General features: G+C 36.4%; 1 protein-coding gene across 2 annotated transcripts; it reads left to right on the top strand.

Annotated features, from left to right (window-relative positions):
- Positions 1 to 31,152: 31,152 nt before the first annotated feature.
- Positions 31,153 to 44,004, top strand: LOC149169267 (ras-related protein RABA2a-like). Of its 2 annotated transcripts, XM_089428622.1 has the most exons (4): positions 31,153 to 31,554; positions 31,696 to 31,805; positions 34,203 to 34,893; positions 43,640 to 44,004. In XM_089428622.1, the coding sequence occupies exons 1-3, from the start codon at positions 31,524 to 31,526 to the stop codon at positions 34,680 to 34,682; spliced, it is 621 nt and encodes a 206-aa protein (XP_089284748.1). In that variant the 5' UTR covers positions 31,153 to 31,523; the 3' UTR covers positions 34,683 to 34,893; positions 43,640 to 44,004. The 2 variants fall into 2 exon arrangements, with proteins under 2 accessions (XP_089284748.1, XP_089284747.1); XM_089428621.1 differs by having other exon boundaries at positions 31,158 to 31,805.
- Positions 44,005 to 72,089: the final 28,085 nt, after the last annotated feature.

Here is a 72,089-nt window from a genome sequence, read left to right as displayed (position 1 = left end):
ATAAAATTTAGAGTAGTTGCAACTCTATCAAATTTATACATGGTATCAGAGCAGGATTCACAGTAGAACAATAATTTCAAAGTTGTTCCTTAGGAGGTTCGAATTTTCAGCTTTAGTGTAACAAGATTTCCTTGAAGTTGGGATAATGGATTTCAAGGGACTAATATTAGAGTAGGCCTTGGAAGGTAGCTCGAATTTAATTATCTGGAAGGATGGCATGGAGGTTGTGCTTGATGAAAATGTTTTGTTGGATTATGCCAAGACAAACATTCCAAAACTAGGATCAGCTGACGCCTAGAACATATCCCAATGGAAGAAAGATGTATCCAAGGCAAGGAGAATAATCTCCGAGGGAGTGAGAGACCACATTGTCTCAAATACCCATGGCAAGGAGACACCATTTTCCATGTGGAAGGAAATGACTAAGCTATTTGAAAATAATAGTGACCATAGAAAATTGGCCTTGAAATACAAACTTCAAAACATTAAGATGCAGAAAAATGATATTATTTCGCAGTATCTCACCAGATTTACACAAGTTTAGGATGATCTTGGAGGAGTTGGTGTGAATGTTGCAGAAGGTGACCTGGTGAGGCTAGCTCTTCTAGGCCTTCCAAAATATTGACACAACTACCAGGGTACTCTGTGCATGGAAGGGAAAAATTACCGAATTAGGAATGCTTATGGTCCAATTTGGTACAAGAAGAAATCAGGTGAAATATCAACGATGGAGGTTCATCCAAGGGAGACGATGAAGATAATTTTACATTGGTTGGGAAGGGAAAGAAGGGAAAAGGGAAGGAATCTCAAACCAAACTAGATTCCAGCTAAGGGGGAAAGAAGAAAGACTTTTCCAAAATGAAATGCTTCAATTGTCATGAATTCGGGCGCTATTCTACAAAGTGTCCACTGGTGGGCTCCAGTATTGTAGCAATAATGCTACAACTCCTGGAGCTTCCTATCTCTAATTTTATCAACCCGGTAGTTCGTACAAACTTGGAAGCGACGGTGCTGTATGCACAAGTACTAGCTCTTGTCGCAGCTGTCACTTGGTCAGCTGGCACAAGTCCGCTAGGGCTCAAGCCAACTTCTATATGCTCACAGAAGAAGCTTTATGAGTGATGGACGAAAGCTAACTCGAAGGAGGCTAATCTACTTGCAGAAAGAAACTGAAAGCCAACAAAGCATGAAAACCCTAGTAAACCCTAATTTGACTAGCTAGGCCCTTACAATGCAAAACTGTGAATAAAACTTCTACCAATGATGCCATTACTTGCAGTGAGCTGAAATACATGCATCTAAGCTACTTGCATCTGAAAAGACATGTTTTTGTATTTTTTCATTAAGTGGTTGGATTTATTGTGATGATGCTTTTGATTAGGGTTTGACTGTGCAGGAGCGGTTCGAATGGAAGGAAAGCATGGGCAAGGTCAGGATGGATAGGAGAGGTCCCAGAGGGTCCCTAACATTGGTCCACAGAAGTCTGCAACGTTCGGATGCTCGGCAACCAAGTTTGTAGGCTCCTACAGGATGTCTGCAGGGGATCCTACAGGAAACTAAGGAATTTCTACAGGAAGTCTGCTACCTTCTACAGGATGTGCTGTAGGTGGAAGTTTTGTGTGTTGGTGAAGTGATGGAACGGCTTGGGTGGATAGGTAAGGTGGAGATGGAACTGGTGATGGCTCAGGAGCAGAGAAGTCAGATGGAGAAAGAGTGCATGCAGTGGGTTGATGGCTGGAAGGATGGGATCAACGAAAGGTTAAGTAAATGGAGCTACGTGAGTAATGGAAGAGCTGGAAGGTAAACGAGCTGAACAGAGGTCGGTTGAGTGGCTTTAGGTGTGGTTGACAAGAAGAGGAAGGTAATGGAATGGTGTGGAGCAGTGTAGATGAAACAAATTGTCTATGAATGTCACCAAAAACGAGAACTCTTTAACCTATGTTAACTGTGCTATTTTGAACCAATGAACAGCAGTGCAATTTGTGAAAGAAACTCGTGCATGGAAGTGGAATGAAGAAGTAATGATCAAGACCAAAGTGCATGGATGGATCTACGACTAAAGTAACTGTTGCAGCTTGCATGGACGTGAAAAGAACTGCGTTTGGTTTTGGTGGTTGGTTCAGACTACACCCCAATCCCTAACAGAGATGGCAGTGAGGTCCTTTCAACCTTTTTCTGGAGCTCCAATGAATTATAACTATCCTCTTCTAACCTAAGCAACTGGAAGCAAATTCACCATAAACTAATCCTATTCAATCTCATAAAAACTAAATCAGCAGACTGTAAATTCGAATTGCATGTCAAAGTAAAGAAACGAAGTGCTGGAACGAAAGGCAAATAACATTACAACACAGAGGAGGTCTATTGCTCTCAGGTTTGGCCCTAACCTGAGAGCTATAGCTCCCTTAGAAACTCAGAATGAGATCAAAATCTGCCTGCCTTTATTCATAACCAAAAATCTGATGTCATGCCAAAACTGGCTTACAAAAAGAACCAACACCGAGCTGTAGCTTGTACTTCGAAATTACAATAGTAATGCAAAAGTTCAAAAAGCTCCTATCAAAGGCTATGGCCTCAGTATTTATGCAAAATGATAATCCAACAGGTTTCCTTGATTTGTGGAGCTCGGCTGTCCAACTGAAGGTTAAACTGCTGATCCTATAGAACAGTTGTAACTGTTGTTCCTATAGAACGGTTGGCTGCCTCTAAGCTCGGTGGGGAGATTGGTTGGAGCTCGGAGCTATGGTGGGAATCACGAGGAAGGTCCCCAAGACTGTGGACATCCTCTCCTAAAAACCAGCAGTGCCACCTTACTGTCTCCTTGTCTCCTTTTTCGTGGTCTTTGCTCCCTTTTAATGCCAAAAACCTGAAATCATCATGTATTAGTCACGTAGATAGAATGCCTACCCTTCTTCCTACAAACAACACGAATAAACCAAGAAATGAATGCATAAGCAATAAAAGATGAATGGTTTGAGCAAAGCAAGTAGGCCAAATGAGCCCAAATTGTACCAAAAATTGGGGCTCATCATCACCCCCCAGCTAAACTATTTGCTCATCCTTGAGCAACTTTGCTCTGGCTCCTCGTCTTTGGCCGAGAACTAGAGCCCGGAGCATGCTCTTCCTTTCCTGTTTTTGGTGGCCCTGCCTTTTCTGCCCCTGGTGGTGACGAGGGTGGCGCTTCTTCCCCCTTTTCCATTTCCTTGAGCCGGGCTTCGGAAGGCGATTGGCCTATTTTTCGTGTCCAGGAAGTTATTTTTGGGCTTCCGCTCTCGGGGGTGGCTGATGTTTTAGAGGGGGTTCTTGCACTGGGTGAAGTAGGGGCATCCCCTAAAATGGTTTGGCTGCTGGGTGGAGGCTGCGGCTTGCCCGTGTTTATCCTCTTACTTCTCCTGGCTTCAGATGGTAGAGGGGTCTCCCTCTCTCTCTTCTCCTTCGGCTTTGGAGGTGTACTGAAGGCGGCCAGCGCAGCTGCTGCCTCCTTTTCGAGAATACCAGCCTTTTCTTTCTTGAATTTTGCTTTCTCAGAGCTCCTTGTAGAGGGCCCCTTCTTTTCAGATTTCGGGCTTCCTGTAGAAGACCCTGCTTTGCCCACTTCCGGGCCTTCTGTAGAAGATCCTTTCTTTACCAATTTTGGGCTTCCTGTAGAAGACCCGGTTTTAGCCACTTTCGGGCTTCCTGTAGAAGCCCCTGCTTTGGTAATTTTCGGGCTTCTTGTAGAAGACCCTTTCTCTGTCTTCAGGCTTCCTGTAGAAGCCTGTTTCTCAATGATTTTCGGGCTTCCTGTAGAAGCCTTTGTCTCTGTTTTCGGGCTTCCTGTAGAAGCCTGTTTCTGCTTTCCTGTAGACACAGGTGTCTCCACCTTTGCTTGCTTAGCTGCCTGAGTTTTGCTTTTTGCTTTGGTTGCAGGTGCTGATGAGGTACTTGGGCTGACGTGGACTACCTCAGCTTTGTCCATTCTGCTCTTCAACCTCTTCTCTCTTGCTGACAAGATGGGTGTGCCACCTTTTCCTTTGTCATCCCTTTCTTCATGCTTCTTCTTTTGTTCCTTCTTCTGCACTGTGGTCGGGGTCTTCTGGCCTTTTTCTCTCTTTTCCTCGGCCACTGCTTCTTGTTCCTCACTGCTGGAGGACCCCGTTTCTTCAATCAACATTTTAATGTCTCCATCTCTTGTCAAATTCCGGAATGATTCCCATGAGAGGGGAACCTTATATGAATGCAGCGCATCCTCCACAAGAAGCTTTATCAGCCCATGGTGGGCTATCTGATCTGGTATGCCCTCTTTTAGCTTTGTGGCACATTCCATTAGAGACTGCAATAGGAAATAAGGGATGCTCAGTTTTTGTTCTACAGGAAGATCAATCCGGTGCCTCAATTTAGTGAGCAACCGAAAGTGATATGCATACAAGATGCTAAAACGGCCTTCACAAGTTATATATTTCATGATTTGCAAACTGACTTCATTCCATGGTGGCAACAGACTCGTTCTTCGCACCCCATTTTTGTCCTCCGAGAATTCCTCCTCAGGTGGAAAGAATTCTTTCTTGGCCTGCTGGCTCAACTTCCGTTCTTCCTTATCCCACGGCAGACCCATTGGAAGTTCAGTGATTCGACTGATATATTGCGGGGTGAGCTTGAGGCTTAGGCCCCTGAAATTCATTGTGGCCAGTGTCTTGGATTTCGGCCTCAGAGCCTGCAAAAATTCTTCTGCTACTTCATCATCGTAACCCTGCAATTTATCACAAAAAGATATCCATTGAACCTGTGTGAAGAGTTCTACCACTTCCTGGTTTTCCCTTAATTTGGTTGAATCAGTCGGTTTCCGTCTTATAAACCCACCCGGCATGATGAACACGATTGTTTTAACTAAAGGTGGCAAGTGCGAAAGAGATTTGGTCTATTGAGACAGAGCATGCACATAATCCACAAAATTTATCCCTGTGGATCTCAACACAGTCTAATTACACTGACATCCTGTAGAACGACAGTATAGGCACAGCAAACAACAATTTCACCGATATCTTTATGACCAGACTGTGGACGATGATCCTGCCACCTTTGAAAACCAATTGCATGAAGAGTTTCAGGGTTACCTTTTTCTGCCACCTTTTTTACGTGGGGAACCCGCCTTCCTGTAGAACTGCGTCCCTGTAGAGACTGCGTTCCTGTAGAAACTGTGTTCCTGTAGGAGCAGTGCGCAAATTTCGGGGAGGACTGTAGTTGGCCTGCGCTCGAGGTGTGCTTCACCGGCGTTCTGGTAGCCAAAAGCTCGGCGTATCAAAGTGCAGAAGAGATCAGAATAGCCACTCGAGTTTGAAGTGGTGGTTGATAAATGCATGCGCACAATCTAGCCGATTAGATTTTGAATCGGCGCAATCCGTGGCGCGGGGGTGAGCTGTCCCCGCCGGACCGTTGGGCGATGTCATCCATCATTCGCCTGCGTATTCACTTGCTGCCGCATCCATTCCCACAGATCTGTCGCCGCCTCTTTCTGTTAAACTCATTGCTTCCGACGGGAGTGTTCTCACGTGCGTGCTGCTCATTCTCTTTGTCGTGGCCGCCACCCAAACATCCAACTATACCATAACTAGCCGACGTGGCCAGTCGACTGGCCATACGGCCACTCAACCATTCACTTTTATGTTGTGCAAACAATTCAAAGTAAAATTCATGCGATTTGATGGAAGGAAGGGTCGAGACACTTACCTGCATGGCTGCACACGATTTTTCCAGTTTTTGGACGATGGTGAGTGGATCTACCTGCTGCATGCGAACTTACACAAACCCGGAGGCTCATGGTTACAGGCTGCCGACGATGGAGTGGATGCTTTGGTTGCATGCGCCCGCGTTTCATTGCAGATGGCGGTGCTGTGAATGGTATCCACTCTAGCAAGTTTAACTGTTACAGGATTCCCGCGGGGTGTCTCGTAACTGTTCTTCCTCCTTGGGTGCATGCTGCACGACGGAGGATCTGGCCTTTCGATCACGCTCCCGGAGCTTCTGATGCCTGTGGTATGAGATCTCAGCACTTGTTTATCTTTGAAAATGGCTTTTCCCGCGAGAACTCATCGATCTGCTTTGCTGGTGCAGGGAACTTGGTTGCATGTCGACAAGGATGGTGGAGCAAGGTAACAGCAATGTGCAAGGGTGCCAACAGAGGCTTGCATGCGTCCAAACCGATCCTTAGTCGCTAGATCTCCTTTTAAAATGAATTCTGGGCCGTCCCAAACTTCTACAGGAAGTTTCCTGTAGAACACAGAGCTTCCTGTAGAAAGTTCGGGCTTCCTGCAGAAAGTCTGCACTTTCCTGTAGAAAATCCGCGTCTTCCTGTAGAAAGACTGCATCTTCCTGTAGAAGATTCAAACCATGATAAAATTGCACATACCTTGAAAAAACATGGGTATCCTTGGAGGAGGTGCTGGTGAGGTCCCTTGACAGCATGATAAGGACCCTTGGCTTTGAGTTGAGAGGCTTCCTCTCCTCCATAGAACATCTGCAACCTGCATGCAATTTTACCATATTTTGCTTATTGTTTTTTCTTCTTCTTTTTTTCCTTTTTTTTCTCTTTTTTTTGAAAGAAAACAGGGGCGCCTCAAAGAGGTTTTCACCCGTGCCATCTGCCCTGAGCGCCTCAGAGAGGTTTTCACTCAAGGATCTTTTTCAAACCTTTTCCTTTTTTTTTTTGAAAGACAATAGGGGCGCCTCAATGAGGTTTTCACCCCTACCACCTGCCTTGGGCGCCTCAGAGAGGTTTTCACCCAAGGATCTTTTTTTTTTTTTTTTTTTTTTTTTTTTAAATCCTTCAAGGTATGCCCAAAGCAGAGGCAGAACCCTTCTCTATGACCAATACAGATTTCTCCATAGTTTTGATGAACTCTTGTCTTGAGAGAGGTCTCCTGTAGATCTTCAATCGATGCCCATTGACAAGCATGGGAATGGCTTCCTCATCAATGGTTCGAATAAGGACAGATCCATTGTCATGGCATTTTTCCACTGCATATGGTCCTAGCCATCTGGTTCTCAGCTTCCCCTTGAAATCTTTGTATCTGGAGTCATACAACAAAGCCCAATCTCCCGGCTGAAATTGCTTGTCATGGAGATGTTGGTCATGCCACACCTTTCTCTGAAGTTGAACAACTTCTGAGTGAAGGAGGGCCTGCATTCGGTGCTCATCTAGGCCATTCAGCTGCAATAGCCTTTCTTGTTGTGCATGGCTAAGATCTAGGTCCAGCTGAGCTGCCATCCTCAAAGTGTTGTATTCAAACTCAATGGACAGCAAAGCTTTCTTCCCATAGACCAGCTCATAAGGTGTGAAGCCGGTGGTGGTCTTCCAAGTGGTGTTGTAAGCCCATGTGGCTTCAACCAGGTGATCTGCCCAGTCCTTTCTGCTGCTGCTCACCACCTTAGTCAAGATCCCTTCCAATGCTCTATTGGTGACTTCCACCTGCCCATTTGCTTGAGGGTGATAAGGGGTGGAAGTCCTATGCTTGATCTTGTGATGAGCTCGTAGATCTTCAACCAGGTTGGAGGTGAACTGGCTCCCTTGATCGGTGACCAGCTCTCTTGGATAGCCAAACTTATAGAAGATGTTTTCTCTTAGGAACTCGGCCACCTTTTCTTCCGTTGCTGCTTTAATTGCTTTAGTCTCTGCCCACTTTGTCAAATAGTCAGTACACACAATGATGTAAGACCTTTGCCTCGAAGGAGGGTTGATTGGGCCCACAAAGTCCATGCCCCACTTCTCAAATGGCTCAAGAGTCACTTGAGGTTGGAGAGGCATCTCATCCCTTTGGGTCGGTTTCCCCATTCTTTGGCATTGGTCACACTAGCTGACATATCTTCTGACATCTTGGTGAAGTGTGGGCCAATAGTAGCCTGCCTGCAGGATCTTGAAGGCAGTTCTCTTTGCTGCAAAATGTCCTCCACAAGGCCCATCATGACAAGTGAGGAGGATATCAAAGACTTCCTCCTCCCTTACACAACGCCTTAAGATCTGATCGGGGCCAAGCTTGAACAGATTGCCCCCGATCCAAGTAAATGAGGCACTTTTTCTGATGATCCTGCTCTTCTCTCTGGAAGATAGGTGCGGAGGGAACTGTGCTGAAACAAGGTAGTTTGCTATATCAGCAAACCTTGGAGAGAGTACTGAAATAGCAAACAGATGTTCATCGAGCATCTGGTCATCCACTGTTCCATCCTCATCTGCAGACAAATCCAATCTAGATAAAAAGTCAGCAACAACATTTTCTCTACCTGGTTTGTCAACAATGGTCAAATCAAACTGCTGCAATAAAAGTAACCATCTAATAATACGAGCATTCACATCTGGTTTATTCATTAAATATCTAATTGCAGCATGGTCTGTATGTACAAAGGTCTGGTAACCAGTAATATAATGTCGGAACTTGTTCAGTGCATGGACCACAGGCAAGAATTCTTTCTCGGTTACAGTGTAATTCAGCTCAGCTTTGGACAAGTTTTTGCTAACAAAGTAAATGGCATATGGAAGTTTTTGCTCAACCTGTCCTAAAGCTGCACCTATGGCTTTGTTCGAGGCATCAGTGTGGATGTGGAAAGGTAGGGCCCAGTTTGGACCTCTCAGGATTGGGGCTAACACCAACTTGTCCTTCAATTCATTTAAAGCCCTCTGACAATCGTCAGTCCATTTAAACTCCACATCTTTTGCCAACAGGCTAAACAATGGCGAGGCTAGCTTGCTGAAATCTTTAATGAATCTCCGGTAATATCCTGCTAATCCCAAGAAACTCCGGACATCCCTTACCTTTTGAGGAGGTGGAACCCTCTTGATGAGAGCAATTTTGTTAGGATCCACCTGCAACCCTTGGCAAGAAATGGTATGGCCTAGCACGGTCCCTTCAGTCATTAGGAATTCACATTTTTCAGGACTAAGGGACAAGTTCATCTCAATGCATTTGGTTAGGACTTTTCCCAGATTGGACAATGCTTCCTGGAAGTTGGCCCCATAAGGAGTAAAGTCATCCATATAGATTTCCACTGCATCATGGACCAGCTCCGAGAAGATGCTCAAGACAGCTCTCTGGAAGGTAGCAGGAGCATTGCATAGCCCAAAGGGAAGAACTCGGTAGGCAAAGGTACCCCAGGGACAAGTGAAGGTGATCTTATCTTGGTCTTCCGGGTTGATTTGGATTTGGTTGTACCCGCTAAACCCATCCAGGAAAGAGAAGAACTTCTCCCCTGCCAGTCCATCCAACACTTGATCTATGAAAGGTAGAGGGAAATGGTCCTTCTTGGTAGCTTTGTTCAGTTCTCGGTAGTCCACACAGATTCTCCATTTCCCATTTTTCTTGGGAACCAACACCAGAGGGGACACCCATTCACTATCTGAGATGGGGTAGATGAATCCTGCATCCAACAGTTTTTGCAATTCTTCTTTGACAATGTCCTTAAGAGCTGGATTCATTCTCCTCTGGGGTTGCCTAACCAGTTTACAATCCTCTTTGATGTATATATGATGGGTACAGACCGAAGGATGGACTCCTTTCATTTCCTTATAGCTCCAAGCAAAAGCATCTAGGTGGTTGGCCAACAGACTACACAGCTCCTTTTCCTGGGAAGGAGATAGGGAGGAGCTGATCTTCAATGCTTTCTCAGGGCCGAACTCCACATTCTTGACTCTGGGAGTAACAGGGTTGGTTGTACAAAGATCCACTAAGGTGCTAGCTTGGGCATCCTCCACCAATTTCTCTAAGGGTAGTGCACTGGAAGGTGGATTCTGGATCAAGGTCTCGATCAAGTCATCCTCGGTTGGGGGGTCTCTTCTAGTGGTATCTAAGGTGCACAGAGGTGCTGAGTACACCTCGTCTTCCTCTCCTTCTTCCAACCAGAGTGGTAAGTCATGCTCTAAGGAGGGTTGGGCAGGAGGGTATAGGACTAGCTGCTTGGACATGGGACCATTTTTGATGGTCATGTTTCCTGCACGACAACTTATGTAAGCATCTGCAGTAGCTAACCAAGGCCTTCCCAAAATGAGAGGATATCCAGTAAGCTTTGCCTTTGGTTGCAGAACCAGGAAGTCTGCAGGGTATTCCCAAGAGTCAATAGAGACCAAGACATCCTCCACAATCCCTTCGGGAGTCACGGTGGAGCGATCTGCTAATTGCAGTACTGTCGAGGTCTTCCTCAAGGAACCCTGAAGATTGAGTTTGAGCATGGTATCCCTGGTCATCACATTAATGGCAGCCCCCAGATCAATCAAGGTGTGAGGTATGATGGTGCCATTGATGTGGACATCTACTACAGGACTTCCAGGATCTAGGTACTTTGGGCAGATGACTTGTCCTAGCATCAGGTCAGACAGTTGTCCTATGACATTAATGGTTGAAGCATCTTTCTTCCGCCTGCCTGGGTGTTTGAAGCACTTTTCCTTAACCAGTTTGTTGTATATTGGCACATCCTTGATGGCTTGGAGAAGTGGTATTTTTACACACAACTGCTTGAGCTCACCCAGAAGCTCATCCTCCTCTGGGTTGGGTTGTGTGGTGGCTGTTAGTCTCTCAGGAAAGGGTGGAATAGCCTTCGGTTCACTCTCCTGATGGTCTTCCTCATCCTCTGGGGGAGGAGGTTGGCGATCTGGTAGAGTCTTTCCAGATCGAAGATTGATCTCCTGGATCTCCACAGCATAGGTAGGGCATGAGGTTTCCCCAGTGTATACCTGCTGGGCCTGTCTATTGTTGGGGTTCGGGTTCGGTTGAGCAGGCATTTGAGGTTGCCTTGGAGGAGCAGGAGGTAATGGCTGATGTTGAACTGGTGGTGGAGGCAAGATGGCAGGAGGAGTGTTGTATTGGGGCCTCCACCCCGACTGAGGTGCATTCCATTGAGGCTGTGGCTGGGCATGTGAATGATATGAATGAGAAGTAGGTTGAGTGGGGTACTGAGGTGGATAAGACCATGGAGGAGGCATGGACCATGAAGGATGAGCAGGGGGACCCCAGGAAGGCATAGGAGTCGATTGGTTGGGGCTGTAGTAAGCTTGAGATGCTCCTTGCATCCCTTGCTGATAAGGTCTAGATCCTTGTGGCCTCCTTTGGTTGAGGTAATAGAGAGGTTCAGTGGGAGCTTCTGTCCCTTGGTACATGGCTTTAAACCCAGGTAAGGTTGGACACTGATTTGTGGGATGGTCCTCCTCACAAACGAAACATACTTCAACCAAATGCACTGGGCATTCGTTCTTAGGGTGTCTCCTTGTGCACCTAGGGCAGAAGACAGCCAAGGCTCTCTCAGCTTCTTCTTTCTTCTGCTGGATTCTGAATGTGTCCAGCTGCATGGCAATGGTCTGTCTCACCTCACTCTTGAGATCTTCTAATTGATTTGCAAGCTCATGTTTGGAGAAAGGAACACTAGTTGAGAGGAGGTTTCCCCTACCTCGTTTCCTAGCTGCCCTGGAGTGGTTTCTAAACACAGTCTTGATGTCCTCATAAGGCAGTTGGTAAATGTCCCCCCCAGCTAACATGTGAAGGGTATCTAAGAGGTCTTCAGGGACTCCTCGGAGCAGGACCAACTTGAGGGATTCAGGGTCAAGTGTGCACCTGGCCCGCTTATAGCTTAGTTGGAACCTCTCCTCATAATCCTCTAAGGACTCATCATTTCCCATGGTCATCCGAAAGATTTCTCCCTTGGTTTCCTTAGACCTACAATAATCCCTGTACTTGGTATTGAAAGCTTGCTGCATCTGAGCCCAAGTGGTGATACTATTCCCAGGTAAGCCCATGAACCAGCGTAATGCTGCATCCTTAAGAGTGGAAGGGAAAAGTTTCAGCTTTTGCTCATCTTCAGTATAGTCATAGGTTCTACAAAGGACAACAAACTCAAACAGGAAGGTATCCGGATCTTCAGTAGTCAGCCCATGGAAGTGAGGTAAGGCGGAGGGGCTAATGTTCTTCATTTTCATTTCTCCATTGGTCTCTCGGATGGGGAAGGCACCTTCTATTCTCTCATCTTCTCTTCTATTGTCAACCATAGCTTCAGATGGAGTGGTCTCTAACTCTTCTTCTACTATAGGATCTTTGTATATCTCTGGATGTTCACCTATAGGTTCTTTTGGGTCACTGTCACCAAAGAAGAGAGAAGGGTGACTCAGTGATGTGGTGGGGGTGTTTGGTAGGAATTTGCCTGATCTATCTCGGTTCCTACGAGGCATGAAAGGGAAAAGACTTTCTTTTTTATTGTTTTTGCTTTTTCTTTTGTACCTGCAAAACTGAAACAGATTGATCTACAACTAACTATAAGGATGCAGAATTAAACTGAAAGCAGGAAAGAACTGATCTACTCTGCTCAAATGAAATTGCAAAAATGAAACACTAGTCTACGCTTGCAGAAAGGAAATGCTAATCTATGAAAGCAGGAAATGCTAATCTATGAAAGCAGGAAATGTCTATGCTACTTTTGCAGAATGGAAATGAAATAAACTACTTAGCAGAAGGCAAGAGTAAGAAAATAGAAGAAAAGCAACAATTACTAATACTCTGACGCTTCCCCGGCAACGGCGCCAAAAAGGATGGTGGGCTCCAGTATTGTAGCAATAATGCTACAACTCCTGGAGCTTCCTATCTCTAATTTTATCAACCCGATAGTTCGTACAAACTTGGAAGCGACGGTGTTGTATGCACAAGTACTAGCTCTTGTCGCAGCTGTCACTTGGTCAGCTGGCACAAGTCCGCTAGGGCTCAAGCCAACTCTATATGCTCACAGAAGAAGCTTTATGAGTGATGGACGAAAGCTAACTCGAAGGAGGCTAATCTACTTGCAGAAAGAAACTGAAAGCCAACAAAGCATGAAAACCCTAGTAAACCCTAATTTGACTAGCTAGGCCCTTACAATGCAAAACTGTGAATGAAACTTCTACCAATGATGCCATTACTTGCAGTGAGCTGAAATACATGCATCTAAGCTACTTGCATCTGAAAAGACATGTTTTTGTATTTTTTCATTAAGTGGTTGGATTTATTGTGATGATGCTTTTGATTAGGGTTTGACTGTGCAGGAGCGGTTCGAATGGAAGGAAAGCATGGGCAAGGTCAGGATGGCTAGGAGAGGTCCCAGAGGGTCCCTAGCATTGGTCCACAGAAGTCTACAACGTTCGGATGCTCGGCAACCAAGTTTGCAGGCTCCTACAGGATGTCTGCAGGGGATCCTACAGGAAACTAAGGAATTTCTACAGGAAGTCTGCTACCTTCTACAGGATGTGCTGTAGGTGGAAGTTTTGTGTGTTGGTGAAGTGATGGAACGGCTTGGGTGGATAGGTAAGGTGGAGATGGAACTGGTGATGGCTCAGGAGCAGAGAAGTCAGATGGAGAAAGAGTGCATGCAGTGGGTTGATGGCTGGAAGGATGGGATCAACGAAAGGTTAAGTAAATGGAGCTACGTGAGTAATGGAAGAGCTGGAAGGTAAACGAGCTGAACAGAGGTGTGGCTTTAGGTGTGGTTGACAAGAAGAGGAAGGTAATGGAATGGTGTGGAGCAGTGTAGATGAAACAAATTGTCTATGAATGTCACCAAAAACGAGAACTCTTTAACCTATGTTAACTGTGCTATTTTGAACCAATGAACAGCAGTGCAATTTGTGAAAGAAACTCGTGCATGGAAGTGGAATGAAGAAGTAATGATCAAGACCAAAGTGCATGGATGGATCTACGACTAAAGTAATTGTTGCAGCTTGCATGGACGTGAAAAGAACTGCGTTTGGTTTTGGTGGTTGGTTCAGACTACACCCCAATCCCTAACAGAGATGGCAGTGAGGTCCTTTCAACCTTTTTCTGGAGCTCCAATGAATTATAACTATCCTCTTCTAACCTAAGCAACTGGAAGCAAATTCACCATAAACTAATCCTATTCAATCTCATAAAAACTAAATCAGCAGACTGTAAATTCGAATTGCATGTCAAAGTAAAGAAACGAAGTGCTGGAACGAAAGGCAAATAACATTACAACACATAGGAGGTCTATTGCTCTCAGGTTGGGCCCTAACCTGAGAGCTATAGCTCCCTTAGAAACTCAGAATGAGATCAAAATCTGCCTGCCTTTATTCATAACCAAAAATCTGATGTCATGCCAAAACTGGCTTACAAAAAGAACCAACATCGAGCTGTAGCTCGTACTTCGAAATTACAATAGTAATGCAAAAGTTCAAAAAGCTCCTATCAAAGGCTACGGCCTCAGTATTTATGCAAAATTATAATCCAACAGGTTTCCTTGATTTGTGGAGCTCGGCTGTCCAACTGAAGGTTAAACTGCTGATCCTGTAGAACAGTTGTAACTGCTGTTCCTGTAGAACGGTTGGCTGCCTCTAAGCTCGGTGGGGAGATTGGTTGGAGCTCGGAGCTATGGTGGGAATCACGAGGAAGGTCCCCAAGACTGTGGACATCCTCTCCTAAAAACCAGCAGTGCCACCTTACTGTCTCCTTGTCTCCTTTTTCGTGGTCTTTGCTCCCTTTTAATGCCAAAAACCTGAAATCATCATGTATTAGTCACGTAGATAGAATGCCTACCCTTCTTCCTACAAACAACACGAATAAACCAAGAAATGAATGCATAAGCAATAAAAGATGAATGGTTTGAGCAAAGCAAGTAGGCCAAATGAGCCCAAATTGTACCAAAAATTGGGGCTCATCATCCACACAAAAAGTCTAGTAAGAAGAACTTAGGAGGAGCAGAAAGTGAAGCATTAGCTTCACAGTTCGAGTTAGACTTCATATTGATCACATGCATGACCAGCACTATGATGGGGAGTGTGTGGTACTTGGACTTAGGTGCCTTGTTCCACATGATAGGGTGTAGAGAGTTTTTCAGTGACCTGGAGGAGAAAGATCTCTAGATGCATATTGAGCTTGGGGACAACAAAAGGTACAATGCTATCAGGATTGGTACAATAAACTTTAAGAGGGAGTCGAGATCCCCTCTTCGCCTCAAAGATGTCATGTTTGTACCAAGCTTGAAGAAGAACCTCATCTCTGTAGAATTTTTGGAAGATCGTGGCTATGATGTTATTTTCAGTAAAGGGAAAGTCTTTCTGAGACACATAGCTACTGGGCAGGTGAAGCAAATCAGGGTTAGTGTGAAGAACCAATACAAACTTGATGTGGAAGATTGTGCTACGTTAAGCAGTAAGGTAGAGAAAGTGCAGAGATGAGATGTTAGTGAACTCTAGCACAAAAGACTTGGTCATTTGCACCATGACACCCTTAGAATTATGTAGCAAATAACCACTGGCCTCCCTAAACGATCACTTGAGCAACAAGATGTTTGCAAGGGTTGTACCTTAGTGAAGTATTTAAAATACACATTCCATGATTGAGATAACAAAGCAAATGTTGTCTTGCAGAGATTCAACTCTGATGTTTTTGGACCCTTCTCAACGGCCTCCACTGCCAGACATAAATACTATGTTATTTTTATTGATGATTTCTAAATAAAGTGCTAGATCTATCTCATGCGAAAGAAGGATGAGATGCTATCAAAATTTGTAGAATTCAAGGCACTAGTTGAGAAAGAGATCGGAGAGAAGGTGAAGCCTCTTAGGAGTGACAATGGAGGTGGGTATGTTTTGAATGACTTCAAGGAATTTTTGTGCCAAAGAAGGAATTCAAAGAGAACTGACAACTTGCCACAACCCACAATAGAATGGGGTAGCTAAGAGAAAGAACCATAACATTGTGGGAGCTGCGAGAGCTATGCTACATGACCAAGGTTTGCGACTGTTTTTGTGGGCATAGGCATGTAACACAACAATCTACTTGAAAAATTGGAGTCCTCATTGGATTCTTGGTATGATTACACTGGAGGAGGCCTTCTCAGGGAGAAAGTCGAATGTATCTAATTTCATAATTTTTGGAGTCATTGCTTACTGCCATATCTCTAAAGATGCAAGGAAGAAACTTGAGCCAACAACAGAGTTAGGATTTTTAATGGGTTACACTGAAATTCCACACAAATACCAGCTGTACTTACCTTCCCTCAGAATGAAAGTTGTGTGAAGGGATGTAAAGTTTGATGAGGAGAAAGCAATGAGATGCTCTCTTGAGAGGGAGCTTCAAATCCCACATGAGTTTTAGCTCCTCTGGAGGAGCCTCAGGAAGTTGTCGAGTAGCCACAAATGGAGGAGCAGGGAGGAGGCAGAGTGGAGACATCCACTCAAGTAGAACCATCCAAATAAGGTATAAAAATAACTAGGGAAGTTGAAAGACTGGTGCAGGATGTGAGGGAAAATGTGGAAGCTCCTTCAAATTTGCGCAGGAAAAGGAGGTCACCTGAGAGGTACACTGGCTACATGGCTCTAATGACTGAGCTTGTAGAGGCTGAGCCATCCTATTTTGAGGAAGCAGTTGAGAAACCAGTTTGGGTTGATGCAATAGTGTAATAAGATGAATCCATCATAAAGAGAAATGTTTGGGAAGTGGTCCCAAGGCCATCAGAAAAATCATTTGTGGGTTCAAAATGGATCTTCATAGTTAAGCATGCAAAAAACTGAAGCATAAAGAAGTATAAGCACAAATTTGTGGCCTAAGGATTCTCTCAAGTTGAGGGAATTGACTATGAGGAAACCTTTTCTCTCGTAGCAAGGTATTCATCCATTAGATCAATTATTGCACTAGTTACGCAGATGGGGTGGAATATCCACCAGATGGATGTAAAAACAACATTTCTTAATGGTTTTATTGAGGAGGAAGTGTACATAGAGAAACCAAAAGGTTTTGAGACATTTGATCGAGAGTCTCATGTGTGCAGACTTAGGCGAGCATTGTACGGTCTCAAACAAGCACCCTAAGCTTGGTACACTCAGATTGATAGTTATCTCATTGGATTGGGCTTCACCAAAAGTGAAGCAGATGCGAACCTCTATCATATTTTGGTAGAAGGTAAATTGCTTATCATTGTTTTATATGTTGATGATTTAATATTGACAAGTGATGAGCAGTTGATCAGCTCTTGCAAGGAGGACCTTGCAAGGGAATTTGAGATGAAAGACATGGGTCTTGTGCACTACTTCCTCAGGCTGGAAGTATGGCAAGGTGATGGGGAATTGTTTATGTCTCAAGGCAAGTATGCCATCGAGATACTGTAAAGATTTTGCATGGAGAGTTGTAAGCCCATGGAGACACCTCTAGCGACCAACTAGAGGAAGGAGAATGCCACTTCAGGTGAAGAGGTTGATGCTACCATTTACCGGCAACTAGTGGGTTCACTGATGTATCTTGTGAACACATGACCAGATATGTGTTATGCATTCAACCAGTTGTGCCAAGTTATGGTTAGGCCGAACAAATTGTATAAGGAAACAAAACATGTTTTACGATACCTCAGAGGCACTACCTAGTATGGATTATAGCACAGATGGAAAAATTGAGTGAAGTTGTATGACTTCATAGATGCAGATTGGGTAGGGAGTCCATTCGAATAAAAGAGTACATCAGGTGAAATTTTTAGTGTTGGGACCGCAACAATTTCTTGGTATAGCAAGAAGTAGAAGTCTTTGGTGCTCAGCTCAACAGAACCTGAATACATGGATGCAAGTCAAGCAACATGTGAGGCGATTTGGATGAGAAAGATACTTGTGGGACTGTTTGGTTAGGAAATGGATCCAACTATGATCTATTGTGATAATCAAATTTGAGTTAAGCTCTTTGAGAATCCAGTATTTCACAATCGATCCAAGGATATAGATATCTGATATCATCGTTTATGGGACTGTGTGTAGAGGAGGATAATGTTGCTACAATGCATTTTGACTGAGGAACAAGATGCTCACATCTTGACAAAGTCTTTGTCAAGAGGGAAGTTTGAATTCCACAGGTGCAGGATAGGGGTGGTTGATAATCCCTTTCTTGCTAAGAGGGAGTGTTGAGAAGTGTAGCAAGAAAGGTTCAATTTGGCTTAGCCTTGGTCAAATTGAGAAAATTCAAAATTTCCACATCAACAAACAACTTGGAGGCAGTTAACTAAGGTGACATGGCTCTTATCACTTAGTTAGCGTAGTATATTTGAGTTAGAGGGCTTGGATTTCAGTTATGCATGTGTAATTGCTAATTTATAGTAATATAGTTTAGTTATTTTCAGTTGTACTTAGTTAAACTAGTTCTAACAGTGAGTAGAACTAGTTGGAGGTCAGTTGTGCAGTGGGACAACAATCTAACTGAGAGATCATCCAACTAACTTATCAATCAACCAAAAAATAGCCATGCATGCAGGGAATTAGAATTGATTAGTTGTGGTGGAGATTCCAAGGCAGTGTAACATAAGTTGTAAACTAGTGTTGAGTGTACGGGTGTTACATGCAATTAGTGATCAATCCTTGGGAATTGTGCAATCATTTTGGAGGAAATTCCTAAAGAATAGGGATTAATTTCCTCAGGATTTGCATAAGGAAATAGGGGCTAATTTCCTCAGGATTTGCATAAGGAAATAGGGGCCTTGGTGAGCATATGTTCGGCTAAGTGTTGGCCACAACTTGTTCATTGAGCAAGAGAACAATTATTCTTTTGCAAGTTGAGCTCATAGTTGGAGCTAGCAATTGTAATAGTTTCTCAATTCATTGATTAATGCAAATAGAATTGAGGGGTTTTTCCCAGATGGGCTCCCCTAAAAATCATTGTGTATTTGTAGTTTTGCGTATTGCCTCTCTATGCATGTTGTTCCAAAAATGTGAATTTCATTCCAAAGATCAGTAAAATAGAACTGCGTCTCTTGATTTTAGATTAAATTTCTTAAGCAGTTGCAACTCTATCAAATTTATACAGCTTACATTAGCAAATTTCTCAACCTAGAGCAAGTTTTTTAGGTGATATGTGGGTAACTTTTGCATGTGTGGACAAGGCTTGTGCAGAATTACCTGCCCGAGTGACAAACTTCAATATTTTGAAATTAAAATAAGCCCATTTTTTCTATGGATTAGTTAGAATGACTATCATGGCAACTTAGTAATTTAATTCTTTGATAGACCATATATTTTTGCATATTAGTGTGCTTTATATGATTTAAGTGCACTATTTATAGACCTCAGTCTAGGTGGCGCTCCTCTACATACTTGAGTCTTCGTGGGATGCAGTCTTTTGAGTGGGAAGGCTACATTAATAAACTATCTTGCAGTGGGATTTTTCTTGAAGATAAAGAGTATTAGACGATTTGGTGTGGTAATCCTGCAACAGGACAAGTAACTGCTAAGTTGGCATATCAATTGATAAATGAACATGTGGACAACTCTGGTGTTAGATGGTGGAAGAAGAATATTTGGGACTAGCACATCCCGCCAAAACTAAAATGTTTCCTATGGCTTGCTATGGATAACAAGATTATGACTTGAGACAATCTAGTGCGACGTGGTTTTTTGGGTACTAACATGTGTATCTTATGCTCACATGATTTTAATTATGTAATGCATCTCTTGTTTCCTATAGTTTCTCCGGAGAACTATGGGCTAAGTCCTCAATCTTCCTGAGCTGGGATTGACTAGTTTTCTGGAATCTTGTGTAGAATAGTGGACACAATATATGGGATTCCTTAAATTTCTTCTGGTCTTCATTGCTTGGGGTATTTGGAAGGTTACGAATAGGAGGATTTTTGAGGGACCACAATTCAATTGTTTATGGATTCTCCTCAAGTCGTTGGATTTTTCCTTGACTACTTGCGATCACTATCTATTTCCAAGTGTTGCTTCATATCAACTATGGCACTCCCCTTGAATGAGCTTAGAGGCTATTTTGTTGGGGCCCAACAACAAGGCACATGTGGGTGTGGTGGTCTGATTATGATGCATAGGGATTTAAGTGTCCACTATTGGTTGAATGTTGGTAGAGGCACTAATACGAAGGCTGAAGTTATAGCGATGTGGACACTTTTGTTTAATGTTGCCTCTTTGGAACTGCCCTCTCTACAGATATTTGGGGACTCAAAAGTTGTTATTGAATGGTTGAAGGGTAAGGGAAACCTCCAGGTTCTACAACTTCACCATTAGATGGCAAAAACTCGGATGTTGACCTAGTTTTTCCATGAGCTATCTTATGAGCACATCCATAGGGAGAGGAATGTTAAGGCTAATTTTCTCTCAAAGAAAGGTTTGCGGGGGGTGGAGGGCTTCATCTACTTGGAGAAATTTGTGGTAGGTTCCCTACCTGGATATTGTAGGATCAAACTTCCATCAGACCTCATGCCTCTTCATATTTAGATATGAACACTTCATCATGGCAGTTTTTCTGGTTATATATCTTTGGATCTGTTTTTTGCTGTTCAGAATTGGACCTTTGTCTTATCCTATAAATCATATGTCTTGTTGGTAGACTTTATAGCCTTTTTTGATATGTTTTCTCTTTGATTACAAGTATGCTTCTTGGTGCTTGGGTATCATAAGTTTTTGATAAAGAATACCTATATGTATAAATTCATCCATAATATGCTGACCATTGGATGGGTTATTATATAGTTATATGTTACTCTTTCGACAATATGTACTCCTTTTATTTTTTAATATAAAGGACGACTTTTCCCCTCTCTAAAAAAATGCGCACAAATTATAAAACCTCTACTAAAAGCCTTTGTCTGCTAACCTCCACTACCAACCTTTGCTATAAATGAATTAGGAACAATTTTTGGAGGCTTTACAAAAACCAATGCTAGAAGGTCTTTTTCTTATAATGTGTATTTCAAACCTCCTACTTGTGAAGTCATTACAACATTGATTATGAAAAGGTAAACTTCCCATGAGAAATAATAGATAATACTAATAGTTATGGATTGCAACTTGTAAAAAACTTATTGAATATGTAAAAGCTCAAACTAGTTCCTTACAGACACTTCAACTAACCAAAACCACTATAAACATAAAATAATGCTAAAGGGCCAATGAATCATGACATGAAGTGTCTTGGTGTTGTATTTATACATAAAAAACCTCATCGTTGAAAACATTTATTTCCTCTTAAAACTTCATACGTTTAAATCTAGGAAAAATAAAATATATACACCTTCATAAATTTTAATAGCCCTTTATTCCATAAATAAAAAATTCCATGCACGAATATAATAAAATAAAATTTCAAAAACCACCTAACTTAATCATAATATTAAAATTAAATTATTAATACACATTTTATTTCATAATTTCTCTAAATTGTGTTATAAAATACTCCGTGCATTTTTGTATATGACGAGTGGAGATGGCTGGAGCTAACGGGCATACTATAGGGCATTAAATGCCCCGCTACATGCGCTCTCGTTAGCTATTTAACGGCGCGCGGGGTGATGGATAAATAAAAAATAAACCGCGCACGCATGTTAAATAGCTAAGGGGGGCGCATGTAGCGGGGCATTTAATGCCCTATAGTATGCCCGTTAGCTCTAGCTATTTAATGGCACGCGAGGTGATGGATAAATAAAAAATAAACCGCGCACGCGTGTTAAATAGCTAAGAGAGACGCATGTAGCGGGGCATTTAATGCCCTATAGTATGCCCGTTAGCTCTTGCCATTAAAGATACCTTGTCATGACGTTGTTGCTCTCAACATGATTTCGCCCATCGCGACCATTGTTATTATTATTTTTAAATTAAATAAAAAATGTAATTAGTAATATTTGAAACTCTAAGTGAATCTAAATTATTCTGAGTGAAATCCGTAGCTTTCGCGTGGATGAAACTAGAATTTGTATTAATTATTAAGAAAGCACGCAAGGCAATGCGTGGGACTAAAGAATCTTATGGGGCATTTAAATGATTGATGCTAGATTGTATTTAATAAATTTAAATATTTTATAGATACGAGATAATTAAATCGACATATAATTTTACTTTATATGGAAATATTTTAAAATAAAAGCTTTAATGATATGGAGTATGATTGAGGTTAAGATTTATTTAATAATTTTATTCCAAATATAATGAGGAAACTTAAAAGCATGATTCTTAACCTTTGTAGATAATGTTAGTGTAATTTATTGAGAGGATTCGAATCATATATTAAAATTAAAAATTATAATTAATATTTTATTTTATTTATAATGATTATTATATAATATTTTATATTTATTGAAATTTGAATTTTATCTATAGGGTTGGTGGGCAAAGTGAAAAATTACTTATCTAAAATATATGATGATGGTCATGGTCAATGTTTAATAATATTATGATGATGGTCATGGTCAATGTTTAATAATATTATGATTTGTTTATTTAGAGCATTAAAAAATATATATTTATTAAATTATTTTAAAATTTTATTTTTATTTTAAAAAGTATTAAGAGAAATATAGTAAGATTATTATAGTTTTAATGATTTAAGTGGTTAGGAAGGTTAATATAGTAATAGATATGTTGAAAGGATATTTTAAGAGAAAGTATATTTCATCTCTAACTCTTTTAGTGTCACAAAAATGAGAAGTTTTTGCATCCTAGTATATTCATTGTATTTAGGCTTCAACGCTTTTAATGTCACAAAGATGACAAATTCTTGCGTCTCACTATATTTTGGTAATTGTCCAACACCAAAATTCATTATGTAACTTGTGAGAGTTGATTTTTATTTAGCAATGTTGATTTTCTTCTTTGTGTTAGTCAACACAAAAAGATACTTTTGATATTCTAGTTTAGAGTTAACCACCTCTTTGTAATAACTTAGCTTCTTTTACTTTTTAACTTTTAAAACTTTAATTACATTTGATTTTTTTACTAATTTTAAATTTAGAAATCATTTTCTTTTTTGTCAATCAAGTTGCTTTCAATAATTCCTCAAAATTTTACATATCATTTGCAATGGACACCCTTCTCTCTCGGCCTCACTCTGGGCGGATTTGTTGGTCAAGAGATATAGACAAAGACTAGAAAGAAAATTCCAAAAACTAGAACATTGACATGACCTGGATACACTTAAGCGCCAAAATACATCGAGGATATGTACATGACTAGTCAGCATTAGAGATTACGTGGGTGAACTGGGGCTTACCTAGCTTGACGAGGATCATCAAGACCAGGTCCCTCGTGAGCATGGAACTCCAAATTATCAATCTTGCCTTCAAGCCGATCCAACCTTTCCGTGATGCATCATTGGCTTCTACAAATCGAATCAAATATGTCCAACATCACACACTGGTTATGTTGTAAATTGTTCACGAAGGAGATCACTTCGTTTCTAACATTATGTCGTTTTTGTTGCAATTCAACTAGGTGTTGTGGCACTGTGAAGTTGTCTAGCTATAGTCTCCAAGGAGGGGGTTCATTCACGAGACCAGGAGCTAGAATGTTTTCCTGAGCCAACTCACCATTTAAGACCATCTCCGGACCCCCCCTCGCCTTCCCCAATGCCCTCCCTTCCTTCATGCCTTGCCCCTTCTCCTCAAGGAGCCCCCCCATGCCCTAACACGACCCCGTTGCCTATACATGACTCCCACAACTACCTTCCACCAAAATTCAAACCCATTACTCCCTAGGGAGCCATGACAAACTACAACTAGCTCCCCACCGAGATGAAGCAAGGATTCTATCCCTTAACCAACCAAATAGAACTAGAGCCTTTCTAAAGGAGGCCCTCACAGAATCTAATACCTTCTCCATAGCACAAAAAGCATCCCCACCGAAGGAGGATTCTCTCGACAGAAAGCCGAGACAAACGTTAGGTTGCAGAAATCACCCTTCGAGTTAATCCAGGCAGGTTCCGCCAAAGCAAGGAAAAATTTACAGATTTTATATTCAGCCCACGAAATTCTAGAAACTACCATAAGTAAAAGCCCACATGGACAAGAGACCCACCCCACTAGCACCTCTACAAGCTATAGGATGTCAGAGGATGGAGATGAAAGCTCAACCCCCTACCCATCACACAAGAGCTCGAGAGTTGAATCGAAGCTCTTTCACCACAAGGTTGAGCCATGTCCACCTGTTCCACACCACACTAGTCCGCTCTCCCACACTAAGGTCCTAGACCCAAATGCTCCTCTGCTTAATCACAACCTGATTAGCAGATGTTGGATCCCTGCCCTTTAATCCTGGTCACCCCTGCCCTCCCTCGCTCCTGCCCTACCCCCGCCCCTTATTCTGTGATCTTCTCTTGTCTTTTGACCATGGATTATCCCTCGTCATGTCTCTACTCTTGGATTTTAGTTTTATTTAACCCTTTCACTTGTTCTTTTATTATGATACGATAACCATCTATAAGGATAGTAAGAATCAATTTAAGCCTTAGTTAATCAACATTATTAACATGTTATTTTATTAAAGGATTTTTAAAGGATGATAAACTTTATTAATGAATATTCTTTTAACCATTTAGAATTTTACTTTAGTCCCTTAATAACCTTAAAATAATAATAATTGTTTAGTTGTTTAGTAGAGTGAGTCCTTAATAAACAATTTTAATTTAATTAATATTTAACTATAATAATATTTAGTTTACTCTCATTAAATATTAACAATTAAAAAAAATTAATCGAATATAACCCTAATAACCTTAATAACCTTAAATAATATATATTTTTAAGATATTGCCCCTTTCCTCTAACTTAGACACTTATTGGGTTAACTTTTAATCTTTCTTATTATTTCCTTTAATATTAATAATATTAATTTAATTTATACAACTTTAACATTAATAATATATATATATATATGTTTTTTATTTTTTATTTATTTATTTATTTTTATTTTATTTTATTTTATTTTTATTTTATTTTTATTATTTATTTAGTTATTTATTTTCAGAGAAAAAACCAACATATATTTATATTAAGGAAATATAAAAAACCTCCATACATATAGCTGTAGATTCAACAGATAGAGAAACCCCCTAAGATTAGAAAAGGACTCATTTACATATAGTCCGAAGACTACCATATCAGAAGCTAAAAGAGGGAGACCTATATATCACCTCAAAATGGCCCACAAGGCCCGAAATTGTCCCAAAAACTAAGATTTATTTTATCAGTAATATAATATTATTAAATATAATATAATTAAAGAGGCTTCAAACTTAATAGAAAAAGTCAAGGAATGGTAGTCTCTTAAATATAAATATATTAGGATCTAAAAAATAAAAAATAAAATAAAAAAATTAAAATTCACTCTAACTAACCAATTAAGTGAACCTTCTTGATTTATTTTACTCTCATAAACTATTAAATTTAATAATAAAATTAACCAAACTAACTTTTGAATTTCCCTATCCCTATCCCTCGGTCCAAGTACAGTTTCTTGGTCAAACTTAGCCGCTTCTTGGTCAAATATAGTCGTTCTTGGTCCAATATAGCCGTTGGATGATCTGCTCTCTCTATTTAATTTGCTACCTTAGTCTGGTTCTTCAACTTGTCTTGACGATGAACCACACTTGTTGGTTCGAAATGCGTCGACAAATATATCATGATGTGATTTCACCGAAAAATCTTCTCAACATTGATATGGATCACAGAAGCCTCAACTCAACGATATACAATTCTACTTGCAGTGCACTAGAGAGGGGGCATGCATAGGTAAACCTCTTGTGCATACTCGTCAACCACTTCACCACCTTTTGTTACTCCCATCACCTGCCAAAATGTTTGCCAAATGAAAGTCCCTGTTTCCAATTTAATGTGCATCGGTATCTCGAAGGGTCCAGACGCCCAACTACTTGAAACCCACTTGGCATTAGGGCTCATCATGGCCTATTAGAACTTCCCTTTGAGGGTGTACCTCCCCACCTCCAAAATTCAATACACTTTGATCATACACCCCCATCGAGGTTAAATTTAGAAATTATTATTATTATTAAAAAAATTGATTACAAAATTATATATTTGAATTTTTGGCTATAATACACATAATTATATATTTAAAAGTAAATTTAAATTAATTATTCATAATTTTTTCTTTTATAATTAATAAAGAGTTTAGACTTCTGTGATCCATACTTGATTGTTAGAGATTTCAGCAAAATCACATAGAGAGTCATTTGTCGATGCGTTTCGAACCAACTAGTGTGGTTTAATGTTTATATTATTAATATTAATAATCCTATAAGTATAAAGTGAAATTATGATATGTTTTTTTTTTTTTTTTTTAACTTTATGTGTGGGATTAAAGTAAGCTATTTAAGAAAAATATATAATCTTCTCATTAAAACTTAAGAGATGATTAATGTAGGAGATTAACTTTCTTCTATCTATGATTTTTTTTAGTTTTGGAATATGATTTTATTAGAGAAAAATTGAGGGGTTAAATTTAGTAGATGGGCTAATTTCTATGGATTTTTCAAAAAAAGATTTGCCCATTTCTATTTAAAAAAAATTGATTCTCCCAAATTTTATAGGATACAATTATTTTACTTTTAAAATAGTCAACATTTTATAGAGACTATATAAAATCCTTAGAAATTTGAACATCTTTACAAAATTTCACTAAAAGTTTTATAGTCTACATGTCTAACTAGTAAGATTGGCTAAGGCTTTTATATTTCAAAATACATTTCTATTCTTAAAATTTTCCTTCAACTTTACACCATTTATGATTGGTTAATAACTCATTTATCTTAATTAAAAGGAAAAAACTAATAACATAAGATTTAGAAATCTCCCATAAAAATGGAAATTGACCCCTTCTAAATCATTAGTGGACTATTCTAAAGATTGGGAGTTTGTTCCTTAAAGACTACCAATAAATTATTTCAAAAAATAAAAATTTATTTTTTAAAGACCACATACCAAAATTTCCTCTACAAACAATAAATTTTACTCCTTACGCATTATCAATAAATTATTTTAAATAACCAAATTTTATTAATATACAAAAATAATTAGACATCAAAATCTTAAAATAATATTGAGTTCCGCAGAGCTGCCCTGCAGCGTATTTGGGCCAAGGCCAAATGTATTTGACAATATAGCTTCTTCAGCGGGACCCACCCCCAAAAAAATAACATCAAAATCTTAAAACTATATTAATAAAAATAAGTTAATAATCTTTATCAATATAAATTTAAAAAAAATAATAATATTGATATACATTGGTCAGATTACATGTATATTTAGATAAATCTACATAACATTGTATATGTGAACACTATACTATGTGTGTGTTTGAATAAGGTTACAAATTAGTGTACTTTTCAACAAAGCATTATATCATTGTTTTACTACAATGTGAACACTGTGTGTGTTTGAATAATATTACAAAAAAGTGTACTTTTCCACAAAACATTGTATTATTGTTTAAATAAGTTAAAACATTATACCGTTGGTTTGGATAAGACATAAATTATTGCACTCCGTAATTAATGCTGCACTTTAGAATATTGTGACGTTACCTATCTCAATATATAATAAATTTAAAATGGTTTAAAGCTTCATATTAATGGTTTTATCTTTATAAAAACACAAATATGGTTTGAATAACTTTAGTTTTATCTTTTAATACTTTTAAAAACAAAAACTTCAATTTCTTTTATGAGTCATAAATTCTTACACCGAGTTTGAAAACTTCAACTTCTTGTGTGTCAGAAATCTTTATGACAATTGTGATCACAATTTTTTTAATTAATAAATAAATCTTAAATAATTTAAAAAAGATAGGTTTAAATATTATGGAAAACTTCTAAATTTATTATTAAATTTTTGAAGAATTTTTCCGCGAAAATTACATGGAAAATTTTTTGTCGACGCATTTCGAACCAACCAGTGTGGTTCATCGTCAGGACAAGTTGAATGAGCAGATCTGGCTATGCATTTTAAATAGATAGGGTAGAATATATATCAACAGACTCAGATTACTCGATAAGGTAACAGCTAGAAAGACAACAGTTAGATTTGACCTCATAACTGCTAGTTTGACCATGATAAGAGGTATTATATTAATTTATATTATTTATTTATATAAAAGAAATTTCAGTTATTAATATAGAATAAATCAAAAAATAAATTAATTACAAATCAATTAATTTTAAATATATTAATAAACCTAAATTAATGTAAAAATTGTTAGAAACGTATACTAGTAAAATTAGTAAATCATTAAATAATAATAAATAAATAATTTCAAATATATTAATTAACATAATATATTTGTTAATTAATATATTTGAAATTATTTATTTATTATTATTTAATGATTTACTAATTTTACTATTCTAGTATAAGTTTCTAACAATTTTTACATTAATTTAGGTTTATTATTATATTTAAAATTAATTGATTTGTAATTAATTAATTTTTTGATTTATTCTATATTAATCACTGAAATTTCTTTTATATAAATAAAATAAATAAATAATATAATACCCCTTATCATGGTCAAACTAGCCGTTATGAGGTCAAATCTAGCTGTTGTCTTTTTAGCTGTTACCTTATCGAGTAATCTGAGTCTGTGGATATTCTGCCCTATCTATTTAAAGTGCATAGCCAGATCTGCTCATTCAACTTGTCCTGACGATGAACCACACTGGTTGGTTCGAAACGCGTCTACAAAAATTTTTCCATATGATTTTCGCGGAAGAATTCTTCAAAAAATTGATATAGATCATAGAAGTCTCAATTCAATAACTTATTATTACTAAAATTTAAAAATTATTATTATTAAAATTTAATTATATATTATTGGTTAAATTATAAATTTTTATTATTACAAAATTTAATTATATATTTTTTCAAATTATAAAATATTATTATTAAAATTATATATATTATATATATTAAAGTTTACTTCTATTAAAATTATTAAAATGACATATTTGAATATACATATATATTAAAAATAATAATAAATTATATATTTTTGTAGGTATTAAAAATTTAGAAGAGATATTATTATATTAAGTAAACATTTTGACTAAGTTAAATTACACAAAAATAAAAAATAAATTAAAGAAATAAAATAATAATAATTAATAATTAAACTATCTAAATTTATTTTAATTGTGGATTTACCAAACTCGAGATCAAATATCTTGAGGTGCAAATCTCTTTTAGAGTGAAAAGAGATTTGATTTCTTTAGGCGTTCGGTAGATCAAGAATTAAGATGGATCTAGGCTAGTTAAAAAAAAACCAAAACCTTTAAGCCTGTCAATACCATCTGAAGTTCCCTAAGATCTGTCAATGACCTAGTGGACCCTTAAAAGTACCAAAACCTTTAAGCCTCTCAATACCATCTGGAGTTCCCTAAGATCTGTCAATGACCCAGTGGACCCTAAAAGTATCAAAGATGTCTACGTTATCCCTTGCTCTTGTGGGTCTCCCTACATAGGTGAGACAAGTCGTTTGATTAATCAAAGGACTAGTGATCATGCCACAGATATTAAACATGGTAGTTATCCCTTGCTCTTGTGGGTCTCCCTACATAGGTGAGACAAGTTGTTTGATTAATCAAAGGACTAGTGATCATGCCACACATATTAAACATGGTAGGACCCGCTGGTCTGCGTTGGTTGAGCATGAGTGGTCATTAAAAATAATTTCTTTTCTTTCTATGCATTGAGGATGCCTTCATTGGCAGGATTTGTCATTTCCACCCTCGAACCTTAGAAATAAAAAAAATGCCTAATAAGGCCCTAAAATAAAAAAAAACACCCAATAGTTTGAATAGGGACGATGGTTGGAATATTAGCAAAAGTTGGGTCACCGTCCTTTCTTCATTTTTATATTTTTATGTATATGTTGTTTTTTACCTTTTACCCAATGTTTTTGTTAACAAATTTTTTGAGTGGGTTTTTTCCTCCTTGTCTAGATATACATTTATCGTCTTGATCTTTCTTAACTTATATTTTTGTTAGACTTTGTTTAGGTTATTAATTTCTTGAATTATATTTACTACTTTGGCCTTTTATTTTATAGTTGACTTTATTTCTTAGTGTTTCTTTATTATATTTTTAATTTGATTTTTATGATTATTTTCGATTTAGGCTATGCTTTAGCCTATTTTCTCATTAAATTAATATTTTTTTTAGAATACATCAAGTAGATGAAGGAGCAATCTATCCCACAGGGTATCTTTAGCTTGTAAACATTAATTTATTTATTTATTTCTTTCTAATAGAATCTTGATTTCTTTTACTATTTTTGACCTAGCTCCTCATTTAAAGTTTGACTTTGATTTATTTGATTCTTTTTTTTAACCTCGCTCATTTAAAGTTTGACTTTGATTTTTTTCTAGACAAATATTTATCCTATTACTAATACTTCATGTTATATATATACTAGCCATTCCATGAATCATACAGGATGGTTGGCAAAAATTCTAAGATGTGATTGCTATCAAAGGTTTTTTCTTAAACAAAAAATATGTTGCTTAACTATTATATATTTTAGTTAGAAACAATCTTCATCAAATTATGATATTTTGTTATTTAAAATAAGTTTTTGATTACATATATAGAGTAAGGAAATTGAAAAATCTAATAAAATACTTGAATCCCTCACAATTTATAAATTTGTGATTCCAACAAATCTCTATCCTATTTAACAAAACTCTAAAATACATTTTTTTTTTTTTTCTTTCAGAGAGAAAATCAACATATGGCCGAGGCCAGCAGATATTTACAACATATGACCGAAGCCAGCGGATTTTTACAACATATGGCCGAAGCCAGCAGAATTCCAGAATTTACGGCATAGCCGTTACAAATTGTTAAAAGGCCAAAGCCAGCAGATAACCTATGCGCGGGGTCCACAACCACAGCTGCCTAAAATACATATAGAATAAACCAAAAAAAATTCACACAAAATTCAAATCTCAACGGTTTTAAAATTTAAACAACGCTGTTTAAAAAAACCCTTCATTATTATGTCAAAATGTAACAACGCTGTTTGAAAAAAAAAGTCATTCTCATGTCAAAATCTCCTCTGAAAATTCAATCTAGTCGGAATCCAACCAGTAAAAATTACTCGTTGGTATCAGGGAAAAGATAAAATACAGAATGGAGAAAAAACATGGAGCGTCAACTGCGTGTGGACAATAGACAGGTAGCACAAGGACTCGTACAAACAATAAAGACGATCACATACCTTTTTGGGGAAGCGATTCTTTTCGCGGTGATACCCGGTTCGGACCAGTAAACGACGTGACAAAAATCAGTCAGTGCGATGAACATATACCTTTCGGGGGAATGTGGGTTATTATTAAACAATTTAAAAAATGGGGCTCGGCAATATGCACTTTAACTTTGGAATTATTTAAAGTACATATGAGTCTTGCCAGAGAATTGAGACGCAACGGAAGTTTAAAATATAGAAGTAGAATCCAATGCAAAGCGTTTTCTGGTCAGGTAGGTGGTGATGAGTACATTGCATCATTACTGTTGGGGATACCTAGCGTTTGTGTTTTAGGTATTAGGGAGCTGGGTAGGCAAGGAGGGAAGGAGAGAGGGGCAATGGCGAATGGAACAGCAAGGTGGCTCTGCAGCTTCCCGTTGATTGCGAGGACAAATGGCAGAACAATGGCCGCCTCATCACTCCTCCACCACCTCATTCCCCTTATTGTTCGCTCATCATAAGAAGCAGCAGCAGCACAATAACTATGATTTCACCACTTTTGGGATAGAGGACTATTGCGATGCGAATCCGAATCCCCAATTTGCAGGCTGGTTAGTAGTGTATCAGACAGGAGCAGCAGAGTGGTGGTGCGCAGTAGGGAATACGAATATTAATAATAATACTGCTTTGCTTTTAAATGGAACGCAGATGCAATGAAGAGTATGATTATTTATTCAAAGTGATGTTCACAGGGGACTCCAGCGTGGGTAAGTCCAACATCATCTCCAGATTGACTCGCAACTATTTCTCCCATCAGTGTAAGCCCACTGTTGGCGTTGAATTCGCGATTTACACCATTCAGGTACTAATTTTAAAATACCCATTACGATACATATTGAAATAGAAGTGCACTGCCTCATAAATGAATGATATTGACCTCAGAATTCCAATTTTGGTATCTATTTGTTAGAGGGAGTCATAAAATTTGATTCTAGAGTTCCGCGATCACCATTTTAAGACCTAAAGCTTCTGATCCACTTACCACCATCGAAATTTCAGAAGTTAATCTGATCTCCAACTGGGAATAGCCTATATATGTGCAATCTAAGGTGACCCCCAAACTGGTTGCAATGAATAGGGCAGAAGAAGAAGCCATGTTTAAGCATGGATCTGAAGAGGTATAAAAGAAATAATGCAAGCTCTGCTTAATGAACAAATTTGTCATTTATCCCTATTCGAAGTTATACACTTCGTTTATTGCTTGGCACCATTAGTTGAGGTTGTAACTGTAATCCAATAGCTGAGAGCATAGGCGCCAAAGCATTAGAATCTAGCACGGATAAGCCCTCCACACGTGAGATCCTAATAATGGCTAACCTGGTTAGAGCGGCTACTGAAAGAAGATTGTGACTGTCACTACCGATGATAGATTACAAAGCTTCTGCCGAAATTGTCATTTTTGCAAGGTGCCCATTTGCTGCAACGGTTAAGTTCGGTCTAAGACATCAGGAGTATTTGATCCTCTTAAAAGCAGAAATATCATAAATATCGCCAAGTGATTATGTCAGAAGCTGTTCTCTGAGGCTTTCTACTTCTCTCTCTGTTTAAAAAGGTATCTGATTGAAACAGTAGAGATACCTGACAAACTGAAACTGTGTGAAACTGAAGAGCAATGCACTTTTGGATTTGCTTTATCTGTATAGCTTCAGAGCCTGACCAACTCATTTCCTAGGCAAATTTAAATGGCCTTATGTTTCTTCTGCTGTTGGAAGGCACTACTGTTCAGATTGAGACAGAGCCCAGGGACATTAACCCAACTTTCTTTGCCAACCATTCATATCTGTTGGAAAAATGAGTACACTGTCATTGCATCTTGAAAATACTCTTCATAGCGCTCTGTTATATTAATAATAACAGGGTCGGCAGGTTGTTCATGGTGGTATTCCTAATTTTCAAGATGCAATGACGGCGTAGTCATTTTTCGTTGGCAACCATTCATTTCTGTTGGAAAAATGAGTACGCAGTCATTGCATCTTTTTCCAACAGACATGAATGGTTGGCGGAGAAAGTTGGGTCGGTTTCCCGGGGTTCTGTCTCAACCTGAACAGAAGTGCCTTTCAAAATCAGAATAAGCAGAAGGCCATTAATATTGCCCAGGAGACGAGTTGGAAGCTCGGAAAGACACTTCTGTTCAGGTTGAGACAGAGCCCAGGGAAACCAGCCCAGCTTTTTTTGCCAACCATTCGTGTCTGTTGGAAAATTGAGTACTCTGACATTGCATCTTTAAAATTAGGAATACCACCGTGAACAACCTTCCGAATCTGTTATTATTAGTATAACAGAGCGCTATGAAGAGTATTTTCAAGTAATCATGATTAATGGCTCGAATTCACAATCATATCGGAGATGGAACAATTCATTAAATGTTTATGCCTTTAGAATGTAATTAAACAGAAAAATGTTCCAATCTATTTTATTGACTGTGCGATGAGGAGCCACTTATTCAAGATTAAATTTTATGGGGTAATTTATATCACTGTCCCTGAACTTCTCAGTTGAGATGCCTCACTCTCGTTGTTGTAACAAATACCTCTTACAATAAATATTTCACCCTATAACATATCAGACAAACCCAAAGTAATTTATCATAGTGGCAATTATCTTTGTTTCTATGTTTGGGTTTTCCTTATCTCTTCCTGATCGTTCCGATATGAAATTTGACGTTGAATGAAAAAAGTTATAATGATTGTTTGTTAATTTTCATTTGGCTTTGACAATTTCTATAGGAAGAAGTATATTAAGGTCCCAACTTGGTAGCCAAGTACCTCTTACAAAAAGATTTAACCCTTTAACACATCTGACAAACTCAACATAATTTATCATGGTGGTAATAATCTTTGTTTCTAACTTTGGGTCTTCCTCATTTCTTGACGATCGTTCCAATACGAAATTGGACCTGGAATGAAAAAAGTTTAAGTGATTGTTTGTTAATTTTTAATTGGGCTTTGACATTTTATATTCCGTCCTTGATATTACACTCTTGCTTTTCTACTATTAAAGATTATGTAGTTATGATTGGTTTTAGGCACTTATAAGCTTTTTCTTTTTTTTTTGAATCAACGGAAAATTATAGGGGCCCAAATTTACGGGCTACAGTACTGTAATGCTTTCTGGGATTGAAAATTTTGCCCTTGCTACATTGGAGATTTTGTTAAGTTCAGTTTGTAGTACTTATTTTCCTTTGTAATATTCCTTGCAGGACAAAGGGAAGACCATAGCAGCCCAGATATGGGATACTTGTGGTTTGGAGCGATATGCTTCATTCACGAAATCCTGTTATCGTGGGGTTGCTGGGGCTGTGCTAGTTTATGATATCACCAGGCGTCGAACCTTTGAAAATGTGGGCAAATGGCTGAAGGAACTTAGGGACCATGCTAATTCCAACCCAGTAATTATGCTAATAGGAAACAAATCTGATTTACAACATTTACGCAGTGTATCAACAGAAGATGCTCAGAAGTTTGCTGAGAAGGAAGGTCTACTGTTTATGGAGACATCAGCATTTAAAGCTACAAATGTTGATAAGGCATTGCAAATAATTCTGCAAGAAATACATCGAGTATTCAGTGAGAAGGAAGTCCATTCTGAGGATTCAAAAGGTGTGAGCACTCAAGATGGAAAAGCTACTTTTGGTGCAAAGACTAGGATGAATACACAGAGGACGGGTTGTTGTCTGTAGCACTAACTGTGGTACATAAAAAATTAGCCTAAGCAAGAAAGGATTTGCCTCATATCCATCAAAAGGAGCTGGTAGTAAACAAGAGAATTACTCATTGCAAAGGCAGGTGTGGATATCTTGAAGGGTGGTTGTTTATAGCAGACACTGTATGGGTAAATTCAATGAGGTTCTTTTGAGGCAAGTGGCTGGCATATTTTGCCCATTCTTATCGGTACGGCCACTTTTGGTTATATTTCTTTAGTGTATGCTGCTTGCTCATTTCAAGCAATGTGAAGAGATTCAATATGGGTTTTGTTTATACTGTCACTGATCTTTTAACTTCAACACCATGAAGCCTCTATTCTTTTAGTGTAATTTATAATATAGGAGGTGAATAGAATTTGAGTTTGGCATAAATATTTCGAGGATAAAAGTTTTGTTTGGTTGGAATAGAACAGCTTATTTGCAGCTAGATACTATAAACACTCAACCAATAAATACACTTAACCAATTCAACTCAGGAACAGGACTTACAGATTACATAAATCAACACAACTACAGTTTTAGGCATCTTGAATTTGCATTTGGCAGTCTCCATGCCAATAGGTCTGTTCCAGCATCTACACAAGTAGTATATTACTATATAGTCTTGGATCCTTTGGAAGATTTGACTTGACTAGCTAGTTAGTACACCTCGCTCTTCATAACCTGGACTAGACTGGGGGTTTGTGGTGTTATTTTCCTTTTGCCGTTGTAACTTGGGTTTGCATTCTGCTTGATACTTCAGGACACTGTGATACAGGACTACATCACCATTCAGGACCTGATAAATTCAAGATGCAGCCACAGAAAACTAACATATTTCAAGTGCTAATGTCATTTTAATCGTTATAAGGTTTTTTCTTGGTCAAAAGCTAATAAAGTTAATTATTTAATATGCGTTTCTATATCTCTACAAACATATACAACATATATGTTTTAAAAGTTCAGTCAGAGATCCAAGTTCCAACAGGCAACTAATTATTGATGGAAACTTTTTCATTCTGTCACTGGGAATTTGGTTTTTGCTTATTTTATTAACACTTTGAGACGATATCAGGTGGCTTAGTCCAAGATAGATTATTGTATTTTGCAGGGAGTGTATTAAACTGGAATATTATGTGGTAGGAAAGGTGGAGAAAACTACGAGGAATTTTTTTTGGCAAGTAGTTCAAATAATAAGAAATAAAATCCTTGGGCGAACACTTTGCACGTACTATCTAATGAAAAACCATATAATTTATATATCCATCTATTTTCCCATGTATTTGCCTGTTTACCACTCTTCTCAAGAGCCCTGACAGAGCCGATCTTCAAACTTTTATCATGCTTAATATTTAGCCTATAAAAGTACCCTGGGCTGGCTTGACAAGACCTACAACATGCTGCAACTCTACAAGTAAGAGTTTGTAATTCAATACATTTGTCTTTCGAAGTATGGATTATTGCCAAGAGATCGAGGTTGGAAAAATATATGATATCTTTCTCTTCAGAGAAATATTTAATTAAAAGGGCATGTTTATGTATAACAGTATATCAATATGTGAGGGAGACATGCACATGTTTCTGTAACTTTGTGATGACAATTATTTGTTACAGGTTCAAGTGCACAACTGTTATTCCGTCTTTTGGCAAGTGCATTCTAGTGAGCCTTTGGATAGAGCTGCCTGAGAAGTATGGTGAAACAGGCCAACTTTTGTCCCAAATCACTGTAGAATAGTATCTTTAAAATTTGCTTGAGGTTCTTGTCACTTATTCCAATCCATTTGAATGCTATAACATCATTAAACATGCACCATGCTGAATCATCTGTTATTGTTTCAAATTCAAACCAATGTTGCAAACATTGGCATCGAGATAAAATCAGCAAGGGTCCGGAAAACGAAAAAATTGTAAAAATCAAGAAAATATCAGTAAAAACTGGCAAACATTGGCAAAATTAAGATACCACCAAAATATTGGTAAAAAATAGCAAACATTGGCTAGGCCAAAAAATCGCGATTTCGTGATTTTTTTCGCTATAAAATTGGGATGTTTGCAACTCTGATTCCAAGTCGGTGTCTATTGCTTTCGATTCTACCTTCAAAGACCAAGGTAAAGGATAGATCGATATAGATATGGATAAAGAATATTGCAACAAATCATAATTTCTTGTGATATACCACCATACAAGGCTACAAAACCGTTTTAATTGTCAACATCAAAGAAAACTATCTTAAATATGGCAACTGAAATTATAGATTTCTCATGATTTATGAGTCATATACAAGGCTACAAAACCGTTTTAATTGTCAACATCAAAGAAAACTATCTTAAATATGGCAACTGAAATTATAGGTTTCTCATGATTTATGAGTCATATACCAACTCTGAAATGAGACAAATCATTCAGACGTTAAATTTGACATATAAATGGTTGGTGCTAATGATATTAGATTCATCTATGAAGATGATCCCAGTGCTGGACATGAATATCTTGGGAGTCGTAGATGCAGCATCCCAGGCAATAGACTCACTTGAATGCATTTGCCTGTTAGGCACTCTTCTTGAGAACCTTGACTGCACTGATTTTAGAATAATGTCACACTTGATATTTAGGCGGAGAAAAAGTACTATGCAAAGGTATGGACTAGATTGATAAGGCCCATAGCTTATTAAGAAAGTTCGTTATTATGGATTTTGGCTGAAAATTTAAATTTGGAATAATATATTTATTTAAAATGCATGCTTTTGTTGACAAAAATATAATTGATCTTATTGATTAACTGTACCATGGAAATTATGTTCTATAGGTTTGTGTGCAAGTGTGTTGTTTACTTGGAAGTAGGTAAGATGTTACATTTGATCAAGGACTATAAGACTATAAGATCTGTAAGACTATAAGATTGTTAAACATAATTCTTGCTGAACCATCTTATTGTCTAAAGTAAATGTTTGTTGCTTGAGATTCCACCTTCAAATGCTAAGGTGCAGGTTATGTGGATACAAACATGGATAGGAATTTAGATACAGTCAATCATGTGATACTGTCAAACAAGGTTAAACTTTTAAAGCAACATTAAAAGTTAAAAAAATAAAGAAAACTATGTTTTAGTATGTAGACTTGAATTACAGATTTCCCATATGCCAAATCTGAAAAAGACAAATCGATTAGGTATCAAATTTGAAACAAAAAAGATTGGTGCTAATGAGATTGGAGATGGCCCTGGTGCCAAACATAATATTTGAAATCATTGGGTGCAATACTCCATATCTTACTCAAAATTCCCTCAACTTTCTTTTACTTCCAGAGTTGCGGATGGATTGAAGTCTGGGTTGTCACATCAACATTCTTGAAATGCAGTGGAATTGGCTTCTCATCACCTTTGAAAGAAAAAAGAGCTGACCAGAAAAGAAGGTTGGGTTAATATTGTGCCCTAGCAGCATAAACGGATCTATGGAATTGACACTGTTACTTGGTGCCAATGATATCTCAAAGAGGCACGTATTTATCCTCTTTGCTCCATATGTTCTTTGAATAGCCTCCTTGGGCCCATCCACAATCTCATATATATACATGTAGGTTATTTTCCTCCATCCACCGCCCTTGGAATCTTAATCACCTCCTGCACATCCCTCCAAAAACCATCATTGAAAGCAAGTGTTACAACTTAAATTCCTATTGTTGACTTGCTATATTTTGACTCGACTCTCCCCTACGCACATTTTTTTCAAGTTCATCTCAAGATGGCAATAGACGGAATAAATGGAAAATTGGTTGATGGCAAGATGGACAAGCTCCTTGGCCTGTGTGTTTCGTTAAGTTGAGGACACAGCCATCATTGTATATGTGTTTTGTTATGGATGTTTTATTACTCACAGCAGATTTGAGCTAAGTAAGTTTATAAATGTCCTCTAAGATGAGGTATAGAGTCTCAACAATGGTCTGCACAAGGGGTCAAAAACATAGTGGGCTTTCTTGCCATTAGAAGTCTGCTAATAGCCACATGGTTTGAAGCACGGCCTGTTACAATTTAGATAACATGGTTCTCCCTCACCTCCAATAAAGCTTTACATGGTTGGACGCATGGGAAGATTTACGGAACATTTGTTCTGCTGGTACAAGAGACAATAATGTGCTATTTTTTCTCTCTCCACCCATTAAATGTCAAATGTAATATTGCAACCCTGTTTTCCTCCAACAACAATGCTCAACAAGGATTTTGCCTACTTCTTGGACAACCTCTGTAGAAATCCTACCTGTTGGAGCTTTAGGACCATGACCTTTAGAATTCTAGCCACTAATGGAAATAACATCAACCAATGCCTCCTAGTATGTGGATCTAATAGAGTTATAAAGTGGGTCAGTATTATAAAGCAGGTCTGTGCAAAACCAAATATAGCTTATGTATAGACACCACCATTAGGTTTAGGAGGGGCTGGTTTTTGAGATTTAAGATTGAAGAGGAGGAGCTGTATGAGACTTGAGTGTGAGAAGTAGTAATGTCAACAGGAGGTGGTGGACTGGATGTAGAAGAAGAATCTTGTCCAATTTCAATTTCAGTTCTTTTCTCTTTGTCTTATAGCTCCATTAGCATGATTGACAAATGCCTGATGCTTAATCTAGTTAGGTACATTTGGCAGCCTCTAACCTCATGCAGAGGTTTGTGTTAAATTGTATTTCAAATGGTTTATAAACCCATTCATGGTTTTATTGCAAAAATTGCATTGCATCTAACCTCCAGGTCATTCCAACAGGCACAAACAAAGTTTCTCTCTTTTAACATCACAATCCTTTTTGATCCTTGCTACCCACCAAAAGTGGGTAACCCCTAGGAGAAAAATTCTCCTTGTTAGTCAGCCAACCAGCCAGCAGCCCTATGATGATCCACATCCACATATAGCTTTACTTTAGAACTCTCCAACTCTACTCCAGTTAGTGCTCTCTCCCATCTAGCATACTTCTTGAAGGACGGTGGGTCATCTATTAGAAGGTACACTAACTATTTCCGTAATCATGTGCTTTCATTTAATGTTTGGAGCATAAGCCAAGCTGTATGATTAACTGCGCTTGATTGTACCCTTGTTTCCATACTTCACTTGGGAGTTTATTTGTTGACCCTAGTCCAATGTGACCTCCCCTGTGATTCTTTTCTTCCATTGTTAGGAGGGGCACGAATAGGAGGCATTGATTGATATAGCATGCCCAAGACAATCCACACTTACCACCTCCTATTTCTCCCTTACAAACACTTCCATTCTCTGGGATGATTGTCATTGGTCATTGGGATTAACACCCTATATCCACATCTCTAACGCAGGGCCCAAAAACCTTTCCCGAAGAGGTTGATGTAGTTGAAAGAAAGATAAAAGCATATGAAGCCAGAAAAGAAAGAAAATGAAAAATGCAATGATCACCGGGACATTGAATAAGCAGGTGGGCAAAAGCCTAGCACGAGCTTTATCCCCCTCATTAGCCTTTACCCAATTCCTAAGCATTCCATGCTTTATCTAAATAAATGAACTTATGAATATTCCATCCTTGATGAGCGATAAACTACTCCATCCTTAAGGGGTATTGGAAAAGCATTAAGTAAGCGAGGTCACCTAAGCTATGCAAGAAAGAAAGACAAATCATTAAAGTAAAAGGTGCACTAAAGGGGTGGGAAAAGCAGGCCAAAGAAAGGGGTAATTCATGCCTCCATGATTTCTCCCTCTTGTCATCGTTATACCCAAAGATGTTGGACCTCCTTCAGTTGGTACCATGGCTATGGCCATCTTCCTTGAATTTTTTCCCATTCCTTGACCATAGTTATCACATGCATCTATGGATTGATGGGTCTACCTATGAAATGTCCTTTCCCTTATGGGTTGGAAGCACCTAATAGGGCTAACTAGATAATCATCTTTAACACGTGTGGTAACTTGCTTACAAATTACGAGTTAGAAAGACATTTAAAGGCAAGGTTTGTGTGAAGTATTTTTGTGCCCGTAACAATGAATATGGTCCATTATGATGCTTTAATGCTTTTTCCCTAATGATGTTGATCTCACTTGATCTTGAGAGTATAGTTTAGGTGGCTCATCACACTTGCAATAGAGATCCCTTGAAGGATGGCTTGGCACCTTTCCAACACAATAGAAAGGATGTCTAGCCTAACTTTGAGAGCACATATTGTAGCCCCAAGTTTGCCCCTTTTGAGATGAGCGTTGGGCTTTGAGGAGTCTCCACATGGTTGTATGTTTGTTGCTACACCTCCAGACGCTGAAATGTCGAGGCAAGAAGCCGAGGCGTTGGCTTGATTGAACATGTCCCTAGATGGACCCAAGATGTTTCCATGTTCCAAAGCCTAGATGATGATGGATACCACTTGAGATGGTTTGGGAGGGTTGGCATACCTTGTTTTGATGCCAAACGTTGATCCTATGGTTGCCATCTCACCCATGCATGCCTTAGGAGGGCCACGTAAGCCTTCTTGATGATATCTTGGTGGAGGAGATGTCACTTGGAGATGTATCCATGCACTTTGATGATGTCCCTTGGAGTGAGGAGAACTCCTAGACCTAATTGGTCACTTGATGGAGATGCTAGTTTTTAGAGGATGATGTCATGTTGGAGAGCCTTTCCTCCCACATGTGGAGGATTTATGACATTTTATTTATGATTTATCATTTGTAAGGCTATCTTTAGGATGCCTTGTGACCTATTAGCCTAGTTGAATGCTTCAAGCAAAATTTTGGGCTTTTTTGCTGTAAATCAATGAAAAATGACTTGATTGCCATCATATAAATAGAGGGAAGTCATTTGCATTGGATCATCATCACACACACTCTCTTCTCTTCTCTTCTCTTGAGTGCGCAGTAGTTGTCTTCTCTTGGACGCAATGGATAATTGATGGAGTGAATTGTCTTGCGAGAGATATTTTTGCATGGAGAGAGCATCTTTGGATTGATGAAGCGATTCTTGATTGAATGGTGTAAGATTATTGCCATTTTCTTCCATTTTGCATGTTATTTTCTGAATTAAGGTTTATATTGTACCATATTAAAAAGTGAAAAATCTTTCATGAAATCTCGTTTCTACATGTTACACAAAATTTGTCATTCAAGAATCCATCAAAGGAACTTGTTGCACACATTATTTGATCTTAAATCACCTACTAGAAGAAGTCGCTATAGTTTCTAAGAGAAGCTGTTTAGTCTTCCACCCTCTTCATCAAAGTCCTTCTAGCATTGACCTTGCCTTTGTTGACTCCATTGCCCAATTGAGTAGAGGCACTAGTCTAGTTGTGGGATCACCTTATAAAATCTCTATTTGCTTTATTTTTTGATAACTAGGGTTAGGGTTTGCTATAATTTTGTGTTTAATATCATTTTTGTTCCTATATGTTATTGTCCTTTAGGTGGAAATTGCATTTATTATTATTTGAGAAGCAAAATTTAGTATTTATTGCATGTTTTCGCCTCAAATTTAGGGCTAACGTCTAGGGGTTATGTTGTTGTTCTATTTATTTTAAACCATTAAAAACCTAAAGTTGACCTATCCCTTGTTTACCGCTCTAATAGCCTTCAATCCTTGGTCGATCTCATCATTTATAGTTTTTCTTTAGTTTATTGGGGTCGGTGGAAAGTGTACTTGAATATTTTTAACTCTTATCTTGGCCTACAAGGCTTTGCCAGTACCTTCTCCCATAACCATTAGATTCCTATCACCCTTGAGCCTTGATTCATTGAAGACATTTCTAGGTAATCTATTTGCAAGCTCCTTAGAGAGCCATTTGGTTTGGAACCCTAGGGCCTAGATATCTAATCTCTAAGTCTTGTTAGGGAAGCGTCCTTTGTGGGGATAACATCCGACCACAAAACAATAGGAGGCAAGCTGCTGAGGTTACAGTGGTGCCTAATCTCTTTGTTGCCATAAGACCTAGACTTGCCCAGTGAGACTTTGCACTAGGCCTGCTAGATTTTGCAGTCGCAGTCCTATAAATTCATGCGTTTACGAGGAAAAAACCAGCCTGCAAAATTTTAAAAACAATATCAAATTTTTTGAAAATTGCTTTCAATCACCATGAAAATGCCCTTCACCACAAGCCTTTTGAGATTTCACCATCCAATTGATTTCTGACTCCAAAAATGAGATTTCATAACTTCATGACTTTCATATATCTGATGCTTCATTGTATTTTCATTTTTCTTAATAAGGAGAAAATTACTGATTCACTTGTTTCTACTTTCAACAATTGGTTAATTGGATGTTTCGATGTGTATATTTCAGTTTTGAAATAGTTTTCACGTATCTTCTAAATGTTATATTTTATGGGTTGTCATTCCCTCTGCTGCCCCCTTAAATTTGGGAATCTCTCCAGTATCCTTGAAACCTGTTCTCGCATCAAACTTGACATAAGAAGGATTGATGCTAAGAAACTTTGTTCTATTTCATTGTGTCATATCACATCTGCAGTTAAACTTATCAATACGTGAGCATGTTGCTAGGAGTTACATTCTGATAACATGGCATGTGCCCCTTCGTTTGGTTTTACGATTGTCCAATTTTATTTGAATTTTAGACTATTTTGCTGGAAATCATATTGTTATTCCATGTAAAGTGCTTCTTTATTAAGAGTCTTTTAGTTTCTATTTTTTGTAGTGTTCTGATTAATCATGTGCAGAGTTTCTAGACTTTTGTCCACAGGCTCCAGTCTTGTATGATCTTAAATATTTTTTTGTTTGTTAAATGACAACTTGGAGTTCTAAAAGATAAATTATGTCAATCTACAATTTAAATCTCACTGAAAGGCAATGTTTTTGGCCTTCTAGCTTCTTGGCTTATTAGTAAATGGACATTAATATGGAAATAATCCACAATTATTACAGTTTGATCATTTCTCTGTTTAGCTACATGATTTGTTTAGCAGTTTGAGCAAGATCAATTATTGATGGAAGCTTGATTGCTGTTTCAGAAGTTAGCTAGTTCTCGGTGAGGCCTTTGCTATGGCATGAGTATTTTATGGCTACTTGGTTTGCTGTTCCGGAGCATAGTTTAGACCTGGGGAACACCTTTGCATATGTTATGTCGAGTGGCTGCCAAGCAGATTCTTGTTAGTGTATCATCATGATTATCAACAGGACTTGAATGATACAGATAATGCTTACAATCCTTTTTGAATTTTATGAACTCCAAATGCTAGATTGTGTGGTGGATCACCTTGTAAAGGAACATAATAGTATAGCCTCTGTTAAAGCAGGTTTTTATTGCAAGACATTTTGAAAATTAACCTCTGCTTGAAAGAAAAATTAGCTGTGGGGATCTCTTCCACTTTGAAAAGAGGATGGCAACAGAGACAGTCCTATCCTAGTATCTACTCTGAAAATAGGTTATATGGTCCTAGTCAAGTTTCATTTATCAGAAACATCATTCACGGGTGTTTTCCCCTTCTCTTGTATACTCTGGCTTCTAAGTAATTATATCTTATTTTAAATTAGAATATGTGATAATGCAGGAGTGCTTTAATGAGCTAGTCAATGCCCCACAACATAATTTGTTTGCAAAGCAGCATTTTCAAATCATTTGAATGAGCAGAATTAGATAAACCTTCCTGATCATGATTGATGATTTATATGACCATGATCCGGATGCAGTATATCTTGGCAAGGCACTGTTAGAATGTGCCAAGTATACGGCTGAATTTTTCTACGACGAAAAAGCAGATCACTGTTATTTCCATTGTCCTTATCGTAGGAAACAGACTATAGTATATTCTGAAAAAACATATAAATTTCAGTAACCTTCGGCATCAAGACTGCATTGGGGCACTAAGAGGACAGCTTCATTGTGGTGTCTCAATAAAGGAAGATATCAAAAGCTTATATCTTGAAGCAAAAAGCAATTTGACCCTTTGAAACGAGCATAGGATCTTGAAGGTCATTTAAACAGTCCTCGCTTTACTAAAAGCACATTTAAGTTGAAACTCAAGCTATAGCACTTGCTCCCTAACGATTCAACAGTTTTATCAACTAAACATACTGTTCTACTAATGGAAAAAGGATATATGCGAGAGCCTCAACAACCTACAAGATGGCAAATTGCTTTGGCAGGCTCTCATACAAGAAAGGGATTATAAATCCTACAATGTTGTGGACTATGTTGTACAAGATGGCTGAGAAATATGATCATAAGAAGGTGCTGAAATGCATTTACAGTCATATTATGCAGGCGAATGGAATGGCAGCAGCCTTGACAATGCTCTTCTGTCTGATGGTTCCATCAATATTCAAAATTGTAATAGATCCAAGATGAACTAAAAATAACTATTGAATTATGGAACACCCAAGTAAACTTTGACTTATTCCAAGTTGACACCTTGATACTGTGTGACCGACTGATTATCGGCTAGGCGTTCCCATCTTGTCAGACACGCTAGATTAGATTGACCAGTAGAATAGAGTGGGGAAGGGTAATGAAGATGGTGTAAGTAGGAGATCAAAGAAACAAACAGGGTGAGTACTAAACCCAGCAGTAGAAAACAAATGTTCCAGCAGGTGCACGCTACATATGCTCTTGATCCATTTTGTGCACTCTTAAAACAAATTGAAGTTAATTTTTTTCATTTTCATTGTTTTTAACCTCGAAATTATTTTCTTACTAGACAAAAATTTCATTCTTTTATTTCAACCTAATGGTCAAGCATCTGTACTTTCGACGTCTTTAGTTTCTAGAGCGTTTGTTTTATGTGAAAAGACAACATCTGTTGTCCAAGACGACTGTAAGGTTCCAATTTTAGTTTTTTCCCCTCTTCAATTATGGAGGAGTTGCATTCAATAAGTTTCTAATGGGTTAAATGTCATCCAGAAAATGTTGAGGTTTGGATTATGGGTGAAGATGCTTACTATAAAGATTAATTCTCTTATCTCTGCATTTAATTCATTTTATATGCTCAGCCATTATATTTAGCATGTTGAGTATGCTTCACCTTTGATTAATGATTCATCATTGGTCTAGAGCTACCTCATTAAGGTCGTTTCTTCATTTGATAATTGTTTATGTGCTATTTAAGAAGTTTGACTTTTGGATAGGCATGGCTATCTCAAGTGGCAGCTATTTGATGACTAAATGGCTAGAAATGGATAAAGTGGAACGACTCTTGCTAGTCTAGGTACGGCTGAACACGTTTTCTACTTTCCCTCTTGGAAACCAAAAAATATTATTAGAAAGGTGTTAGTAACAAAAACAATGTTATTTTCTTTCTGAAATAACACAACAGGTATATATTTCTGAATTTAGGTTTCTGTGATCCACAATTATGATTGTGATCTATCATTATGATTGGTGGGACATCTTTTGGTACTAATCACATCAAGAGTTTTTTGTCGATGCTTTTCGAACTATCTAGTGTGGTTCATCATCTAGATATATATTTGTTTTGATTTTTTTGTTAAAGTATCCTAAATTTAGTGGTCATTTTGTTTTAAACTCATCCAAAATTAATTTTTTCTAACTTATCCTAGATTTAGCAGCCCATAAATTAGTGTAGATAATACTTCTACCGGAATCAATCTAGACATCATCTGAGATGTAATTGATATTTTGATTATGAAATTAAATACACATATATAATTATAATTTTTTCTAACTTATCCTAGATTTAGCAGCCCATAAATTAGTGTAGATAATACTTCTACCGGAATCAATCTAGACATCATCTGAGATGTAATTGATATTTTGATTATGAAATTAAATACACATATAATTATAATTTTTTCTAACTTATCCTAGATTTTGGTGTCGTCAAGCTTATCCAACTAGTAGAAATGAAGAAGGGGAAAAATATAATCGAGAAAACCTAAATCAAAGGTTTCTATATGCTTCTCTGAAGGAACAACCTCTTCTTCTCTCAATAAGTCGGGATCCCTCTTCTACCCCAAAATAAATAAGTGTCGATGCAAAGTTATCTTTAAATAAATAAATAAAGGCGAAGGAAGAGAAAGTCATCTTGTGAAGAGAGATGATGCAAGCAACTTCGTCGAGGTACTGTCCAAGCTTGCTGGAAGCGGAGCAATGTTTGTGTTCTTGTGTGACTTTGTCGGGGTACTATCTAAGGATCCTGGGAGCGAAGCAACACTAGAGATGAAAAATTATACTTTGAAAATATTAATCTCACGAGCTACACTACCGTTCCCAACTTTAAACATTGTGATTATGTTGAATCTTATGTTGTGTTCAATCGAGAAGGTATAGAGGGGACCATGTTTGTTCGTGGAGTAAGCGGGAAGGCCAAAGTAATATGCACGATGAATCAATACTCCTCGAAGAACTAAGGCCCCGCACGAAAGAGTTAACCAAAACATAGAAGTTGAAGTTCTACCAGTGTGTCGCCAAGTGTTGTAGCGGCTGTGACACCCTCCAAAATTTTGGCTTATGCTTAATTTCAGAGCCTTCCTTGGTCCTATACATTGTTGTCGCAAAAACTAAGACTTATTTCATGTATCTTTTGGAGTGCTTTGGTCCTGTTTGTTACTTCGGGAAAATGTTGTCTTTTCACATGTGGGCTGTCGCATCAAGTGTAAAATATCATTCTGATGGTTTCAAGGGTCCATCTTTGTGTTTATGAGTTGTCCTAACCATACAAACACCCGTTGCACTTATTCACAATTTTTTGAGCATTGTCACACAAGTGTCGTCACGTTCGTCGAAAAGTATATTTGTAGTGTCACACTTGTCATAACTGGTCATATAGCGGTCACAAGCAGGAAAATGTATTGTTTATGTGTCATGGGTGATGTATGTTGTTGATTCGTCAACTATTCTAAGTTTTAGATCACAATTGAAGCTTTATTGCTTCACACATCAATCCCATTGGTTTAACACTTAACCATTTTTGAAGAGGCTTCCCGACCCAACAAATTGACCTCACCTGACTTGCCTGGACTCCGCATTCCACAGTTCTATATATCTGAATCGTTGGATTTTACTTTCTGATTAACGCGCTTTGGTTAAAGCATAGAAATAGCGGTATAAAAAAAAAATGCATTTAAAAACTAACTCATGTGAGCAGCGCTTAAGTATAAAGAAAGAGGCATTTTAAAACTAACTCCTATCTTTATTAATTTAGATCTACCTTTTCTAAATGTATATTTACGCTTTTTACGTATAACGCAAATTAGATCTACCTTTTCTCCTTAAAAAAATTAGAATCTTACAATATCGATACTTGCTAAATAAAACTTAGATGCATTAAATACAAAAACAATCTTAATATTTTAAATGATCTTTAGTATAGAAATTTATGTGATTTTAATAATCCATTAAATCACAATGAATTGAAATGTGAATAGGCATTAAGTACAACATGATATATAGTCAAGAACTTATCCTAGATTTAGCAGCCCATAAATTAGTGTAGATAATACTTCTACCGGAATCAATCTAGACATCATCTGAGATGTAATTGATATTTTGATTATGAAATTAAATACACGTATATAATTAAGGGAAGTTCTTGGAATTGAGGAAGCATTCATACTCTCAATTTGAACCATTTACTAGTTGGTATATATAATTTTGTCGTATAAATCTGGTAAATAATGTGAATTATTAAAGATCTTTAGGCCTATCGAGGCCTTAATTTATCGAGTGCAATAGAAAAAACCTATGTCGCTTGCTAAAAAAACAAGTCACAAATTTTGAATAAGGGATTCCATGAGCTCCTCTAAAAAGTTATATCACCCCCACTCAAAAATTGAAGAAATTTGGCGGACTGTTATGTTCGAAATATCCCTATAGTCATTGCCTATAATAAACAACCTCGTGGATTAAGCCATATTTGATGTCTTTTCATTTCAACTTATTTGATATCTTTTCGTTTCAACCTATTTGTTCGACTTTTCCCAGGTGGAAAAAAAGTTTTGGCATTTTTATTATGTGAATATAAAAAAGTTTTTGTTTTTTTTATTAAGTGAAGATTATTTATTATTATTTTTATATCTGCACAAAATATATTGTTTTTTATTCTGGTAATTGTTTTTTTTTCACTTTTAATTAGTTTTGAAATTTTAAGTTTATTAAAGTTGTGAAAATAAATAAATATTAAAATGAATATTTTTATTTTTTAAATCGGTCTATTGTTATTTTTTTGTTTTAAATTAAATTATGAGATATAAAAACATATTAAAAGATAAAAAATTTAGAAAAAGTTTTTATTGGCCAAGTGTCATAATTTTGTACAACAAAATGTTATGTAAATAGTTTTCACCATTTTTTGTGAAAAAATATATTGGCAAGATTAGAAATTTCAAGTTAATTTTTTTTTTTTGTTTTGTTTTGGTTTTTCATTAGTGATAAGTCTTTTGGGTTACTTTGTCTATTTCATTTATTGTCTTTTCATTTTAATTTTTAAAATTTTAAAGGAATTCCTAATTACATTTATTTTCAGGATATGTTCATCAGTTGCAAAGGAATTTCAAAATATATTAAAACTCTCTTTGTAAACTGTTAATAACTATAAACTTTTTATATTTCTAAAGTAAACAAATGTGCTTTAAATACTAATTTCTTAGGTGTATATATATAAAATGAACTATGCAAATATTTAGATAGAGAGAATGCTGTATTTTCATGCCTGAACAATAGAGTAACTAATTTTGCTATCAATATTTTTGGTTGTCAATTACTTTTTATTTTTTTGCATAAAAGACAGTATTAAATAGCAATGCTGCTTATTTTATTTTGCGAAGTGCAAAGCTTTCTCATTAATTCCCAACCCAAAATATTGAAGTATATTTCCTTTAAAAAGACATTTTACTAGCTTAAATTATAACCCACATTTATTTCTTTGGTTTATCCAAATTATAAGTTACATGAAGCTTTGTGACTTATTTTTTTTTATAAAATATTTATTTAGTTTTTTTTGAAATTTTATATATATCACAGATGATTGGTATTGGATTTCTTTGGTTTATCCAAATTATAAGTTACATTAAATTTTTTGACTTATTTTTTTTTATAGAATATTTATTTAGTTTTTTTTTGAAATTTATATATATCACTGATAATTGGTATTTGGTGAGGTGTGAATATTATTTCATTTTATTTTTATCAATCCTCAAAAAAAAATTATATATGTAAATAAGTTGACTATACAACATAGATGTGATGGATTCAAGATTCAAAGATTTGTGAAATTATATTAAAATGAATAATATTTATAAATGTGATGGATTCAAGATTCAAAGATTTGTGAAATTATATTAAAATGAATAATATCAATATGGTCATATATTACTATATTAATTATAGGACTTAAAATATTTGAGCAATGATTACCAAAATTTAACATCCATGTAATCATTCATTATTTAAGGTAAAGCTTTTACACATCATTACAAATAAAGCTTGGGGTCTTTATATCTCGAGCTTGTAAACATTAGAATTCAACTGCACATTCTTTATTATTTGGATTTTTCCAAAGGGAATAATGATAATTATTCTTATTATTATTTTTTAACTAGTTTTTTTAAATGTTGCATGGTCTATGATGATTTTTTTGGAATATTTTTTACATGTAGAAATGTGTTCCAAATGATGAGAAATACACACAAGTTATATTGGTGAAGTTTAGAGAATGATTTGACCTTTTCTATTTTTAATTTGAATAATTTTTTCAAAAGAATTTAGGTATTTTTTGGATAACAATTTCCTATTATCTTAAGTGTATGAGATTGATCTCGCTTACATATTAATTGATGTCTTCAATTTATATTGGTTTATATTACAATTTTTTTTAAAGAATTTAGGTATTTTTTGGATAACAATTTCCTATTATTTCAAGTTTATGAGATTGATCTCATTTACATATTAATTGATGTCTTCAATTTATATTGTTTTATATTACAACAAATGTTGATCACCATTGAGATTGACAAATTATAAATTTGAGATCTTTGGGCCAGGTGTAATATTTAGTTACAATTAATCATAATTGATGAACACATCAATCGATGTCAAGTTTAGTTGACATCCTCCAATCATATGATATTGGTTAACATTGAAACATGGACACACCATTGCACGTTGACACATATTTTGTTACTAGGGTATCATTTAATATGCATATTGACAAAGTTATCATTTTTGTTATGGAGATATGACTGCCATATCATTTGTGTTTCAAATATAATGTAACAGTTTTAATAGGTTACCCACTAATATCATCTCATAATTTTGTTTGATATTAATATTGTTTATTATATCCATGATATAAATAAACATGTTTAGGATACAAGGGGAATACGATTTGCCTTTTAAATTAGTATTTGAATGTTAATGGTATTAGATGGCATTGATAAATATTGTCCTTGTAACATGTAAGAGGGGGTAGGGTTTAATGTGTACACGTAAATTAATTGACATAATAAGATATTGATCAATGCTTTTCTAATTTGATATTGCTTAATATCTAATATTAACATCAATATCTGTTGGAAATCCAATCCTTAAGTATTATGGTAAATGTATTATTCTCTTGAAAATGAGCGTGAATAGTCTCAAGAGAATGTGAAGAGTCATGAGGAGTCCAAGAGACCTCTTGGAAATGAAAACAAGGGTTGTAAACAAATGTATTTATGTGTATCATACTAATGAGAAATGCATCACATGTTTTATCTTACGTCTCTTTCATTCTTGTATTCTTGTGTGTCCAACAATGTTACCAAAGTGAGTTTTTATGGCCCTTGACTTGAGTTTTCATACTATCTTGATGTCTATGTTGTAGTGAGAGCAGTTCTAAGGGGACCTTGGATCTTATACATTTAGATGTGCGTGGATTGATGTTAGTGGCATCTGTGTAGGGGGCATTATATTATGTGACATTCATTGATGACTACTTTAGGAAGACATAAATCTACTTCATGAAGACCATGGATGAGGTCTTGATGGTCTTCAGTCAATTTCAAGAGTTTAAATATCTCGTGGAGAACCAATAAGAAATAAGGTTTAAGTCTTGAGGTCATACAATGGGGGTGAGTACACTTCTAATGACTTCAAGGATTTCTGCAAGGAGGTAGGGATCAAGAGGGGTTTGACAATCTTGTACAACCCTAAGTAGAATGAGGTTGCAGAGAGAGAATTCATCCATCATCAACAATGCCAAAGTTATGATTTATGTTTCTTTGGGCAAAGGCATGCAATACAACAATTTATATTGAGAATAGGAGTCTTCACATGATCTTAGGGGACACAACTTGAGAGGAATCTTTCACCAGAGTGAAGCTAGAGATATGATATTTTAGGATTTGTAACTGCCTAGTATAAATCCATGTGCTTGTGGAGAAGAGGATGAGGTTGGAGACTTCAAGAGAGAAGGGCATATCTGTGTACAATGAGACTTTAAAGGCTTACAAGATCTTCATTCTAGTATAAAGGAAGATGATTGTGGGAAAATATGTGAAATTCGAGGAGAACATAGAATCTAGGAAGTCTCACAAACCACTACTAATAATAGAGGACAAGGAGCAGAGGGCTTCGAAGGATGAACAACATTTAACCACTTCCAGTTTAGGAAGTCAGGCTTTAAGTAGGGAGGAGTTAACAGCTCCTCCCAACTTTGATAAGAGACCCAAATGGTTTACATAGCATTAAAGGATCCTTAGGAGCATGTTGAGGGTACAAGGAGCACATTTAGGGAAAGCAAGCCTCCAAAGAAGTTTTCGAACTATATGGCACTAATGAATAACATCATTGAAGAGGCAACATACCAACATGTTTGGAGGAATGCCATGGTGAAGGATGATGTGTGGGACATTATGTTAAAACTAGAGGGAAAACTAGTTCCATGTGGCTCTTCAATAAGTTCCTTCCTTGCTAAGAGGGAATGTCGATGTTTGTAGCTCGAACAAATACTTCTGCATAGGTTTAAGTGTCTAAATGTGTGGAAGTCGTCAAAATCCTCCACCTTAGCAAAGTCACTTTAATTAATAGAACTATTAAAGTGAAGTGGCTATATATGTGTGTGTGTGTGTGTGTGTTTTGTCAAAATCCTTCACCTTAGCAAATTCACTTTAATTAACAAAACTATTAAAGTGAAGTGGTTATATATATATATATATATTTTACATTAGTGAATTAGATGAATCTTAGCCATTGATATCAAGTGAGGTGAGATTTAATCTCAATTATCAATCACTTTGGAGATTAGGGCTAATGGGTTTAGTTAATAAACTAAAATTGTAAAAGCAAGGTTAGGTGATAGGGAAAGACATACAAGAACTCAAAGAGAGTAATTGAATCACAAAGGATGATGATTCAAGATCTCAACAAGGTTGAAGAAGGACTTTCATCCAATGAGCAGGTTCTGAGGAAGACACCAAGAGATAAAAGTTGCACTAAGGAGTTAGCCTCCTCACACAATTCGTGTAACAATTTTGCAAATTGAGAGCTACTCATGCAAGTTTAGGAGGCCATATAATGATTACATGACCTCACACATGATAGAGATCACTCGTGCAAGTTATAGTAGCTACAATAATTTGTAGGGGATCACATGGACAAGTTGTATAGCCACACTTGCTTGGTCGTGTAGGTTGAACAACTGGGCAACATGTTGGAGGGTCGATTTAGGGAGTTTCTAAGGGAGGTAAAGGTGCCTAGTAAAACTTTTTTTTTTTTGGTCTATAACTTGTTTTGTTTTTAGTGGGCCATTTTCTAAGTAAGGGAGCCCTTGTATGCTTGGATATTAATTTAAGTAGGAGTGTATGTGAAGGGATTGCCTTTTTTTTTTAAATTTTTTGTGTGCATGTGTTGAAATTGACTAATTTGTTTCCATTGATTTGATTTGATTTTATATTTTATATTTTTACCAATTAAAAATCCTAGATTCAACAAGTTGTAATTTATATTAATTAACAAAAAGGAAATCACCAGGAAGTAATTTACCACTTTACCGGGGTTAGGAAATTTCACTTCTGTAGTAGGTTGACCCAAGGCTATTATTACCACATTGAAGTAGTTACCATTGAATTGTGCCACTAGGTAGAAGGTGAACGTCAACTTGGGCATGTGTTCTCTATTTTCTTTGCTTTTAAAGAAACCATACATTCTTGTAGCAACCAACTCTCATTTTGCAGACTCTAGTAGCCACAAACTCTTATAATTTCAAGTTTGCATAATGTGACTTCTCACCTACTTCATATCCATCTTGGAGTAGAGAAATGACCCTTTTTGTTCATTGGCGTCCACTGTGGGACACAAACCCATAATTAGTAGTTTTACCATAATTGTTGTATAAGAGTTTCTTTGATTTTGGTTGTTGAAAGTAACTTTATCCATCACAATATCAACTTCAAGTTCAAAGAGGAAATACTAGCAAATACAAATTATATTGCTACCAGACAATGAGAAATTTAAATAGAGTGATGCCAGAAGATCATGACCACTTGGCATTTCATTCTCAATCAAGGTCATAATTTCATGGAAGACTATTGTCTTCTAGAGAAAACATAGAAGAATTAATGCATGAACCTAAGCCATTCCTTCTCTAAAGTACACAAGCTTGACTAGATCCAGAGCACTAGATGACTCAATGATGGCCGTGGAATTTGAACATTTTGAGAGGCAAAGTACTTGGAATGTTGTAGCTATGAATTTGTATAAGAGTGCATTGCATTTTGTAGTTGTCTAACACAATGGGTATAATTCTTCCCAATTGCCGATTCATTTTGATAGAGGAACGAAGAAACATGCACTAAGGAGTGTGAATGGTTAATGTGTGAACCAAAATGTTGCAATAATCAAATTTTGGAGGAGTGAAATGGAATCAAGACCATGAGTTAATGGAACATACGATTCAAAATAGGAAGGTTGCATTGATGAAGATTGAATGTGCATGCAGTAGTGTGAACATTATTGGCTTGAATAATACAAATTTGTATACACCATTTAATATTTTCACACACACGCACACACACACACACATATGAGAGATTTTTTTGAAGTATCCCATGGTTCAACTTGTACCTTTTGAAAGTAAGTGGAATTGCATTGTAAATGAGTGCATTTTTGGTGGAAGTTGATACACTTTATTTTTAAGCTCAAGTTGTTGAAAAAATGACTTAAATTAATGATATACGAGTTATTGAATACTCTAATACATTCCACTATCAATAATATGGTCACTATAGACAAAGAAACTCTTACTCATGTTGTAATTTATTTGCAAGATTCATGGGACAAAATCAAGTTTTTCTAGCTTGAGCCATAACTCAAATGATATTAACTGCGACAAAATAGTAAACATTCTAAGCTAGTATTGGTTTAGAACAATTTTTCTTTTTGAATTTGAGAAAGAGCCGTGTTAGTAGCCAACACATGATTAGATTAGTGATGCCACTTCAGAAGCAATGTTAAATGAAGATGAAGTTCTGTGTGCACTTTTCAAGCTCATCATTAGACCTTGGGAAGAAGTCGCCAACAACAAGCACACAAATCTTCTTGGGTACGAAAAGGAAGTGGCCTTTCACATTCTAGACTATTCCAAACCAATTCAGTTCCATAGTATTTGGTTCCTTCAAGAAAAGTCATCTTCAGCTACTTCAGTTCCACATTAGAGATGATCACATGGAGGATTAATGTTTCGATCTTCATCCTTGTGAGCATTGTGGAAAGCATAATTATAATCTATACAAACGTTCCAGTCATAAGAACCTTGCAAAAGTAAATGTTCACCTTGGGTGGATCACTTCTTGGCAATGGTCATTAATAACCAAGAAGATATATTGCTCATATTGAAGAAGCCATTCTCGAGTATTAGCACATCTTACAATTGAGATATTTTCATCTTCTCACCCTCTATCTGATAAGGGGGGAATTGACAATCAAGTTCAATTTTTGAAGTCCTATTAAGCGAGCCTGAGCCACAACTAGAACTAGAGCCAAAAGCCAAAGCCTAGAGCTAGAGTAAGCCAAAGCTAGAGTTGAGTTATAGCTAGAGATAGATTCATGTTCCACAAGCATGATTTAGTTTTTGGTCATTCCAAAACCACCATTTGGTTTGTGGTATTCCTTAAATAATTATTTAGTAAAAGACTTACAACTTCTACTAGACAATAGTTTGTGATCATCTTTAAACCACCATTTGAGAGAACTTCCATTTTGCAGAAGATATCAACTTCTAACTAGACTCAAAACTATTCTAGGAACCACTTTGAGCCGATGTTGGTGGTTAGTTTTAAACCACCATTTAATAGAAGACTTTGGCTTCTACTATGCATTTGGTTTGTGTTCTCCCTTAAACCACCATATTCAAAGAGCATATCTAGCCATTGACTACCATCCACTTTTAGATTTCAGCTTTATTCTTGGACTCACAATCACCCTTTAGATTAAGGGCGAGAATATTGGAAACCTGATCCATAGGGATTATGGCAAATGTATTATTCTCTTGAAAATGCACGTGAAAAGTTTCAAGAGAATGTTAAGAGTCTTGAGGAGTCCAAGAAAACTCTTGGAAGATGAAACAAAGGGTCATAAACAAATGTATTTATGTATATCATACTAATGATAAATGCATCGTACCTTTTTATCTTACCTTTCCTGCATTCTCGTATATTCAACAATGTCATTCATGTTCAAAATGCATGATTATCAGTAGGTTTGTGTCCCAAATAAATACGTGAATGATGTAAATAATTTGATATTGATTGATATTATTCTCTCATTATAACAATTAATATTGATATTGAATGTTATGCCCACGATATTGATGAATATATTTAGGAGACCTTTCTTCCATCCCCTCCTTGGGGACTAGGGAAAATTGTGTTTTAAATGAGAAATATGAGTGCGGGGCATCTCATATGATATCAAATAATATGTTTCTCCTAATATTTTATTTAATATTGATATCAAATATTATATTCATAATATTGACCAATATATTTTATGCATGGGGATAGCCCCAAGATAGAGGTTTCTATTTTAAATTAATAATGTGAATGCTACTTGATATTATATGATGGTGAAAAATAAGTTTCCTTATTATGTTCTATATACTATCGATTGGGAATATGTTATTGGTGAAAAAATAAGTTGATAGATTAGAGTGCATCATCTTAGATTAGGGGGTTTTTTCGGGCTAATGTCATCTTGTCAAGAGTGAATCGTAGATACATGTATCTTAACATATGATGGTGGTATGATGAAGAATGGGATGAAGGAGGAGGACTTGAAAAGGATATTCATGTAGCTAAGCATACAAGTTGATCAACCAAGGAAAAGAAAAGGGACACTAACTCACGACCACAACTCAAGACTTGAGATCATTGAAGATTCCTATCACCAAGCCACAAGGAGGTGGAAAACAAGAGCATTCTTAGGTAAACATTATTCATAGCAGCAACAATGGCTTGACATTTCCACATCATTCAAACAATTCATATCAACAGTTCCATGTCATGTCTTGTCATGAGTTGTCATATGCCACATCATCATTGTGGACCATGTATATTGTATTCATTGTAAAGTGGAAGTCCAAAGAACACATATGTAATATGGAGAGTCATGTAAGCTGAAAGGTCAAAAAGTCATGAGGGTAGTGAAAGAGTCACAAGGAGGGGAAGCATCACCCCTTGGTTATATATACTCCCTCATTGTATGAGCAAATTACTTTTCACCTTGGCTCCTCCTGCAAGGCATTAGAGAGATAAGCTAGTTCTTTGAGGAGCAAGGAGTGGCTCCAATGTTCAATTACTGGAGCTAGTGATGTACATTATAAACATGTGTCTTGGAACTTTTACCTAATGACATAAGCCTTCAAGGCCAGCACGTTCTTCATGCATGGATTATGAATGTTTGTAAGACAACTCTGCGGGTTTTTGTATTCCATGTTTGCTTTCACAGGTGCTAAGATAGTTGAACTATTTCGGTTATTTTAGTACTTAACTTATTGAGAATGCGTTGTAATAGTTTTTATTGCTGTCCCATCCTTGTGGACTATTCTCCAACATATTAGACAAATATTTCTTCATTTGTTGGTTGTCATGACCGTTGCATCCTTTGTGGACTATTCCACTGGATGTACTACCTCTCACTTAGAGGCTCACTTTTCTCCCCTCTATAGTAAAATAACCTTGACACATTTACAACTGAACACTCACCAGACACACCTCCTCGCTTTTCTAAGATACCATTGCATCCCTCTCTTGTGCTAACAGTTAGAGCCAAGGGATATCTTTGAGATATATGGCAACCGAGATGATATTCTGAATGAGGCTCTTACACCAAATGGTGTGAGGTCTAATTGGGAATTCAGATTGGGGAGACCCCTTGGTTGATGGATTTATAGCATTGTCAACATTGGCGCTAGGAGGGCCAGATGACAAGCTAAGCTCGTTGAATCTGGTTTGAACCTTTTATCTAAAATGGCTCATACACAAATCTTACTCTTGGGGTGTTTCTCCAATTTTTCCCTTTATCAATTTTCAATCTCCGACCTCTCAATCACTTGTCCCAGTTAAAATTTTATGGTGAGGATGGAACACCTATAACTGAGCACATTTATGATTTTCTTAAATTTTGTGAATTTTATGAAATCGACGATGACAAATTTTCTTGTGTGCTTTTCTTCCTCATCCTTGAAGGTCATGTTAATCGATGGTGCCATAACCTTCCATCTGCTTCCATCCATTCCCTTCATCAGTTCCTCAGAGAGCTACATCAAACCTTTGATAGGTATAATTACCGAGATGTTTGTAAAAGAATCAATCTCTTAAGAATGAAGCCTAATGAATCAGTTGAGGATTTTTCCGATCGATTCCTTCACCTTTGTTGTGAAATTTATGAAGAAGACATGAATCAAGATTTCTTGAAACAAGAGTTTGAGCCTTGGTCCTTATCTCTTTACACGATGAACCTAAACCCCTTGATTTTTCTATTCTCCCAACTCTTGTGAATCATGAGGCACTGATTCTGGAGGAGGAATCTATTACTTATTTTTTGCCTTATCCTCCTCCTTTTCTAGTCCCGATGTGGGTGCCTCCGTGTGATAACAATAAATTTAAAAAAATACGCAAATCACATTCTTAATCCACTTTCTCATTCTTCTTCTATTCATGATTCATATTTAATGGAGGAAATTCCAGAATGGCTCATGAAGCCTATGGTGAAGACTAACTCCTCCATTCCGCAAGATGATCTCACTGTTCATAACTCTAGTCTGAATTCCTGTTATCCTCTCTCATTTGCATGCCTTGAATCTTTGTTTTGTGATCCGCCTGGTCAATCTGCTCCACCAGCTGGCCTTTCACATTCTCTTGATTTTCGCGCTGCTAGTTCAAATTGTGATTAGGTACAAGGCAATCACTTTACACAGGAAGAGGAGAAAGAAGGTGAAGATGCTCTCAATCTTTCTTATTCTTCTCAAGATCCTTCGTGTCAAGATGATGCACTTCCATTCTTGGGTACATCATTTGATCTCTTTGTTTCTCATGAAGATTTTACTTTGGATCCAGAATTGATCCAGTCAAGGAAGATGTGCTCATGAAAACTTCCTTTTCATCTCACTACCCCTTGTGCTCTACTGTCTACAATGCATATACTTGCAATGGGGGTATTCCATGTTCTTCAAGTCCATCATCCGATGAGTTAACCTCTCAATTGGCACAAGTTGGTGAGCTTATCCATGATGCAAATTAAAACAATCAAATATTTGAGTACTCTTCCCAGCCCTTGGCATCTCTTCACTCACATGAAGGAAGCTCTTCAAATCAGCTTGCTCATGAAGATTCATCAATTAATTGATCTTTGAATTTGTGATCAGGAGAACCTTGCGACTTGAGTAATTTGGTTATTAAAGTTGAAGAATCTAGTAAAACCAGTGACAAATATGGCTTCCATCCGGTGAGCAGTGGGCTTATTGAAACTGGTAATAGAAACTATCCTCACACCATGCATGATCTGGTACAATCTTCAAAATGCAATTTTACAATTCTGGAAAGTTTTGAGACATGCCAGGGAGTTGAGGCACTTCAACTTCTGTTGATGGTTATGTCGGGATCTTGCGACTTTGGTAAGCCCCCCGAACTAAGTTAGGTCTTATTTCCCCCACACGATCCTTCTCTTTGCATGGTTTCACTCGATGAAAATTTCTTATTGAGAAATGTCTGGTACCTCAGATATGATCTTTGAAATTTCCAATATTTTACTTTCGACCAAATTCATGAATCTTTTTTAGTTCATTCATCTTCATGCAAATCTCTCCCAACAAACTTGGATTTGGAATGTGTATCTCTCATAGAGTCATGGAATTACAAATTTTATCATTCCAAAGACCATCTTTTGCTAAAGGAATCATACCTATTAGGTTCATTTCATGATGAACATCTCTTGACTTTCCTTGTGAGTATTATATCACAAATCTTGCTCTTCACGCACCGAAGATCCTTTTGAGTAATAAACAATGCATGAGTTATCACACGAATCAAGTTCTTCTCTGTTCACCATGTCCTGATTGGTTTCATGTATTTGTTGTGCTGACATCCCTTCTAAATTATTTTCTTGATTACAGTGCTTGAAAAATTTATCACTAGTTACAAGAAAAAAAATGTGTCACATTTGGCTTGCGATGAACTTGGTTCAATTATTTAGAGCATTCGTAGAACTATTCAAATTGATTTATCTTCCATCATCACAAAATGGGAATCTGTTGTCTTTGATGACTGCCATTCATGTTACCATTTTCCCACTAGTATATCCAATGGCAGTTGTTTTAAATCCTTCGATCTTCATCGTTCAACATCTTACTATTCATATTTTTTTCAAGAAGTTGATGCACTTCAGTCTCTATTGATGGTTATGTTAGGTCCTCGCTATCTCGGCATGACTGCTGAACATGATCAGATCTATTTTCCCTCACATGATTCTCATTATAATCCCGTGCCTCTAATTGAAAATCTATCTTTTCAAATATTTCATGGTTTTCAAGAGGATCATCATGTATTTTATGATCCAATAGTTGAATGGTTGGAACAATCTTACTCGGCAAGCTTCATTGCAATAAACATGTTTCGGTATTTTCTCATGCTTTCTAAGTAGGATGACACAAAAGAAGGTGAATTCACAAGAAGTCTTCAAGGTTTGTCTGATTATGTTTTCCACTGAAGAGGTAAGAATGTGGATTGGATGAAAGTAGTGGTTGTGACACATCTTTCTTCCCACAAGAAATACCTTCAAATGTTTGTGCAAGTTATTCAAGTTTTTATCTTTTCTGTTGGACATTAATTTATATCTGTTTTAATTGTTCATATCTCCGTGGATGCAGGTCGGGAAAAATTATGGTGGCTTCACTGAAAATTTCATTGTACGTGACCCCGAATTTCTAGTTGTTAGTTTAGGAGTACGATTAGCTACACCTTAGTTTCTTTCTCTTGCACCCATCTTGTGTTGTTTTCTTCAATCTCTCTTATGTTTTCTTATTGTCTCTCACATTGTGCTTTGGTTTAGCTTCTTTTGTTTGTCTTCTGATTTTGTTCCCTTGTTGTGTTTTGTATTTCCTTTCGTCTTGTTTATTTTGTTTTCTTTCTTGTTGTTTGTCTCTTTTGTTTTCATCGTGTGAATAAGTGTTGTGCTTGGCCATGTTGTGGATTCTAAATATGTGCGTGCCGAACTATAAAGAGTCTTGTGACACTTCAACATTTGTCTAACCTTATGTTTGTCTTCCTTGTGTTGGTTACATATTTTGAGCGATGAAGTTCGGACGGAAAATACAATCTGTCCGTAAGGAGAGTTTTGGTCCTACCATGGACCCATGTCTAGTCCATAAACCTCATGCATATACTCAATTTTTCTATTTTGGTGTCGTCAAGCTTATCCAACTAGTAGAAATGAAGAAGGGGAAAAATATAATCGAGAAAACCTAAATCAGAGGTTTCTATATGCTTCTCTGAAGGAACAACCTCTTCTTCTCTCAATAAGTCGGGATCCCTCTTCTACCCCAAAATAAATAAGTGTCGATGCAAAGTTATCTTTAAATAAATAAATAAAGGTGAAAGAAGAGAAAGTCATCTTGTGAAGAGAGATGATGCAAGCAACTTCGTCGAGGTACTGTCCAAGCTTGCTGGAAGTGGAGCAATGTTTGTGTTCTTGTGTGACTTTGCCGGGGTACTATCTAGGGATCCTGGCAGCGGAGCAACACCAGAGATGAAAAATTATACTTTGAAAATATTAATCTCACGAGCTACACTATCGTTCCCAACTTTAAACATTGTGATTATGTTGAATCTTATGTTGTGTTCAATCGAGAAGGTATAGAGGGGACCATGTTTGTTCATGGAGTAAGCGGGAAGGCCAAAGTAATATGCACGATGAATCAATACTCCTCGAAGAACTAAGGCCCTGCACGAAAGAGTTAACCAAAACATAGAAGTTGAAGTTCTACCAGTGTGTCGCCAAGTGTTGTAGCGGCTGTGACACCCTCCAAAATTTTGGCTTATGCTTAATTTCAGAGCCTTCCTTGGTCCTGTACATTGTTGTCGCAAAAACTAAGACTTATTTCATGTATCTTTTGGAGTGCTTTGGTCCTGTTTGTTACTTCGGGAAAATGTTGTCTTTTCACATGTGGGCTGTCGTATCAAGTGTAAAATATCATTCTGGTGGTTTCAAGGGTCCATCTTTGTGTTTATGAGTTGTCCTAACCATACAAACACCCGTTGCACTAATTCACAATTTTTTGAGCATTGTCACACAAGTGTCGTCACGTTCGTCGAAAAGTATATTTGTAGTGTCACACTTGTCATAACTGGTCATATAGCGGTCACAAGAAGGAAAATGTATTGTTTATGTGTCATGGGTGATGTATGTTGTTGATTCGTCAACTATTCTAAGTTTTAGATCACAATTGAAGCTTTATTGCTTCACACATCAATCCCATTGGTTTAACACTTAACCATTTCTGAAGAGGCTTCCCGACCCAACAAATTGACCTCACCTGACTTGCCTGGACTCCGCATTCCACAGTTCTATATATCTGAATCGTTGGATTTTACTTTCTGATTAACGCGCTTTGGTTAAAGCATAGAAATAGCGGTATCAAAAAAAATGCATTTTAAAACTAACTCATGTGAGTAGCGCTTAAGTATAAAGAAAGAGGCATTTTAAAACTAACTCCTATCTTTATTAATTTAGATCTACCTTTTCTAAATGTATATTTACGCTTTTTACGTATAACGCAAATTAGATCTACCTTTTCTCCTTAAAAAAATTAGAATCTTACAATATCGATACTTGCTAAATAAAACTTAGATGCATTAAATACAAAAACAATCTTAATATTTTAAATGATCTTTAGTATAGAAATTTATGTGAACAAGGATTTTAATTTTAATAATCCATTAAATCACAATGAATTGAAATGTGAATAGGCATTAAGTACAACATGATATATAGTCAAGAATTTATCCTAGATTTAGCAGCCCATAAATTAGTGTAGATAATACTTCTACCGGAATCAATCTAGACATCGTCTGAGATGTAATTGATATTTTGATTATGAAATTAAATACACATATATAATTAAGGGAAGTTCTTGGAATTGAGGAAGCATTCATACTCTCAATTTGAACCATTTACTAGTTGGTATATATAATTTTGTCGTATAAATCTGGTAAATAATGTGAATTATTAAAGATCTTTGGACCTATCGAGGCCTTAATTTATCGAGTGCAATAGAAAAAACCTATGTCGCTTGCTAAAAAAAAGTCACAAATTTTGAATAATGGATTCCATGAGCTCCTCTAAAAAGTTATATCACCCCCACTCAAAAATTGAAGAAATTTGGCGAACTGTTATGTTCGAAATATCCCTATAGTCATTGCCTATAATAAACAACCTCGTGGATTAATCCATATTTGATGTCTTTTCATTTCAACTTATTTGATATCTTTTCGTTTCAAACCTATTTGTTCGACTTTTCCCAGGTGGAAAAAAAGTTTTTGCATTTTTATTATGTGAATATAAAAAAGTTTTTGTTTTTTTTAAGTGAAGATTATTTATTATTATTTTTATATCTGCCCAAAATATATTGTTTTTTATTTTGGTAATTGTTTTTTTTTTCACTTTTAATTAGTTTTGAAATTTTAAGTTTATTAAAATTGTGAAAATAAATTAATATTAAAATGAATAGTTTTATTTTTTAAATCGGTCTATTGTTATTTTTTTTGTTTTAAATTAAATTATGAGATATAAAAATATATTAAAAGATAAAAAATCTAAAAAAAGTTTTTATTGGCCAAGTGTCATAATTTTGTACAACAAAATGTTACGTAAATAGTTCTCACCATTTTTTGTGAAAAAATATATTGGCAAGATTAGAAATTTCAAGTTAATTTTTTTTTTTTTTGGTTTTTCATTAGTGATAAGTCTTTTGGGTTACTTTTTCTATTTCATTTATTGTCTTTTCATTTTAATTTTTAAAATTTTAAAGGAATTCCTAATTACATTTATTTTCACGATATGTTCATCAGTTGCAAAGGAATTTCAAAATATATTAAAACTCTCTTTGTAAACTGTTAATAACTACAAACTTTTTATATTTCTAAAGTAAACGAATGTGCTTTAAATACTAATTTCTTAGGTGTATATATATATAAAATGAACTATGCAAATATTTAGATAGAGAGAATGCTGTATTTTCATGCCTGAACAATAGAGTAACTAATTTTGCTATCAATATTTTTGGTTGTCAATTACTTTTTATTTTTTTTGCATAAAAGACAGTATTAAATAGCAATGCTGCCTATTTTATTTTGCGAAGTGCAAAGCTTTCTCATTAATTCCCAACCCAAAATATTGAAGTATATTTCCTTTAAAAAGACATTTTACTAGCTTAAATTATAACCCACATTTATTTCTTTGGTTTATCCAAATTATAAGTTACATGAAGCTTTGTGACTTATTTCTTTTTATAAAATACTTATTTAGTTTTTTTTGAAATTTTATATATATCACAGATGATTGGTATTTGATTTCTTTGGTTTATCCAAATTATAAGTTACATTAAATTTTTTGACTTATTTTTTTTATAAAATATTTATTTAGTTTTTTTTTGAAATTTTATATATATCACTGATAATTGGTATTTGGTGAGGTGTGAATATTATTTCATTTTATTTTTATCAATCCTCAAAAAAAAATTATATATGTAAATAAGTTGACTATACAACATAGATGTGATGGATTCAAGATTCAAAGATTTGTGAAATTATATTAAAATGAATAATATTTATAAATGTGATGGATTCAAGATTCAAAGATTTGTGAAATTATATTAAAATGAATAATATCAATATGGTCATATATTACTATATTAATTATAGGACTTAAAATATTTGAGCAATGATTACCAAAATTTAACATCCATGTAATCATTCATTATTTAAGGTAAAGCTTTTACACATCATTACAAATAAAGCTTGGGGTCTTTATATCTCGAGCTTGTAAACATTAGAATTCAACTGCACATTCTTTATTATTTGGATTTTTCCAAAGGGAATAATGATAATTATTCTTATTATTATTTTTTAACTAGTTTTTTTAAATGTTGCATGGTCTATGATGATTTTTTGGAATATTTTTTACATGTAGAAATGTGTTCCAAATGATGAGAAATACACACAAGTTATATTCGTGAAGTTTAGAGAATGATTTGACCTTTTCTATTTTTAATTTGAATAATTTTTTCAAAAGAATTTAGGTATTTTTTGGATAACAATTTCCTATTATTTTAAGTGTATGAGATTGATCTCGCTTACATATTAATTGATGTCTTCAATTTATATTGGTTTATATTACAATTCTTTTTAAAGAATTTAGGTATTTTTTGGATAACAATTTCCTATTATTTCAAGTTTATGAGATTGATCTCATTTACATATTAATTGATGTCTTCAATTTATATTGTTTTATATTACAACAAATGTTGATCACCATTGAGATTGACAAATTATAAATTTGAGATCTTTGGGCCATGTGTAATATTTAGTTACAATTAATCATAATTGATGAACACATCAATCGATGTCAAGTTTAGTTGACATCCTCCAATCATATGATATTGGTTAACATTGAAACATGGACACAACATTGCACGTTGACACATATTTCGTTACTAGGGTATCATTTAATATGCATATTGACAAAGTTATCATTTTTGTTATGGAGATATGACTGCCATATCATTTGTGTTTCAAATATAATGTAACGGTTTTAATAGGTTACCCACTAATATCATCTCATAATTTTGTTTGATATTAATATTGTTTATTATATCCATGATATAAATAAACATGTTTAGGATACAAGGGGAATACGATTTGCCTTTTAAATTAGTATTTGAATGTTAATGGTATTAGATGGCATTGATAAATATTGTCCTTGTAAAATGTAAGAGGGGGTAGGGTTTAATGTGTACACGTAAATTAATTGACATAATAAGATATTGATCAATGCTTTTCTAATTTGATATTGCTTAATATCTAATATTAACATCAATATGTGTTGGAAATCCAATCCTTAAGTATTATGGTAAATGTATTATTCTCTTGAAAATGAGCGTGAATAGTCTCAAGAGAATGTGAAGAGGCATGAGGAGTCCAAGAGACCTCTTGGAAATGAAACCAAGGGTTGTAAACAAATGTATTTATGTGTATCATACTAATGAGAAATGCATCACATGTTTTATCTTACGTCTCTTTCATTCTTGTGTGTCCAACAATGTTACCAAAGTGAGCTTTTATGGCCCTTGACTTGAGTTTTCATACTATCTTGATGTCTATGTTGTAGTGAGAGCAGTTCTAAGGGGACCTTGGATCTTATACATTTAGATATGTGTGGATTGATGTTAGTGGCATCTGTGTAGGGGGCATTATATTATGTGACATTCATTGATGACTACTTTAGGAAGACATAAATCTACTTCATGAAGACCATGGATGAGGTCTTGATGGTCTTCAGTCAATTTCAAGAGTTTAAATATCTCGTGGAGAACCAATAAGAAATAAGGTTTAAGTCTTGAGGTCATACAATGGGGGTGAGTACACTTCTAATGACTTCAAGGATTTCTGCAAGGAGGTAGGGATCAAGAGGGATTTGACAATCTTGTACAACCCTAAGTAGAATGGGGTTGCAGAGAGAGAATTCATCCATCATCAACAATGCCAAAGTTATGATTTATGACCAAGATCTGCTATGTTTCTTTGGGCAAAGGCATGCAATACAACAATTTATATTGAGAATAGGAGTCTTCACATGATCTTAGGGGACACAACTTGAGAGGAATCTTTCACCAGAGTGAAGCTAGAGATATGATATTTTAGGATTTGTAACTGCCTAATATAAATCCATGTGCTTGTGGAGAAGAGGATGAGGTTGGAGACTTCAAGAGAGAAGGGCATCTCTGTGTACAATGAGACTTTAAAGGCTTACAAGATCTTCATTCTAGTATAAAGGAAGATGACTGTGGGAAAATATGTGAAATTCGAGGAGAACATAGAATCTAGGAAGTCTCACAAACCACTACTAATAATAGAGGACAAGGAGCAGAGGGCTTCGAAGGATGAACAACATTTAACCACTTCCAGTTTAGGAAGTCAGGCTTTAAGTAGGGAGGAGTTAACAGCTCCTCCCAACTTTGATAAGAGACCCAAATGGTTTACATAGCATTAAAGGATCCTTAGGAGCATGTTGAGGGTACAAGGAGCACATTTAGGGAAAGCAAGCCTCCAAAGAAGTTTTCGAACTATATGGCACTAATGAATAACATCATTGAAGAGGCAACATACCAACATGTTTGGAGGAATGCCATGGTGAAGGATGATGTGTGGGACATTATGTTAAAACTAGAGGGAAAACTAGTTCCATGTGGCTCTTCAATAAGTTCCTTCCTTGCTAAGAGGTAATGTTGATGTTTGTAGCTCGAACAAATACTTCTGCATAGGTTTAAGTGTCTAAATGTGTGGAAGTCGTCAAAATCCTCCACCTTAGCAAAGTCACTTTAATTAATAGAACTATTAAAGTGAAGTGGCTATATATATGTGTGTGTGTGTGTGTGTTTTGTCAAAATCCTTCACCTTAGCAAATTCACTTTAATTAACAAAACTATTAAAGTGAAGTGGTTATATATATATATATATATTTTACATTAGTGAATTAGATGAATCTTAGCCATTGATATCAAGTGAGGTGAGATTTAATCTCAATTATCAATCACTTTGGAGATTAGGGCTAATGGGTTTAGTTAATAAACTAAAATTGTAAAAGCAAGGTTAGGTGATAGGGAAAGACATACAAGAACTCAAAGAGAGTAATTGAATCACAAAGGATGATGATTCAAGATCTCAACAAGGTTGAAGAAGGACTTTCATCCAATGAGCAGGTTCTGAGGAAGACACCAAGAGATAAAAGTTGCACTAAGGAGTTAGCCTCCTCACACAATTCGTGTAACAATTTTGCAAATTGAGAGCTACTCATGCAAGTTTAGGAGGCCATATAATGATTACATGACCTCACACATGATAGAGATCACTCGTGCAAGTTATAGTAGCTACAATAATTTGTAGGGGATCACATGGACAAGTTGTATAGCCACACTTGCTTGGTCGTGTAGGTTGAACAACTGGGCAACATGTTGGAGGGTCGATTTAGGGAGTTTCTAAGGGAGGTAAAGGTGCCTAGTAAAACTTTTTTTTTTTTGGTCTATAACTTGTTTTGTTTTTAGTGGGCCATTTTCTAAGTAAGGGAGCCCTTGTATGCTTGGATATTAATTTAAGTAGGAGTGTATGTGAAGGGATTGCCTTTTTTTTTTAAATTTTTTGTGTGCATGTGTTGAAATTGACTAATTTGTTTCCATTGATTTGATTTGATTTTATATTTTATATTTTTACCAATTAAAAATCCTAGATTCAACAAGTTGTAATTTATATTAATTAACAAAAAGGAAATCACTAGGAAGTAATTTACCACTTTACCGGGGTTAGGAAATTTCACTTCTGTAGTAGGTTGACCCAAGGCTATTATTACCACATTGAAGTAGTTACCATTGAATTGTGCCACTAGGTAGAAGGTGAACGTCAACTTGGGCATGTGTTCTCTATTTTCTTTGCTTTTAAAGAAACCATACATTCTTGTAGCAACCAACTCTCATTTTGCAGACTCTAGTAGCCACAAACTCTTATAATTTCAAGTTTGCATAATGTGACTTCTCACCTACTTCATATCCATCTTGGAGTAGAGAAATGACCCTTTCTGTTCATTGGCGTCCACTGTGGGACACAAACCTATAATTAGTAGTTTTACCATAATTGTTGTATAAGAGTTTCTTTGATTTTGGTTGTTGAAAGTAACTTTATCCATCACAATATCAACTTCAAGTTCAAAGAGGAAATACTAGCAAATACAAATTATATTTTTACCAGACAATGAGAAATTTAAATAGAGCGATGCCAGAAGATCATGACCACTTGGCATTTCATTCTCAATCAAGGTCATAATTTCATGGAAGACTATTGTCTTCTAGAGAAAACATAGAAGAATTAATGCATGAACCTAAGCCATTCCTTCTCTAAAGTACACAAGCTTGACTAGATCCAGAGCACTAGATGACTCAATGATGGCCGTGGAATTTGAACATTTTGAGAGGCAAAGTACTTGGAATGTTGTAGCTATGAATTTGTATTCTAGTGCATTGCATTTTGTAGTTGTCTAACACAATGGGTATAATTCTTCCCAATTGCCGATTCATTTTGATAGAGGAACGAAGAAACATGCACTAAGGAGTGTGAATGGTTAATGTGTGAACCAAAATGTTGCAATAATCAAATTTTGGAGGAGTGAAATGGAATCAAGACCATGAGTTAATGGAACATACGATTCAAAATAGGAAGGTTGCATTGATGAAGATTGAATGCGCATGCAGTAGTGTGAACATTATTGGCTTGAATAATACAAATTTGTATACACCATTTAATATTTTCACACACACGCACACACACACACACATATGAGAGATTTTTTTGAAGTATCCCATGGTTCAACTTGTACCTTTTGAAAGTAAGTGGAATTGCATTGTAAATGAGTGCATTTTTGGTGGAAGTTGATACACTTTATTTTTAAGCTCAGGTTGTTGAAAAAATGACTCAAATTAATGATATACGAGTTATTGAATACTCTAATACATTCCACTATCAATAATATGGTCACTATAGACAAAGAAACTCTTACTCATGTTGTAATTTATTTGCAAGATTCATGGGACAAAATCAAGTTTTTCTAGCTTGAGCCATAACTCAAATGATATTAATTGCGACAAAATAGTAAACATTCTAAGCTAGTATTGGTTTAGAACAATTTTTTTTTTGAATTTGAGAAAGAGCCGTGTTAGTAGCCAACACATGATTAGATTAGTGATGCCACTTCAGAAGCAATGTTAAATGAAGATGAAGTTCTGTGTGCACTTTCCAAGCTCATCATTAGACCTTGGGAAGAAGTCGTCAACAACAAGCACACAAATCTTCTTGGGTACGAAAAGGAAGTGGCCTTTCACATTCTAGACTATTCCAAACCAATTCAGTTCCATAGTATTTGGTTCCTTCAAGAAAAGTCATCTTCAGCTACTTCAGTTCCACATTAGAGATGATCACATCGAGGATTAATGTTTCGATCTTCATCCTTGTGAGCATTGTGGAAAGCATAATTATAATCTATACAAACGTTCCAGTCATAAGAACCTTGCAAAAGTAAATGTTCACCTTGGGTGGATCACTTCTTGGCAATGGTCATTAATAGCCAAGAAGATATATTGCTCATATTGAAGAAGCCATTCTCGAGTATTAGCACATCTTACAATTGAGATATTTTCATCTTCTCACCCTGTATCTGATAAGGGGGGAATTGACAATCAAGTTCAATTTTTGAAGTCCTATTAAGCGAGCCTGAGCCACAACTAGAACTAGAGCCAAAAGCCAAAGCCTAGAGCTAGAGTAAGCCAAAGCTAGAGTTGAGTTATAGCTAGAGATAGATTCATGTTCCACAAGCATGATTTAGTTTTTGGTCATTCAAAAACCACCATTTGGTTTGTGGTATTCCTTAAATAATTATTTAGTAAAAGACTTACAACTTCTACTAGACAATAGTTTGTGATCATCTTTAAACCACCATTTGAGAGAACTTCCATTTTGCAGAAGATATCAACTTCTAACTAGACTCAAAACTATTCTAGGAACCACTTTGAGCCGATGTTGGTGGTTAGTTTTAAACCACCATTTAATAGAAGACTTTGGCTTCTACTATGCATTTGGTTTGTGTTCTCCCTTAAACCACCATATTCAAAGAGCATATCTAGCCATTGACTACCATCCACTTTTAGATTTCAGCTTTATTCTTGGACTCACAATCACCCTTTTAGATTAAGGGCGAGAATATTGGAAACCTGATCCATAGGGATTATGGCAAATGTATTATTCTCTTGAAAATGCACGTGAAAAGTTTCAAGAGAATGTTAAGAGTCTTGAGGAGTCCAAGAAAACTCTTGGAAGATGAAACAAAGGGTCATAAACAAATGTATTTATGTATATCATACTAATGATAAATGCATCACACATTTTTATCTTATCTTTCCTGCATTCTCGTATATTCAACAATGTCATTCATGTTCAAAATGCATGATTATCAGTAGGTTTGTGTCCCAAATAAATACGTGAATGATGTAAATAATTTGATATTGATTGATATTATTCTCTCATTATAACAATTAATATTGATATTGGATGTTATACCCACGATATTGATGAATATATTTAGGAGACCTTGCTTCCAACTCCTCCTTGGGGACTAGGGAAAATTGTGTTTTAAATGAGAAATATGAGTGCGGGGCATCTCATATGATATCAAATAATATGTTTCTCCTAATATTTTATTTAATATTGATATCAAATATTATATTCATAATATTGACCAATATATTTTATGCATGTGGATAGCCCCAAGATAGAGGTTTCTATTTTAAATTAATAATGTGAATGCTACTTGATATTATATGATGGTGAAAAATAAGTTTCCTTATTATGTTCTATATACTATCGATTGGGAATATGTTATTGGTGAAAAAATAAGTTGATAGATTAGAGTGCATCATCTTAGATTAGGGGGTTTTTTCGGGCTAGTGTCATCTTGTTAAGAGTGAATCGTAGATACATGTATCTTAACATATGATGGTGGTATGATGAAGAATGGGATGAAGGAGGAGGACTTGAAAAGGATATTCATGTAGCTAAGCATACAAGTTGATCAACCAAGGAAAAGAAAAGGGACACTAACTCACGACCACAACTCAAGACTTGAGATCATCGAAGATTCCTATCACCAAGCCACAAGGAGGT

The sequence above is a fragment of the Pinus tabuliformis genome, chromosome 4_2 (genome assembly GCF_031772625.1).
Source record: "Pinus tabuliformis cultivar Carrire ecotype Pingquan chromosome 4_2, CPIR1, whole genome shotgun sequence".
NCBI classification, from domain to species: Eukaryota; Viridiplantae; Streptophyta; class Pinopsida; order Pinales; family Pinaceae; genus Pinus; species Pinus tabuliformis.
This window is presented reverse-complemented; position numbering and strand designations above follow the sequence as displayed.

What these genes read in the sequence shown, in the direction of transcription:
- LOC149169267 (XM_089428621.1), top strand. Translation starts at nt 31,641, where the DNA reads ATGGAACGCAGATGCAATGAAGAGTATGATTATTTATTCAAAGTGATG. An exon ending in TCGCGATTTACACCATTCAG is followed by an intron (nt 31,806 to 34,202) that starts GTACTAATTTTA and finishes TATTCCTTGCAG; the next exon opens with GACAAAGGGAAGACCATAGC.